The following is a 72,089-nucleotide window of genomic DNA, read 5'->3' on the forward strand; positions in this document are numbered from 1 at the left end:
AAAGAAATTTAGAGAAGAAGTAGAAAATTCTATGTCCTAAAACTAGAATGGCGAGAAATAAGAAAGAAAAAGAGCGCGTCGAAAAATGTCGAAAAATAAAAGATTGAAAAATAATAGCCGTCAAAAAATAAAAATAAGAAAGTAGCGCGTCTAAAATTAAAAAGTCACTAAAAACTAAAAATTAAAAGTTGCGTCTAAAAATATTAAAGCTTAAAAGAAATACTATATTCCAAATGGCAATATCTTAAAAAGGTACTAAAAACTTAGAACAGCGTTGCAAAATTCTAAAGCACCTAGATCTTAGTCTAAAGAAAAAGCACTTAAGGGATTTTACGGCAAAGCCTAAAAATCTAGAAGTAAAAATAACTATGGCAAAAACTATGTCTTAAAACTAAATACGAGCGAAAAATACAAAAATTACGCTAAAACGATAAAAAGGGGTACAAAATATAAAAAATATATTAAAAGTTATAAAAAGTACAATTTTTATAAAAATATTATTTTTATATTATTTATTTTATAAAACTATTAATTTTGTAATTTATTAAAACTAATTAAACTAAATATATAAATTAATTAATAAAAACTTAAACTAAATATTAATATTAAAAAACAACCCTAATTAGGGTTTAGATAATAATAATAATATATACTCCGTAATTAATGCAGAATAGGGTTTCCTGTTGGCGTGTCAGACACACTCATGCGATCGCATGAGAAATTGCCTTTGGGCTCATGCGATCGCATGAGTCAGGGTTTTGGACCAGGTTACGGGCTGCTACAGTACGAGCCTCGAGTTTTAATATTTTTTTTTCAGTTTTCTGTTTTAAATTTTCTGTTTTATATGAATATAATATATTTATATAAATTAAATAAAACTTATTTTTTTATAAAATAAAGATAAAGAAACTTTTATAGAACTTATATATTTAACAAACTCTTAAAAATATTTATATTTTTGTTTTTCTTTTTATATTTTTGAATATTTAAAACGTATTTTTACAAAAACTTATTTTTATAAAAGTAAACTAAAAATTAATAAAAATCTTTTTTTTTTATATATAGCGTTGCGCTTCCGGCGTTTAAGCAGAAAAGCCTCCGCGGCAGTGGCGCCAAAAATACTTGATGTGTGCGAGGTGTACTAGAAAATAGTATTATTTTTACAACGAAATAACTATTAAATACGATACAATTTTACACAAGATATTTATTTATTTATAGAATGGATATACCTAAACCTTGCTACAACACTTATAGGCAGTGTACCTAATCGTACAGTAGTGTAGTTTTTAGTAAGTCCGGTTCGTTCCACAGGGAAATCTTTTAAACAAAGCTTAACGCTATATTAGTTTTAATTTATAAAAATACAAATATATATATAAGTAATATTATTATTATAAAAAGGGGGTTTTTACCGTTTAATGACCGGTTTGTCGATTTTTAAAACTTTAGTCGCAGTTAAAACCTAATGTAAAATATTAAATAAATAAAAGACTTAATTTAAAGCGTAAAGTAAATAACGATAATGAAATTACGATAAATAAAAGTGCGATAAAATAAAATTACGATAATTAAAGAGTACGAAAATTAAAAGTGCAATTAAATACAATGACAATAAATAAAAGTGCAATAATTAGAAGTGCAATTAAATATGAAAATAAAGGAATTATGCTTATTTAAACTTCCATAATCATGATGTTTGACGTGTTGATTTTAGTTTATTCCCATGGGTTAATTGTCCTTTGTCCTGGATTATTTAATATGTCCGTCTGGTTTTTGTCCATAACAGTCCATCAGTCATAAATATAAAGTGCGAGTGTCCTCGTCAAATTATTCTTATATCCGAAGTCAAATATTCCAACTAATTGGGGACTTAAACTGTAACAAGGTCTTAATACTTTGTTTAATAATTACACCAGGATATCGACTGCGTGTAATCCAAGGTTTTAATACTTTGTTAACAATTACGCCAAGTGTCCTTGTACATAATTGATAATGCTAAAAACGAACATATATTTCATAGCATTATTCCTCAAGAAAGACAAGCTTTTAGTTGCAATTGTTCTATTTACAAGTGATATTCGTTTAAATAATAAAAGGTGAAGACAAAAGACAGATTCGACGATTTGAAGACGCAAACGACCAAAAAGCTCAAAAGAACAAAAGACAATCAAAAAGGTTCCAATTATTGATAAGAAACGTCTCGAAATCACAAGAGTACAAGATTCAAAACGCAAAGTACAAGATATTAAATTGTACGCAAGGACGTTCGAAAAACCGGAACCGGGACCAGAGTCAACTCTTAACGCTCGACGCAACGGACTAAAAATTACAAGTTAACTATGTATATAAATATAATATAATATATAATTAATTATATTAATTATATATATATTATATATATATATTATTAAAACCGTCGGCAGCCAGAAACTCCAAGGGTGTGAAATGAAAATACCTCTCCGCGACTCGCGGAATTTTAAAGCCATTTTGCCGCGAGTCGCGGAGCCCCAAATTTCACTTCTGGCTATAAAGCCAACCGAATTCTGATCGAATTTATCATCCTTTTTCTCTTCCTCTTCAACGTAAATATATTTATATTTATAATTTATATTTTAATTTTAATTATAATTCTAATAATAAGGGTATGTTAGCGAATGTTGTAAGGGTGTAAGTCGAAATTCTGTCCGTGTAACGCTACGCTATTTTTAATCATTGTAAGTTATGTTCAACCTTTTTATATTAATGTCTCGTAGCTAAGTTATTATTATGCTTATTTAAAACGAAGTAATCATGATGTTGGGCTAATTACTATAATTGGGTAATTGGGCTTTGTACCATAATTGGGGTTTGGACAAAAGAACGACACTTGTAGAAATTAGACTATGGGCTATTAATGGGCTTTATATTTGTTTAACTAAATGAAAGTTTGTTAATGTTAATATAAAGATTTACAATTGGGCGTCCCTATAAATTACCATATACACTCGATCGGACACGATGGGCGGGGTATTTATATGTACGAATAATCGTTCATTTAACCGGACACGGGAATGGATTAATAGCCACTAGAATAATTAAAACAGGGGTGAAATTACATTCAAGGGTAATTGGTGTAATTGTTAACAAAGTAGTAAAACCTTGGTTTACACGCAGTCGATAACCTGGTGTATTCATTAAACAAAGTATTAAAACCTTGTTACAATTCGAATCCCCAATTAGTTGGAATATTTATCTTCGGGTATAATAATAATTTGACAAGGACACTTGCAATTTATATTTATGACTGATGGACTGTTATGGACAAAAACCAGACGGACATATTGAATAATCCAGGACAAAGGAGAATTAACCCATGGGCATAAAACTAAAATCAACACGTCAAACATCATGATTACGGAAGTTTAAATAAGCATAATTCTTTTATTTTATATTTAATTTCCTTTATTTTATATTTAATTGCACTTCTAATTATCGCACTTTTATTTATTGTTATTTTATTTAATCGCACTTTTAATTATCGTACTTTTAATTATCGCAATTTAATTTTATCGCATTTTTATTATTCGCAATTTCATTATCGTTATTTACTTTACGCTTTAATTTAAAGTCTTGTGTTTATTTTATATTTTACATTAGGTTTTAACTGCGACTAAAGTTTTAAAATCGACAAACCGGTCATTAAACGGTAAAAACCCCCCTTTATAATAATAATATCACTTATATATATATTTGTATTTTTATAAAAGTAAACTAATATAGCGTTGAGCTTTGTTTAAAGATTTCCCTGTGGAACGAACCGGACTTACTAAAAACTACACTACTGTACGATTAGGTACACTGCCTATAAGTGTTGTAGCAAGGTTTAAGTATATCCATTCTATAAATAAATAAATATCTTGTGTAAAATTGTATCGTATTTAATAGTATTTTCTGCGTAAAATATAAGCTATTTTATATACACCTCGTTCGACATCAAGTATTTTTGGCGCCGCTGCCGGGGAGCTATCTTAAAAGCCGGAAGCGCAACGCTAATATAAAACAAAAAAAAAAAAAAAGATTTTTATCTACTTTTATTAAAAGTCGTTTTTGTAAAAATTACGTTTTAATTATTCAAAAATATAAAAAGAAAAACAAAAATATAAGTATTTTTAGGATTTTGTTAAATATTTAAGTTTTATAAGTTTCTTTATCTTTATTTTAATTTATAAAAATATAAATTTTATTAAAAATCGTTTATTTAAACTAAAAACAGAAAAAAGAAAATAAGAAAAAAAAAAATAAAGAAAAACGCGTAAAAAAGTGAAACCTGTCAACTGTTTTTCTGAACCCCGCGACTCGCGGGGTTTTCCTCTTTAATTGCCGCGACTCGCGGAGGGTTTCTGACACACGGACAAAACCCTAATCAAGCATTGATTACGGGGTTTTAATTATTATTATTATTATTTAACTTAATTATTATTATTATTATTATTAATTTTAGTTTTATTTTTGCTTTTTACTTTATATTTATGTATTTTGTTTAATTAGTTTTATTAAAATTGTAAAATTAGTAGTTTTTATTAAATAAATAATATAAAAATAATATTTTTTATAAAAATTGTACTTTTTACAACTTTTTGTATATTTTTATATTTTGTACCTTTTTAATCGTTGTAGCGTAATATTTATATTTTTAGCTCATATTTAATTTTAAACTTAGTTTTAGCTATAGTTATTTTTACTCCTAGATTTTTAGGCTTTGCCGTAGAATTCCTTAAGTGCTTTTTCTTTAGACTAAGATTTAGGTGCTTTAGAATTTTGCGACGCCTTTTTAAGTTTTAGTTTCTTTTTAAGTTATTTCCATTTGGGATTTAGTTTTTCCTGTAAGCTTTAATATTTTTAGACCTTTTACTATGTATCAATTATCATTCCAATTAATAATTTCAATTTGCGATTATAATTTTAAGTTAGTTATAGTAATAAGGTTAAATTAGTTAAGTATTTTTAAGTTTTTATAAGTTTCTTTTATTTTTCCGTCACCTTTTATTTTTCAACCATTTCTTTTTCGACATTTTGCGACGAACTCTTTGTCTTTCTTATTTCTCGCTATTCTAGTTTTAGGACTTAGAATTTTTTTCTACTTCTTATCTAAATTTCTAAAAATTACGAAAACTTATTTTAAGTGGTTAAATTGATAGACATCAAAATTTTCTGGTTCGTAGTAATAGTTGGATTTGTACGTGGACCGGGTTATTGGAGCCAAACAGTCCTCAATTATATTGAGACCAAACGAATCCTGCCCCTCTGCTGCATCTTTTGGCTATTCGAAACGTGGGCAAAATCAGAAAAGTCTATTGATTGGATAACTTATTATAATTTTTCTTTCCTTTTTAAAAACTAATAGGATATTCTGTGAATGCACCGAGCAAGACGTTCATCACCTTTTGTACGTTCACCACCTGTAACTCGATCAAGACATCGTTTAACAAATATAACCGCCGTTGATTTTTCTTTAGAATCGTCATCCAGTCGACCAAGTACTTCAGTTCAAATTTCCGATAATCCATTTTTTGAACCAAACCTCACAATTGAGAATCCAGAAAATATTCAGGAACGGTTCGTAGATCCTGAACCATTAAACTTTCCTCCGGAACCACCAATCATTCAAACAGAGATTGTTGAGGAACGAACTATTAAATCAGAATCATTCAGTGATACCGATTCAACAAATTCAATTATGGAGAATCTGGAACCTTTAAGTATGGAAGACCGAATGAGAGCTAAACGCACTGGCCAAGGTCACGCAATTACTCATCCAGACATTAATGCGCCAGATTATGAAATCAAAGGACAAATTTTACACATGGTGACTAATCAATGCCAATTTAGTGGTGCGCCGAAGGAAGATCCAAATGAACATCTACGTACCTTTAATAGGATCTGCACACTATTTAAAATACGAGAAGTGGAGGATGAACAGATATATCTCATGTTATTTCCCTGGACTTTAAAGGGAGAAGCCAAAGATTGGTTGGAATCGTTACCTGAAGGAGCGATCGATACATGGGATGTTTTAATTGACAAATTTCTTAAACAATTTTTTCCTGCATCTAAAGCAGTAAGACTTCAAGCAGAAATTGTTACGTTCACACAGAAGCCAAATGAAACTCTATATGAGGCGTGGACAAGATATGGAAAGTTGTTAAGAGGATGTCCGCAACATGGTTTAGACACCTGTCAAATAGTACAAATATTTTACCAAGGATGCGACATCACTACAAGGAAAGATATAGATATAGCAGCTGGTGGTTCTATTATGAAGAAAACCGAAACTGATGCTTACAAAATTATTGATAATACTGCTTCCCACTCACATGAGTGGCACCAAGAAAAAGATATCATTAGATCATCTAAAGCAGCTAGAGCCGATTCTAGCCATGACTTAGATTCCATTTCCGCAAAGATAGATGCTTTCGAGAGACGAATGGAAAAGATGACTAAAGATATTCATGCTATACGAATTAGTTGTGAGCAGTGTGGAGGACCACATTTGACAAAAGATTGTCTCAATATTGAATTAACAATGGAACAAAGAGAGAATATTTCATACATAAACCAAAGGCCTGGAAATAATTATCAGAATAATTATCAACCGCCAAGACCGATTTACAATCAAAACCAGAATTATAACCGAAATATTCCATACAACAACCAACAAGGTCCTAGCAATCAACAAGTATCCAATAATACTTACAATCAGCAAAGACCGAATTTTCAAAACAAACCACCACAACAAACCGATGATAAAAAGCCGAATTTAGAAGATATGATGACGAAGCTAGTTGAAACTCAAACGCAGTTTTTCACATCTCAAAAACAAACAAATGAACAAAATGCCCAAGCATTTAGAAATCAACAAGCTTCTATTCAAAATCTGGAACAAGAAGTAAGTAACCTAGCAAGGTTAATAGGTGAAAGAAAACCGGGAAGTTTACCTAGTGATACAAATGCTAACCCCCGGAATGAAACAGCTAAAGCTATTACCACAAGAAGTGGTACAACACTTAAACCACCTGAAATACCTGTAACTTCTGATGAAACTATTCCTACTCCACAAGAACCACAACCTGATAAGGAAAAAGAACCGGTAGTTGAAAAGGTTAATGAAGATAACACAGTTAAGGATAAACCTTATGATAAACCATACCAACCACCTCTTCCTTATCCGAGTAAAATGAAGAAAGAAAAACTTGAAGCCGAGCAATCCAAATTTTTGGATATGTTTAAACAGATAAATGTAAATCTTCCTTTCATTGACGTGATTTCAGGAATGCCAAGATATGCTAAATTCTTGAAAGATCTAATCACAAATAGAAAGAAAATGGAAGAACTCTCGGCTGTTACTATGAATGCTAATTGTTCAGCAGTGCTGTTGAATAAGATACCAGAAAAATTATCTGATCCAGGAAGTTTCACAATTCCATGTTTTCTGGGTAGCCTTAGTTCAATAGAAGCATTGGCAGATTTAGGTGCTAGTATAAATTTAATGCCGTATTCACTATACGCTAAACTAGACCTTGGAGAATTGAAACCAACCAGAATAAGCATACAACTAGCCGATAGATCAATAAAATATCCTAGAGGGATAATGGAGAACATGCTAGTTAAAGTTGGTACTTTAGTATTTCCAGTAGATTTTGTTGTTTTAGACATGGAAGAAGATTCTCAAGTTCCTCTCATATTAGGAAGACCATTCTTAAACACGGCTAAAGCAATGATAGACGTGTTCGGTAAAAAACTGACCCTAAGTATAGAGGATGAGAGTGTTACCTTTTCAGTTGATAGAGCAATGCAACAACCACAATCTGCAGATGATACATGTTATTATATTCAAACTATAGATGCACATGCAGAATTATTAGAAGAATTTCCAGAATTACAAGGAACAGGAGAATGTTCCTTAGGAGAAGGAAATGAACCAATTGATGAAGCTGAAATGTTAGCTACACTTATAGCTAATGGATATGAACCAACAACAGAAGAAATTCAAATGCTAAAAGAAGAAGACAGATATCGATATAAATCATCGATAGAAGAACCGCCGAAATTAGAGTTAAAGCCACTTCCAAACCATTTGGAATACGCTTATTTACATGGTGAATCTGAATTACCTGTAATAATATCGTCTTCTCTTACTGAAAATGAGAAATCACAACTCATTTCTGTGTTGAAAGCTCATAAACCAGCCATTGCATGGAAGATTCATGATATTAAAGGAATAAGTCCTTCGTATTGCACACATAAAATCCTTATGGAAGAAGGTCATAAAACTTATGTGCAACGCCAACGAAGACTAAATCCTAATATGCAAGATGTAGTTAAGAAAGAGATTATTAAACTGCTAGATGCAGGTTTAATTTATCCAATCTCTGATAGTCCATGGGTAAGCCCAGTTCAATGCGTGCCGAAAAAGGGTGGCATGACTGTCATTACAAATGAGAAAAATGAGCTTATTCCTACTAGGACTGTAACAGGATGGCGTGTATGTATTGATTATAGAAAATTAAATGACGCCACCAGAAAAGATCACTTTCCCTTACCTTTCATAGATCAAATGTTGGAAAGATTAGCCGGAAATAGTTACTATTGTTTTCTAGATGGATTTTCCGGATATTTTCAAATTCCAATAGCACCCGAGGACCAAGAGAAAACCACATTCACGTGCCCTTATGGTACTTTTGCTTACAAACGCATGCCATTTGGACTTTGTAACGCCCCTGCAACCTTTCAAAGGTGTATGATGGCGATTTTTCATGACATGATAGAAGAATGCATGGAAGTATTCATGGATGACTTTTCAGTCTTCGGTGATACATTTAAATCATGTCTAGTTAATCTGGAACGAATGCTAATTAGATGCGAAAAATCAAATCTAGTACTTAATTGGGAGAAATGCCATTTCATGGTTAAAGAAGGCATCGTTCTTGGACATAAAATTTCAAAAGATGGAATTGAAGTGGATAGAGCTAAAGTAGATGTAATTGCTAAACTTCCACATCCCACCAATGTTAGAGGAGTTAGGAGTTTTCTAGGGCATGCCGGTTTTTACCGACGTTTCATAAAAGATTTTTCTAAAATTGCCACTCCTATGAATAAACTCCTAGAAAAGGATGCGCCATTCATCTTTTCAGATGAATGTATCAAATCTTTTAATATTCTTAAAGAAAAACTCACTAATGCACCGATCATGATAACACCAAATTGGAATCTACCATTTGAACTAATGTGCGATGCAAGTGATTTTGCAATGGGAGCCGTTTTAGGACAAAGGATTGAAAAACGATTTCAACCTATATATTATGCTAGTAAGACATTACAAGGAGCACAAACGAACTATACAACTACTGAAAAAGAACTCCTTGCTATTGTCTTTGCTTTTGACAAATTTCGATCATATCTCGTTCTAGCAAAAACGGTGGTCTATACCGACCATTCTGCTCTTAGATACCTATTTTCAAAACAAGATGCTAAACCAAGATTAATCCGTTGGATCTTACTCTTACAAGAGTTTGATATTGAAATCCGAGATAAAAAAGGAGCAGAAAATCTCGCCGCTGATCATCTTTCTCGTCTTGAAAATCCCGAATTAGAAGTTTTGAATGAATCAGCCATACAAGACAACTTTCCTGATGAATATCTATTGAAGATAGATTATAAAGAAATCCCATGGTTTGCAGACTATGCAAACTACTTAGTTTGTGGATTCCTTGAAAAAGGATTATCGTACCAAAGACGAAAGAAATTCTTCAGTGATATAAAACACTATTTCTGGGAAGATCCACATCTGTTTAAAAGTTGTCCCGATGGAATAATACGCCGATGTGTATTTGGAGATGAAGCTAGTAAAATTTTAAACCATTGTCACACAGGACCAACAGGAGGGCATTATGGGCCTCAACTAACAGCAAGAAAAATTTATGAAGCTGGATTCTATTGGCCTACAATTTACAAAGACGCACACCTTCTTTGCAAATCCTGTGATGCATGTCAAAGGGCCGGAAAAATAAGTCAACGTGATGAAATGCCACAAAATGTCATCCAAGTATGTGAAGTATTTGACATTTGGGGTATTGACTTTATGGGTCCATTTCCAAAATCTCATAATAATCTATATATACTCGTAGCCATTGATTATGTATCTAAATGGGCGGAAGCACAAGCTCTCCCAACTAACGATGCACGAGTTGTAGTCAACTTTTTAAAACGTCTTTTTGCAAGGTTTGGAACACCGAAAGCTTTAATAAGTGATCGGGGTACTCATTTCTGTAATAATCAACTTGAGAAAGTTCTTAAAAGATATGGAGTAACTCATAAAATCTCCACCGCATATCATCCACAAACAAGTGGACAAGTTGAAAATACAAACCGAGCTTTAAAACGTATTCTAGAGAAAACCGTAGGATCAAATCCGAAGGAATGGTCCATTAAATTGGAGGATGCACTCTGGGCTTTTAGAACAGCCTACAAAACTCCAATTGGAACCACACCTTTTAGACTTGTTTATGGAAAAGCATGTCATCTTCCAGTAGAAATTGAACACAAAGCATTTTGGGCTTTGAAGACATGTAATCTTGATTTACATGAAGCCGGACGTCTACGATTAAGTCAACTAAACGAATTAGAAGAATTAAGACATGAAGCATACGAAAATTCGTTAATCTATAAAGAAAGAACGAAGAAATGGCATGATAAAAGAATCAGAAGTTCAAAAGAATTCAAAGAAGGAGACAGAGTTCTTCTTTTCAATTCACGATTCAAGCTATTTCCTGGAAAATTGAAATCAAGATGGTCTGGACCATTCATAGTCAAAAGAGTTTTCCCATACGGAACGATAGAATTAATAAATTCAAATGGGATTGAATTTAAAGTTAATGGTCACAGAGTTAAACATTACATACATGGTCCGATGGAAGTCGACAACGAAGTTAATCACAATTTCGACACCACAGCTAACTAAGTGTGGGGAGAATCAAGTCTTTAAAAGATAATATGTATTTCTGTTAGAGTTAGATTGTCTGTTTTCGTGTAGTTCTCGAAAATGGAACACGTATGGTCTTTCCCTAGCAGACCCTAAAGAACTAGTCTTCTCCCCCCATTCTGAATTTTTATTTTTTTTAGGTTTTTACAAAATGAAGACTGCCTGTGAACTAAACCATGGTCTAATGCTACACGCTTTGATCACTAAAAGAAATAATGACATACTACCGAGTGAATTAGTATCAGTAATCAGAGAAAGAATGGACGGAGTTAGAAAAGGATCCAGATGCGAAGATAATAAGTTACAATTTGGTAAAGGAAAATCAAAATCCGCAGCAAAAAGAAGAGCACGACACCTAGAAAAATGTCACAAATGCGGAAAATGGTCACATGGAGGTAAATGTTCAAATAATCAAACCTATTCAAATACCGAATTTGTTACTTTATGCAGAGACGGACCGTTCATATGTTTAGAAGAAAAGACAATGAATGCTCGAGGTTACGCCTATGCAGCCATGGAAGACCAATTAAACCGACTATCTTATGAATATAATAGATCATATAACTAAGAAATCTATTTCACAGGTATGTCTGTACAGTTTTTATTTTTATTTTTATTTTTAACCTTTTGATAATAAACGCTAATTTGTTCGCTAAAAAGTATTAAATTGGTATTAAATAAAATTAGGTTTGGCGACCGAAATTATTGATATCATTCAAAAATTTATTACATCACTGCGAAATTTAACGTTTATTCTTAAGGTATAAATATCTTTAATCAATCAACCCAAAATATTTCAAAAATTCGTCATGAGTTAAATTAGGTCTTGGAACCGAAATTACTTTACCGAAAAGAGGGGCGCATATTTTTGATAATATTTGATTGATTAAAGTGGGATAAAAAGACAAAAAGATTTTTAATTTTATTTTTACCATGTTTTTAATCTTAATATTTAAATCTTAAATTAATATTGTAAACTTTGTAAAAACAATATTTTTAAAATTGTAAATATTTGAAAAATTAATATAAGTTTGGTATGAATTTATGAATTTTTAAATTAAGTTTGGTGTGAATTTTTAAGTTTTAAAATATGAAATTTTAATTTTATGCATTTCAAATTTTAAGTTTGGTGTGAATTTTGAATTTTTAATATTAATTTTGAATTTTATATTTAAGTTGTGTGAATTTAAAAACAAAAATTTACTTTATCTCATTAAGTTAAAAATATGATTTTTAAAATTCGTCGTAAGTTGAAGACTAGGTCTCTGAACCGAAATTGCTTTACCCGAGGGAGGGACGAGAACTTGTATTATCATTATTTTTAATCTTGTTGATTTAAAGTATGCCAAAAACATTAAAAAACCCAAAAATCTTAGCTTTTAAAACAATCGCTACAAAAAGACAAATTTTAAAATTTTGTCGAGGGACGGACTAGGACATCGATCCGAAACGACCTCATCCTAAATAACAAGGGAAACAAAATTTTAAAATTAATTTCTTAATTGTTTTATAAGTTAAAGATTATAAAAAAAAAAAAAAAAAAAAAAAAAAAAAAAAAAAGTAACTCCGCGACTCGCGGAGTTTTAAGTGAAAACCTCCGCAACTCGCGGAGGGACAAAATTACAGAAAAAAAATATAACCAGCTGCACGATCTGTACACACCACACACAAAAACACTGCAATTTTAACAGCGAAAAAAAACCCCCGAAAACCCACGAAAATACACCCAAAAACACTCCAAAAATCTCAATTTTTAACCGTTAATCACCAAATTTTTTGCTATAATCATGTTGAGAAGGATGATATCTAGGAACTACTCAAGAAAACAGGTACAATTACACCCCAAATCACCTTTAAATCCGAATTTTAGTGTGTTCTTGAGCATATTTTCATAATTTGAATTTTGTTAATATTTAGTGTAATTAGTGTTAAATTGTTAGTATATTATGCATGTATAACCTAGATTGATGCTTGTTAACATGATTTGAAGCCAAAAACTTCAAAATCTTTAGAATCTAGGGTTTGTGTTCTTGAGCAATTTGGGGCTTTTTGATATAAACAGGTTATGGCCGATTTTTGTCATGAATTATTGCTAAATTGAGTAGTGTAACATGTCTAGGTAGTTAAATGATCAAAACTTTGAGCCTAAACATGATTTTGAGAATTAAAGTGGACTTTTTCAAGTCCAAAATTCATGAACTTGATTTTTGAAAGATAATGCCATTTGAGACTTGTTTATTTGCTAGTAATGATTATTTTGACATGTTATTTGAATTGAATGCTTATGAACTTGGCGAAAATTTTCATATATGATTATTTGAAAAAGTGTAGATTTGATAAAAATGTGAAAATAAGCTTAAGTTTGATATAAATTAATAATGTCATTGTAATTATTTTGATTGATGATTTTGCTGACACTAATGCATATTTGGATGCACAAAATTTGTGTTTGATGTGTTTTGCAGAATGAAAGGGGTGAATCTTCATCCCAAGCCCGCCATGCTCCTGCTGAGAACTTGGAACAACAGGAGGTAGATAACTACTACAAGCAGGATGTACCTCATCCAGTCATGACCTTTTCAGATATGCACTTGGAACAGTTGCACCCGAACCTGCGATTTGACAGACTTTGGATAGATTATCCAAAATATCAACGGGGTTTGCATACTCTTCATTCCAAGGTTGTTGAGGTACCGAGGGTCATAGAATGGGGACCCTTGGAAGCTGTAGAATTGGCCGGGCCAATTAGGGAATTACTGGTACAGAGGTATGGTAATTCTTCTTTTAATGACTGGATATGTTTATTCACCATACGCAGACCTGTATATAAAGTATGGTGTGAAGAGTTGTTATGTAGTATAGAGTTGAATGATCGGGTAGCCAGTTTAACCGATCGTTCTTTTATTAGATTTTTGTTAGGCGGTTCGATGCGCCACATGTCTTTACTGGACATGGCTCAGGCTTTACGTATATATACGCCTGAGGAATTAGCGTCTGCCGATTGTAGAGGATTGATACTAAACGGTAGGAAAATAGATGAAAATTTTGATACACACGGTGTGTGGAGTCAAATGACAAGCCATCACCGTTTTAAAGGGGGAAACTACTCTTATTTGGATATAGATAGAGCCGAATTAAGAGTAATACATAGGTTTTTAGCTAACTCGATTACACAAAGGGGTAAAAACAAAGAAAAGGTAAATGAACAAGATTTGTTTTACCATATGTGTATTCGAGACCCACACAGCGCTGTAAGTATACCATATTGTGTGGGTTATTATTTATCAGCTATGGTTCGAGGGATGCGTCCACATAGCATAATAGGGGGTGGTATTTTTATTACTTTGATTGGTGAATATCTCGGTGTGGATATAAGTCGGGGGGGATTATTAGTAGAAGAGTCGGAACCTCGCGACACTATAGGTTTAAATGTGTACCATGGTGCGAAAGTTTTGAAGCGGCGAAACAACGCCGCAGTACGATACAATGGTAGACATCCACAGGTAGAGAGAAACCAGGAACAAGGTAATGTAGGAGGGGGGCAAGAAATGCATAGGTTTATAGCTTCTCAGGAATACGAAAATGCTAGACAGAGAGCATTTGAAGATTGGCAAGTTCATCAGAACCAGATCATAGCGCATTGCCAACATATAGGTAGAAACTATATTCCTACACCGAAGCCCGTCTTCCCTCCTTGGTCGATAGAGATGCAGCCACCATATCCTACGTATGACCCTGCCGAGGCATTCTATAGCACTTATGGTTATGCGTGGAACCCCTATTGGTACCAATATCATCCTTAGTTTACTTATTTTTATTTTTATTTTGTAATTTGTAATTATTGATATGTTTAATATTTTTTGTTAATATTGTAACCATTTTTATATTTATCTAACTTTTATTCTTAGATTTTAATAATTTTTGAATGTGGGGTAATATACCAAACTTCAAAAATATGTATATATGTTTGCAGTTTATCTTATGTAAACAACAGGGTAAAACAACGCATTTTCAAAGACTGGCATTAAGTTCAGCAAAAGCAAGTAATTTTGACGACAATGATGCAAAATATATGTGAAATAACAACAAGACGGAATGAACAAATGATGTGCACCATTTATCATTCAGCAAACAAACGCCAATATATTTGGAAACTTTGGTAAAAATTTAATCATTTTCACACAAATCACCCTCAATAATTTAAATTGTTACTGATTTCTTGCAAATGAGGGCATTGCAAGATCTTAAGTGTGGGAAGGGATTAAATTCTTTCGGATTTTAAAATTTTTATATTAAACACTTGGTTACCATTAAAAATACTAGTAAAGCAGTAGTTGTATTAGAATCTAGTGCTCTCTGATAAAAAAGAACAGCCCTAGTCTTATATACTGACTACCCAATTCTAGTAAAATTTTTTTTAAAATTTTCAATTAAATGAATTCAAAATTATGTTTATACATATTTATGAACGATAAAACTAGGTTTTAACACCGAAATTATTGTTACCTCGGAAAGGACATAAATTGAGAAACAAACTAAAATGTTAAAATTCATTTAAAATGGAATAGAGGACGATAAAAAGAAAAATAAAAAGCCAAGTGTGGAAAATTTACCAAGTTATTTTAAACATATGTCACATATATCTGTAACAAATAACTAAAAATACTTTTGCTTTGGACTAAACTAAACTGTTTTACCCAATGAAAGAAAAGAAGAGATGGATCTACACGATGAATCAATTCCATCATTAAAAGGAAGTAAAGTCTTCCGAAAAAGACACGCGCTTCTTGATTTAGGTCATGAAGTTGTCGTTCAGACCAGCTGTAGGTTGACGAAAAATCTAGAAAAGTCATCACTAAAATCAGCAGGAAATCCACGGACCTCAGCATTAAACAGGGTCGCCAAGTGGTCAGATTTATCCTAACCATGAGAAGGATTTATCTCGTACAATGGGGAGGCACCATGCAAATTAGCTGGATAAGACTAATGAATCAGATCCCCAGAAAGGATAATCTCCTTAAAGATTAAAAATCAGCTTTTAAGACTGATATCACTCAATCCTTGAGATTGACCTTAAAGATTGAGAATTCAAACTCATGGAATTCGATGATATCTAAACTCGAGCTTGAACGAGAAAATATTTTGATCAAAAATACAAACCGATTTGTTTTCTGAAAACCCTATTTTCAATACGTTCATTACCATTGAACGTAAAATCCTAGGAATTCACCTGGAATTCATTAGGTCACCTGAACTAAATCGGGTGTCAACCGTAAGAACGGTGGTTGCATAGCATGGTCAAAGACAGGACCTTGTGCCAGACCGAAAAATTATAAGGGTGAGTTTTACTATTGCTCCTACCAAGGATAGTAATTGCGTCCGACACGTTATAAACCATAATCAAAAGCATGTCACGGGACATTGCCTTAAACAGTTGCTTGTTCAACGCTTTCCTTTACAACCGGACGGTAGTTTGCCGAAAGGTAATATACGGAACAAGTAAACTGGACGTGTTGCTTTCCAAATACAAGGTTAGCAAGTGGGTGACACAAAACCGCAAGTTTTGAGCTAAAATTTTCAAATCTGAAACCCACCAAACCCACAAAAATATTTTGCAAACACCGGTAAAGGGTTATTCCGGAAAACTTATCTAGGGTAAAAAAAAAAAAAAAAAAACTAGATTTAATTTTCAAAAGATCAAATGTTTTCATAAAGATCCAATTTCCTTAATGGATCTAAATTTTTATAGTCATGTGGAACTGTAAACCATATCGTTACTACCATTGTTTATACCGCCGTATAGAAATCACTGATGTACAAAGTGTGAAGAATAAAGAAGTGATTCTAGTATTTCAAGACAATATTGCTTGAGGACAAGCAACGCTCAAGTGTGGGAATATTTGATAATGCTAAAAACGAACATATATTTCATAGCATTATTCCTCAAGAAAGACAAGCTTTTAGTTGCAATTGTTCTATTTACAAGTGATATTCGTTTAAATAATAAAAGGTGAAGACAAAAGACAGATTCGACGATTTGAAGACGCAAACGACCAAAAAGCTCAAAAGAACAAAAGACAATCAAAAAGGTTCCAATTATTGATAAGAAACGTCTCGAAATCACAAGAGTACAAGATTCAAAACGCAAAGTACAAGATATTAAATTGTACGCAAGGACGTTCGAAAAACCGGAACCGGGACCAGAGTCAACTCTTAACGCTCGACGCAACGGACTAAAAATTACAAGTTAACTATGTATATAAATATAATATAATATATAATTAATTATATTAATTATATATATATTATATATATATATTATTAAAACCGTCGGCAGCCAGAAACTCCAAGGGTGTGAAATGAAAATACCTCTCCGCGACTCGCGGAATTTTAAAGCCATTTTGCCGCGAGTCGCGGAGCCCCAAATTTCACTTCTGGCTATAAAGCCAACCGAATTCTGATCGAATTTATCATCCTTTTTCTCTTCCTCTTCAACGTAAATATATTTATATTTATAATTTATATTTTAATTTTAATTATAATTCTAATAATAAGGGTATGTTAGCGAATGTTGTAAGGGTGTAAGTCGAAATTCTGTCCGTGTAACGCTACGCTATTTTTAATCATTGTAAGTTATGTTCAACCTTTTTATATTAATGTCTCGTAGCTAAGTTATTATTATGCTTATTTAAAACGAAGTAATCATGATGTTGGGCTAATTACTATAATTGGGTAATTGGGCTTTGTACCATAATTGGGGTTTGGACAAAAGAACGACACTTGTAGAAATTAGACTATGGGCTATTAATGGGCTTTATATTTGTTTAACTAAATGAAAGTTTGTTAATGTTAATATAAAGATTTACAATTGGGCGTCCCTATAAATTACCATATACACTCGATCGGACACGATGGGCGGGGTATTTATATGTACGAATAATCGTTCATTTAACCGGACACGGGAATGGATTAATAGCCACTAGAATAATTAAAACAGGGGTGAAATTACATTCAAGGGTAATTGGTGTAATTGTTAACAAAGTAGTAAAACCTTGGTTTACACGCAGTCGATAACCTGGTGTATTCATTAAACAAAGTATTAAAACCTTGTTACAATTCGAATCCCCAATTAGTTGGAATATTTATCTTCGGGTATAATAATAATTTGACAAGGACACTTGCAATTTATATTTATGACTGATGGACTGTTATGGACAAAAACCAGACGGACATATTGAATAATCCAGGACAAAGGAGAATTAACCCATGGGCATAAAACTAAAATCAACACGTCAAACATCATGATTACGGAAGTTTAAATAAGCATAATTCTTTTATTTTATATTTAATTTCCTTTATTTTATATTTAATTGCACTTCTAATTATCGCACTTTTATTTATTGTTATATTTTATTTAATCGCACTTTTAATTATCGTACTTTTAATTATCGCAATTTAATTTTATCGCATTTTTATTATTCGCAATTTCATTATCGTTATTTACTTTACGCTTTAATTTAAAGTCTTGTGTTTATTTTATATTTTACATTAGGTTTTAACTGCGACTAAAGTTTTAAAATCGACAAACCGGTCATTAAACGGTAAAAACCCCCCTTTATAATAATAATATCACTTATATATATATTTGTATTTTTATAAAAGTAAACTAATATAGCGTTGAGCTTTGTTTAAAGATTTCCCTGTGGAACGAACCGGACTTACTAAAAACTACACTACTGTACGATTAGGTACACTGCCTATAAGTGTTGTAGCAAGGTTTAAGTATATCCATTCTATAAATAAATAAATATCTTGTGTAAAATTGTATCGTATTTAATAGTATTTTCTGCGTAAAATATAAGCTATTTTATATACACCTCGTTCGACATCAATAATTTCACCCCTGTTTTAATAATTCTATAGACTATTAATCCATTCACGTGTCCGGTTAAATGAACGATTATTCGTACATATAAATATCCCGCCCATCGTGTCCGATCGAGTGTATATGGTTATTTATAGGGACGTCCAATTGTAAATCTTTATATTAAAATTAACAAACTATCATTTAGTTAAACAAATATAAAGTATTAATAGCCCATAGTCTAATTTCCACAAGTGTCGTTCTTTTGTCCAAACCCCAATTATGGTACAAAGCCCAATTACCCAATTTTTAGTCAAACATCATGATTACTTCGGTATTAAATAAGCATAATAATAACTTAGCTACGAGACATTAATATAAAAAGGTTGAACATAACTTACAATGATTAAAAATAGCGTAGCGTTACACTGACAGAATTTTGACTTACACCCTTACAACATTCGCTAACATACCCTTATTATTAGAAATTAAAATTAAAATTAAAATATAATATATATATATATATATATATATATATATATATATATATGTATATATATATATATGTATATGTATATATATATATATATATATATATATATATATATATATATATATATATATATATATATATATATATATATATATATATATATATATATATATATATATATATATATATATATATATATATATATATATATATATATATATATATATATCGTATGATGAATGAGGAGAAAAAGATGTGTTAAATGATGAACCAAAGCTCGAAATTTATAGGCCTATGGGCTGTAAAAGGGGCTCATGCGATCGCATGAGTTTTGCTCTTCAAGGCCATGCGATCGCATGGCCAGCTGGGGAGGCTCACATGTTGTTGTTTTCTTCTGCCGACGGTTTTTATAATATAATATAATATAATATATATATTAATTTTAAGAATGAATTATATATTATATTATATTCATGTGCATAGTTGACTTGTAATTTTTAGTCCGTTGCGTCGAGCGTTGAGAGTTGTCTTTGGTCCCGGTTCCGGATTTTCGAACGTCCTTGCGTATAATTTAATATCTTGTACTTTGCGTTTCGCGTCTTGTACTCTTGTAATTTTGAGACGTTTCTTATCAATAATTGGAACCTCTTTGATTGTACTTTGTACTTTTGAGCTTTTTGGTCGTTTGCGTCTTCAATTCGTCGAATCTGTCTTTTGTCTTCACCTTTTATTATTTAAACGAATATCACTTGTAAATAGAACTGTTGCAACTAAAAGCTTGTCTTTCTTGAGGGATAATGCTATGAAATATATGTTCATTTTTAGCATTATCAGTAACACATTTAATACATGCACTTTTAACATCTAACAACATTTAAGCAACCAAATCTCATAATCAAACACACCCATTTCAAGTTTGAGCTAGTTACATCAAAATGACAAGAACAAGCATATAAATCATATATTCTTGTTAGACTTGAGCCATAGACACTAATTAACACTTTTATAAGTTAAAAACATCATGAACACAAAATCTAGTATTTTTAGAAAGTTACCCAAATGCAATGAAGTTGGTATAGAATCGAAGAGGAAGTTGCAAGGATTCCAAATATGTAATTTGTTTTGATGAACACTTGCTAGATCGAAAATGGATGATGATTCTTTGTTTGAGTGTTTGAGAGAAAAAGAATGGAAGTAGTAAAGAGATGAGGAGGTGAATGAATAGAGGAGATAGGGTTTGACTCTTTGACTAAGTCACCTCTTTGCCCATTTGACAACATTAGTCCCTCAAGTTTGATGCGGGTGCGGGAAATACCTAAACGAGATATTTAAAGAACGCGTATTAACAGAAGATGTTATAATTACATAACGGACTTTAAAATAGTATAACGGAAGGTAAACGGAAAAAGGCGGGATGCTACATTACCTACTCCTTAAAAGAAATTTTGTCCCGAAATTTAAGTAGGCGTAGTAATCGTAGTTTCTTCCTCGGGATCTTGCGTTTCCAAATCCACGAATAAATGAGGGTATTTCTTTTGCATTTGATCTTGCCTTTCTCAAGTAAACTCGGGTCCTCTTTTGGCATTCCAACGGACCTTAACGATCAAAATTCTACTTTGTTTTAGCGTATTGACGGAGGTGTCCACAATTTCAACCGGTTCCTCCACAAAATGAAGTTTGTCATCAATAGCAAGTTCCTCGAGAGGGATGACGAGTTCGGGTTCGGCAAAACACTTCTTAAAGTTCGATACATGGAAGGTAGGATGAACGGAGCTTAATTGAGGCGGAAGATCTAAACGATAAGCAACGGTTCCAACACGCTCCAAAATTTCGAAAGGACCAATATACTGCGGATTTAGCTTCCCGAGTTTCCCGAAATGGATTACACCTTTCCAAGGTGCGACTTTTAACATTACGCAATCACCGGCTTGAAATTTGAGGTAGTTGCGTCTTTTGTCGGTATAGCTCTTTTGACGACTTCGGGCCGTCCTAAGCCTATATCAGATTTGAACGATCTTCTCGGTTGTTTCATGAATGAGTTCGGGTCCGGTGATTTGTGTGTCACCTACTTCGGCCCAACAAAGAGGAGAACGACATTTTCGGCCATATAAAGCTTCGAAAGGTGCGGCGTTGATACTCGCGTGGTAATCATTGTTGTAAGAGAATTCGGCGAGAGGCAAGTGCTTGTCCCAAGCTTTTCCAAAATCGATAACACAAGCTCGTAACATGTCTTCCAAAGTTTGAATTGTGCGTTCGCTTTGTCCATTGGTTTGCGGATGGTATGCGGTGCTCATGTCTAATCGTGTTCCCAACGCTTCTTGTAAAGTACGCCAAAATCTTGAAACAAAATGGCCATCTCGGTCGGGATGGACTACGATTTCTTTAATGTAAAGTTGTGCAAGTTTTTCCATGTTGTCTGTTTCCTTCATGGCTAGGAAGTGCGCGAATTTGGTGAAAAGGTCTACAATAACCCAAATAGTATCATAACCGCTCGCCGTTCTTGGTAGTTTTGTGATAAAATCCATCGTTATTCTCTCCCACTTCCATTGTGGGATTTCGGGTTGTTGAAGTAGTTCGAACGGTCTTTGATGTTCGGCTTTGACTTTTTAGCAAGTTAGGCATTTTCCAACATAAGTAGCAACGTCCCTTTTAATGTTCGGCCACCAATATTGTTCCTTGAGGTCGTGGTACATCTTATTGGCACCGGGGTGAATCGAATACCTTGACTTATGGGCTTCGTCTAGAATAAGGCTTCGCAAGCCCCCATAACTAGGCACCCAAATTCTTCCGACGAAATATCGAAGTCCGGTCTCCTTAACTTTGAATCGAGAGGTGAGGACGTTCAAGTGTTCGAGAGAGATGTTTTCATCCTTGAGAGGCTCGTCTTGGGCTACACGAATTTGACTATTGAGGTTGGTGTGAATGGTGATGTTTAAAGCTCAGACACGAAGAGGCACCACTCTTTCCTTTCGACTTAAGGCATCAGCTACTACGTTTGCCTTTCCGGGATGGTAACAAAGCTCACAATCATAATCATTTAAAGTTTCAATCCACCAGCGTTGTCTCATGTTTAGTTGCTTTTGGTCGAAGATGTGTTGGAGGCTTTTGTGATCGGTGAAGATAGTACTCTTGGTTCCATAAAGATAGTGTCTCCACATTTTAAGTGCAAAGACAACGGCTCCGAGTTCGAGATCATGTGTCATGTAGTTCCGTTCATGAATTTTTAGTTGTCGAGAGGCACAAGCAATGACTTTCTTCCGTTGCATCAAAACCATGTTTCGAGGCATCGCAATATACAATAAAATCATCATTGCCTTCGAGAAGTGACAAGATAGGAGCGGTGGTTAGCTTTGTCTTCAAGACTTGAAACGCGGATTCTTGCTCGGTTGCCCAAATGAATTTTTTTTTCCCTTGTGAGTTAACGCGGTTAGAGGACGTGCAACCAAAGAGAAGTTTTTGATGAATCTACGATAGTACCAGGCGAGACCCAAGAATTGACGAATGTTAGTAGGAGTAGTAGGAGTCTCCCATTTACTAATGGCTTCAATTTTTGCGGGGTCGACTTTAATACCTTGATCACTTACAACATGACCAAGAAATTAAACTTCCTTCAACCAAAATTCACACTTGGAGAATTTGGCATAGAGTCGTTCTTGTCTCAAGAGTTCAAGCACAAATCGGAGATGTTGTTCGTGCTCTTCTTCGCTTTTAGAATAGACCAAAATATCATCGATGAACACGATAACTGATATGGCCGAAACTGACGGTTTTTATTTGCGCGGTGTCGTTAGGTCACGGCTCGCCAGGATCAGCCACTCGTGGGAGAGGGTACTGTTTTAAATTTATATTTAGCGGGGCCTAAATCTTACTACTCCTTATAAGTAAGGGAAGTATGACCTAGAGTCGTATTTTTGAGATATCAGTAACATCGAACCTATATTGTAGCCTAAGATAGTTAGGGAGTAGTGAATATTTATTTTGGGATTTTCTAATTTATAAGATAGATAAAGTAAATGCGATAAAATTTGTAATTCAGATAAGGTTAAAGTAAGTGCATACTATGATTCATCAGTTATTCTGCCGAGATTATGGAATGTTGGCTCATGAATAGGCAGAAGCCTTTTATTCATTACACTGGTCCTAAACGCCCCTGTCATAAGACATGTCACTGGGTACTGCGTTAGGCTTGAAGATTCTGAATAGACAGCAACGTCCCTTACCCCGGACGTCCATGCAGTCTGACTACAGGCATATACGTTCAGACGGCTCATCCAATTGAGCGACTCGGTTGGGTGACGTATTAACATTCCAAAATGGTCTAAACTTTCTTAAGCATAATAGAATACATGGTGTACCATATCCGATAGACGTGATGTGCTTCAATGCTTTCGTTAATGATTGGTAAAAGATAGTTAGGCCCTTAAAAAGAGTTCAACCATAAAGAACACCATGGCCAAGTCAAGTCTGACTTCCATGAACACGTTCGGTTATCCTAACGGTCCAATCCTTTATGTGTCTAAACAAACAGTTCCTTAATTAACTAAGAATCCCTCAAGCGGGGTGCAATGCTTGAGACTGCGTTATGGTGCAGTGTACTGGTCAACACTAACCGTGTTCCATGTCCTTACTTAGCAGAGGTACAGCTTACAACAACCGCTATGCTTCAGCGTGCACATACGAAGTTTATATGCTTGGTGACTACACTAGCATGGTCTGGGACCGACAATGTACTAGGGGCCTAGTCAGATGTTTCACTACGAAAGAGTCCTCAGTTGGAATCCAAAGCTCGATAGACTTACTACAACTGGTGTGCCTCGGTCGATTTTACGTTGTATCCGAGAGACTTCTCTTACCAAGGGGTGACACAGATTGTGTACTCTGAATCGGGGTTCGCGACTTCCCAATAACAGAGCCTATAACTACGTTCTATTAGTTGGAAAAGCGATTGAGTTTAAAGCATAATCGGAAAGCATTTCGACAACATACACAGACCGTAATATTATTTCGGCATTATAACTGCTTACATCATAGCATACACTAAAGATAACTACTCGCTAATCATGGCAATAATATCATAAAACATTATATAAGATAAAGGATAGAAGTACCAGTAGATTAAATGAGTTCCGAATACAAAAGTGACAACTTCAAGACTCCAGACCGCTCCTAATACAATCTTCAGCGTTCGCCTCCGGGTACTTAATTTCCCGCTCGGAGGTGAGAAGGCCTTGAAAGTATGACTAATATTGTACAAGAGAGAGAAAGAAGTGAATTGAATTGTGTGTTAGAATGAATGAACAAGACCCTTTAAATAGACTTGAAAATTGCCAAATACGCCTGGCAGGCCGTTTGACAGGCCGTATGGCATGCCGTATTTGGCAGGCCGTATGCAAGGCAGGCCGTTTGGCAGGTCGTGTGGTGGCACGTATATGGCAGGCCGTTTCCATACTGGCAGGCCGTATGGCAGGCCGTATGACAGGCCGTATGGCTTGCTGGTCAGCCTGAATTCCCTGGATCGTAACTTGATTTCTTGTCTTTCACCGTTTTCGCTCTAGAATCTTCGTTTTAGCTCCGATTCTCTTGATTCTTTTTGTACTGTCTTCGTAATTATTTGTTCTTCAATTCTAATCGACGAAGTGGGTATTTTGCCGACAAAGTTCGAATCTTTCTTGTTTTTGGGCCTTAATACCGGGGTGAAAACGTGACTTTTTAGCCGATATCAAATATCTCACACTTAATCTTTGCTTGTCCTCAAGCAAACTCTCATTTTAAAGAATCTTTTTGGCATTTCTTTTCTAATAGCCTAAGCGATTTGCTTTTATTATAAGAGTAAAAAGATAAGGTGAGTCATCTATGTTAGGATTGAAATTATCTCTGCAAGCATGCGAGGAGGTTACATGACATAGGCTAGCTTTCATGGGTCACTCAAATCACTCAGGTGTTTAGGGTTCCCTATAGATCTAAGAAATGAATACACTCATAGCCAGTCATGCTACACCCATCGTCATAGGCTTGATAAAGACTCAAATCCTTACTGCTAACGCGAGAACAGTAGTAATCTCAGCTTTATGGGTTATTTGTCAATGATGGAGAAGGAATTTTGGAGTGGTAGTGAAGTTGTCTTTATACAGACTTTTATTCGGATAGATAGGAGTGCTGAAGTATTTTGAGAAGCACTTTTGAACTTTTCTTCATTTGATAATCATTTTCTGTCGAGTTCTCTTTGGCATTTCTCTTATTTAGTTCTGCTCCTTTTTTCAGAACTTCATCATTTTTTTTTTTTTTGGAGACTTCATCTCGAGAAACTTTTTATCGGTAAACTTTTTCAAGACCTTTGTCATGATACTTGAGAGGTTTATAACATTGGGTTTTCAGAAGGAATCTCATTTTCTGGGTTTTCTGAGAAATAGTAAACGTGATATGGATGTGATGGTGGAGTAGAAGTAGTGGATGTGTGGAAGGCTTATGTTTGACAAACGGGTAGCCATTTTGATTACAACCGAATCATGCTTTGCTGCTTGGAGATGTAGATCTAAAGCAAGTTCTGATTCTGAGCACAGACATCGGTACTCTCAATGAAAAATAGTGAAGCATTAAAGATGAATGTTGGTCTTATTTGGGGTGCCTCACCATAATCAATTTAGGTCGATAATGTCTTAGTCATGCAATGCTCTATTAGAGATTTCAGTCTAACAAGAATTCCACCTTACTTAAGCCTTACTTTTATTGACAAACGTTTTAGGTTTTTAAAAATACTTTCTCGAAAAGGGTTTCTTTTGCAAAAAATTTGAAATTTTGCTTAAGGACTTGGAATCTTCGTAATGGGTTATTATGATATAGCATAAAAAGATACCAACATCCCACACTTAGACGAACATTGTCCTCAATGTTCCTAGTGTATCCCACACTTAGGAGCTTTAGTTGAAGATTTGGGATTGTTTGTCTAGTGTTTTGATTGGGTGTTATCCCACACTTAGTGATAAGCTAGGATGCGGTATAGTTTGAATCTTGAGCTAGTAGTGAAAAGAAAGAAATACCCCTAGCAGATGCGGTTAGTTTCCTTGTTTCTTTATCGGCTCATTTGTCATCCTTTATTCTTCTACTCTACTTTATTGCACGGGTTGCCTCCCGAGAAGCGCTTTTGTTTAAGGTCGTTGGCTCGACCGTAGTGATTCTTCAAAAAGCAAACATTCCTCGTTGATGGTTGTGATCTTGGTCTTCTTGAGGGAATGTGAGTCTTGGTGGATAAGTCCTGAGAAAGTGTTGGACCAATAGTGGTAACAAGTCCGGTACTTCTCTTGAAGATCTTCTGAACGATAAGTAGTGCGCAGTTTTGGCTCTTGATAAGTCTTGAAGTCCGATGAGAATATGATCCACAGCTCTGCTGGTTGACCCATGAATGTCAATCATGGTAGCAGTGCTGGTGTTGATGATTTCTCTGACGGGATGCTCATTTCGGAGGTCTTCAAACAATGTCAGAAACTGTATTTTTAGAATCTCGAAGTCTTCGGAACGGTGATCTCCACAGTAAGAGTCTGTAGCTTTGCACATATTAGTTAAGAGACGAAGCTGGAAGGAAGTGAACAGCAATCCTGATCTGAGTATCAATTTCACCGTCTTTGAGTATATCTCCCGACATCCAGCTTTAAATATGAAACTAGGATCTGTGGATTCATGGAAGATATGTGATAGCTTCTTCGTAACATAGGTAGCAATGTTGACTCGATCTGGTTCAAAATGAGAGAACGGATTGTTTCGTCTTGCTTCCTCCATAACAGTGTCTTGTAACTCTTTGATAATCAGATCAACGTGGTGATCAATTGTTACGTAAATCGCTAGTCTGTCTGGTGTGCTTTCGAAATTATCTCTATCCAGAAGAGTGAAAAGGCTGTGAATATCCTCGATCATTTGCAAATCAGAGTGATAAGTCGGGCGGCCGGTGGAAAGATCCATATGCTTCCGGATGAGAGTCAGTAGTGCTCGTTCGTTTCGTGAGAATGAAAGTGCAGATCCAGTTAAGGCATTATAAACCTTAGAGTGAATGATCTTCTGATCTCGATAGAATCTTGTTTCAAGAATAGTGCGAACTACTGAATTATGCTCTCGTTGCCTTTCTTCGTGATAGATATGATCGTGAAGAGAGTTGATAAAGTCTTGAATGCGTTCTTCTAGGATTTCAACATCATTGTCTTCTCTTCAGAGATAGAGGCGGTGCTCTTCTCTGATAGCCATGATTCGTTCTGTTAAGCGTATCGAAAAATCAATGGTTGACTTTCGGATGGCTTCGAGAATGTCTTCAAATTCATCGGTATCATTAATGAAGGTAATCACGTCTGCATGTGTGGATATAACCTGAATTTGATCTGAAGAAGAGTCCGGATCCCCTTGATCTACTTCGGTTGGAGAGTGGGGGTTAGTTAGAATGTCTTCGTGATGCTCTTCCTCATCATCATCAGTATCCGGTTCCTCTGAGGATGCGTCTGATGAACGGGTTTCTTCAGTATTCTGATTCTCCACTTTGATACTTACAGGATCAATTTCTATATCCTTAACTTTAGCCTTTTTGTTCTTCTTTTTGAAGCGAATGATTAAACTGTGATCTGCCGTTTCAAGCCTCATTATTTCTTTATGACGCTCAGTGCTTGGAGCGGGTGTTGTCGCAGTTTCTTTTACGTCTTCCATTTCCTCTTCCTCTTCAGATTCCTCCTCTTCCTCTATTTCTTCGCTGGGATCCTCTTCTTCCATTTCTGGGTAGTCTACAGACTGTGATTCGACACCCATCTCGATATCGTCGGCTGGTGGTAATGACTCATCATCGGAAGTGATCCGTCTGGTGGAAATAGCAAACAGATCTGCCTGTCCAGAAATATCAGTTGGTCGGTCAATTTTGAAGGTAACGCTATCCCCATGTGATCGTAAGATCATGGTTTGATTGTAGACATCAATGACAGTCCTAGCCGTATTCATGAAAGGTCTTCCTAACACTATTGGGGTGTGTAGGTCTTCCTTAATATCCAATACTACGAAATCTGTAGGATACAAGAATTTGTCGACTTTCACCAAGACGTTCTCAACTATGCCCTTAGGATATCGAATTTTATGATCGGCAAGTTGGATTGTCATTTTGGTTGGTGACAAGTCTCCTAACTCTAATATCTTGTAGAGAGAGTAGGGGATTAGGTTGATACTTGCTCCTAAATCTGCTAGCGCATGAATGGTTCCAAATTGGTAGATTGAACACGGGAAAACGAATTGACTCGTATCTCCTAGCTTAGGTGGTAGAGAGTTTCTGAGTAATGCAGAGCATTCTTCACTCAGTAGAATTTTGTTAGAGTCTGGTATCCTCTCCTTTGTAGATAGAAACCTTCGGATGTATCTCTTCTGGTTGGGAACTTTGGACATAGTGTCTAGGAATCTGCCATCTAGTTTGAAGGAATCAAGCTTGGATGGTTCTTCTTGTAGCCTTCCAGGATAAGGTACGCGAACTGGAGTTTCAGGGGTCAGCTTCTGAGTATATGTTGATTTGTTCTTGAGCCTAGTTGACCTTCTCCGTGGTTCTTCCTCTGGGATTACGGAATCCATTTGCTTTGCTTCTTCAATGTGGGGATTCTGGATAGTATTACTTGGCAATCTTCCCTGCGGTCGGGTTTCAAGGCGTTGTGATAACTGTCCGAGCTGCGTTTCCAAACTTTTGAGCAGAGCCAATTGATTTCTCATTAGTATCTCCGTCTGATCTTGTCTGGTTGCAGTTCTCTGATTTAGCTGTTATTGTCCTTGGATGAACTAAGTTAACTGATCATCAGCTCCGAGAGTGGGGTTAGTTGCTTTTGTAATCTGGGTGGTAGGGGAATTCTCCTCAACTGGGGGACCAGTAAGTGGAAGTGGTTGATCGTAGGTCAATTGAGATTGTTGGGCTGGATAAGGTGGATAGCGATAGCAGAAAGGTTGATTGCTTCGCTGAAATTGATTAACCCTTGGTGGTTGATTGAATCCAGGATTTGGTGGATGAGCTGGGTATTGAACGTAACAGACTGAACCGTCAGGGTTTTCGTACTCAAATTAATAGTCTTCAGTAGGTTGTGGGTTGGTACAATTAACACAAGCCTGAGCTTGGTTAACCAGCTGAGGTTGCGCTTCAATTCTCCGAGTTGCTTGGCAAGAGATTCCATCTTATCTGTGAGGGATTTGATGGCCTCCGTTTGATTGTTAAGTGCAGAGAGTGGGGCAGATGATGAAGTTGTTTCACCACTGTTCCAGTCATGATGATGCATCGTCATGTTCTCGAGCAATTCCCATGCTTCATCTGCGGTTTGGTTCATCAGATTCCCTTGAGCTGCTGCATCGATCGTCGTCCTATGATTTACCATAAGACCATTGTAGAAGGTACAGATTTGGGCTGACCGTTCTAACTGGTGATTAGGGCATTTCTTCAGCAGGGTTTTGAAACGCTCCCATGCAGTGTAAAGAGATTCATCATAACTTTGTTTGAAGTTAATGATGTCATTCTTCAGTTTGGTTTGTTTAGAAGGAGGGAAATATTTGTTTAGGAATTTAGTCGCCATCTCCGTCTATGACGTGATGGAATCTTTTTCCAGTCCTTCAAACCAAGTTTGAGCATGATGAGTGAGAGAATAGGGGAACAAATATAGCCGGACTATATCTTGTCCTATCCCTGGCTGTTTGTAGGAGTTCGAAAGAGATATGAATTTATCAAGGTGAGAATTAGGATCGTCATTCGGTAATCCATGATACTGACAGCTATTTTGAATGAGCTGGATGATGTGATGTTTTAACTCGAACGAGTGTCTTTGAATCTCTGGAAATCTGATTGGTCCTCCACGACCTTCAATCGAGGGTTTGGTGGTTTCTGCTAAAGTAACGCGTAACGCCATTTAGTTTCTGATTCGTGCTTCCTTGCGTGCTTTAGAGATTATTGCATCTGGATCAGGTACGAATAACAACGGTCCTGGTCTAGATCGGGTTTGGGTCATACACTAGGTATGCCTTTTTGTTTTTAATTTTCACAAATAAGCTAAATTATAATAAGCTAAACTAAACTAATCTAATTCTAAGGTAAACTTAAGTAATCTAAGGCAAACTAGGGTAATCTAAGGTGGTCTAATCTAAGGTAAACTAGAGTAATCTAAAGTAATCTAATCTAATTAACTAACTATCCTATGGTGGAATATGTATTTGGTTCTGGCTACTGATTCCCTGGTATTTCGGTAACAAAGCTTCGCACAAACTATTCAACAAACCAAGTGGCCAGGTCGACTACGGAGAGGTAGGATCCTTTTAGTCCCAATATAATTGGCGACTGTTCGGAAAATCCAATAACCAAGTCCGTGTATAATTGTCTTTCTTAGACACCACTAAATACTTGTGAATAAGTTTGATAGAGAGCAGTATTGCCTGATACCAGTTCCCCGGCAGCGGCACCAAAAACTAGTAGGTCTCTTGATATGGTCAAAACTGACGCTTTTTATTTGCGCGGTGTCGTTAGGCCACGGCTCGCCAGGATCAGCCACTCGTGGGAGAGGGTACTGTTTTAAATTTATATTTAGCGGGGCCTAAATCTTACAACTCCTTATAAGTAAGGGAAGTATGACCTAGAGTCGTATTTTTGAGATATCAGTAACATCGAACCTATATTGTAGCCTAAGATAGTTAGGGAGTAGTGAATATTTATTTTGGGATTTTCTAATTTATAAGATAGATAAAGTAAATGCGATAAAATTTGTAATTTAGATAAGGTTAAAGTAAGTGCATACTATGACTTCATCAGTTATTCTGCCGAGATTATGGAATGCTGGCTCATGAATAGGCAGAGGCCTTGTATTCATTACACTGGTTCTAAACGCCCCTGTCATAAGACATGTCACTGGGTACTGCATTAGGCTTGAAGATTCTGAATAGACAGCAACGTCCCTTACCCCCGACGCCCGTGCAGTCTGACTACAAGCATACACGTTCAGACGGCTCATCCAATTGAGTGACTTGGTTGGGTGACGTATTAACATTCCAAAATGGTCTAAACTTTCTTAAGAATAATAGAATACATGGTGTACCATATCCGAGAGACCTGATGTGCTTCAATGCTTTCGTTGATGATTGGTAAAAGATAGTTAGGCCCTTAAAAAGAGTTCAACCATAAAGAACACTATGGCCAAGTCAAGTCTGACTTCCATGAACACGTTCGGTTATCCTAACGGTCTAATCCTTTATGTGTCTAAACAAACAGTTCCTTAATTAACTAAGAATCCCTCAAGCGGGGTGCAATGCTTGAGACCGCGTTATAGTGTAGTGTACTGGTCAACACTAACCGTGTTCCATGGCCTTACTTAGCAGAGGTACAGATTACGACAACCGATGTGCTTCAGCGTACACGTACGAAGTTTATAGGCTTGGTGACTACACTAGCATGGTCTGGGACCGACAATGTACTAGGGGCCTAGTCAGATGTTTCACTACGAAAGAGTCCTCAGTCGAAATCCAAAGCTCGATAGATTTACTACAACCGGTGTGCCTCGGTCGATCTTACGTTGTATCCGAGAGACTTCTCTTACCAAGGGGTGACACAGATAGTGTACTCTGAATCGGGGTTCGCGACTTCCCAATAACAGATCCTATAACTACGTTCTATTAGTTGGAAAAGCGATTGAGCTTAAAGCATAATCGGAAAGCATTTCGACAACATACACAGACCGTAATATTATTTCGGCATTATAACTGCTTACATCATAGCATACACTAAAGATAACTACTCGCTAATCATGGCAATAATATCATAAAACATTATATAAGATAAAGGATAGAAGTACCAGTAGATTAAATGAGTTCCGAATACAAAAGTGACAACTTCAAGACTCCAGACCGCTCCTAATACAATCTTCAGCGTTCGCCTCCGGGTACTTAATTTCCCGCTCGGAGGTGAGAAGGCCTTGAAAGTATGACTAATATTGTACAAGAGAGAGAAAGAAGTGAATTGAATTGTGTGTTGGAATGAATGACAAAGACCCTTTAAATAGACTTGAAAATTGCCAAATACGCCTCGCAGGCCATTTAGCAGGCCGTATGGCAGGCCGTATTTGGCAGGCCATATGCAAGGCAGGCCGTTTGGCAGCTCGTGTGGTGGCACGTATATGGCAGGCCATTTCCATAATGGCAGGCCGTATGGCAGGCCGTATGGCTTCTGGTCAGCCTGAATTCCCTGGATCGTAACTTGATTTCTTGTCTTTCACCGTTTTCGCTCTAGAATCTTCGTTTTAGCTCCGATTCTCTTGATTCTTTTAGCACCGTCTTCGTAATTACTTGTTCTTCAATTCTAACAGATGAAGTGGGTATTTTGCCGAAAAATTTCGAATCTTTCTTTTTTTTGGGCCTTAATACGGGGTGAAAACGTGACTTTTTAGCCGATATCAAAAACGAATTTGTCGAGGTATGGTTTGCACACGCGGTTCATAAGATCCATGAACACCGCCAATGCGTTAGTGAGATCAAATGACATTACAAGAAATTCATAACTACCATAACGAGTCCGGAAAGCGGTTTTGGAGACATCTTCCCCCTTAACCCTTAATTGATGATAACCCGAGCGGAGGTCGATTTTCGAATATACACGAGATCCTTGTAGTTGATCAAAGAGGTCATCGATGCGTGGAAGAAGATATCGGTTCTTAACCGTCAATTTGTTTAATTCACGATAGTTGATACACATTCGTAGGGATCCATCTTTCTTCTTAACGAATAAAATCGGAGCGCCCCATGGTGAATGACTAGGTTGGATAAAACCACGGTCAAGTAGTTCTTGAATTTGACTTTGCAATTCTTGCATTCCGAATGGAGCTAGTCTATACGGTGCATGTGCTACTGGTGCGGCTCCCGGAATAAGATCGATTTGGAATTCAACCGGTCGATGAGGTGGAAGTCCCGGCAATTCGTCGGGAAATACATCAGAAAAGTCACTAACAATTGGCACATCATCGATATGCTTCTCTTCGGTTTCAACTTTCTTAACGTGGGCTAGAATCGTGAAACAACCTTTACGAAGGTACTTTTCAACTTTAAGGCAGGAGACGAGGTTGAGTCCGGTGCAACTCTTATCGCCATAGACAATCAAGGGTTCACCATTCTCGATAGGAATTTGAATCGCTTTAAGATCACAAAGAATGTGAGATTTCGTTTTGGCTAGCCAATCCATACCAATGATTACATCAAAGCTCCCTAGTTCTATAGGTATCAAGTCAATTTCAAACTCTTTACCCATTAAGTTTAACGTACACCCCCGGTAAAATTTGTCGGCACTCAATAGTTTCCCGTTAGCCACTTCAATGGTATAAGTAGTATCTAGTGGGAGTGGTGGAGTGCTAAAAGAATAAGTCAAAGTCTCGGATATAAAACTCTTATCGGCACCCGAATCGAATAAAGAAGAGACATAAGAATCGTTGAGAAGAAACGTACCCGTGACTAGTTCATTGTCATCCCGGGCTTCCTCGGTGTTGATGTTGAAGGCTCGGTCGCTTGTATTGGGGTTAGCTTTCTTCTTTGGACACGCATTCCTATAATGACCCGGTTGGCCACATTCAAAACAAACACCCGGTCTTGGTGCATTTGGCCCCTTTTGAGCAACGGGAGCGGCGTTTCTACAATCGTTGGCCACATGGCCACTACTTTGACATTTGTTGCAAAATGGCTTGCCACATTCACCATAATGATGTTTGTGGCACTTGTTGCAAAATGGTTTATTCCCGATATAAAGTTTCTTGTCGTCGGAGGTGAAAGGCTTTTTCGTGAAGTTGTTATTGTAGTTGTTTGAGGGAGTGGCTTCCCATTTTCTTTTGTTGCCACCCGACTTATCCTCGGCTTTAGGTGCCGGTACTACGATTTCGTCCACTGTTTCTATCAATTTGAGGGCCATATTCAAAGCTTCTTGATGATTAGTGGGTTTGGATGACATTACCCCATGTTTGATGCTCTTTGGAAGACCATCCATGTAAAGTTCAACCCTTGAAGACTCGGGGTTCACAAGGTTTAGGCACATCAAGGCTAATTCGGAAAATCGTTGATTATAAGCCTTGAGATCATTTCCGGCCACTTTTAGAGTTCTTAGCTCTTGTTCGAGCTTTCGGGTTTCTTCACGAGGGAAATATTATATGATCATCTTTTCCCTTAAATCGGCTCAAGAGAGGGCGTGGGCTTCATCGGTACCCACCGATTGCACATAGGTGTTCCACCAAGTGAGAGCGACACCGGCGAAAGTGTGAGTGGAGTACTTGACCTTGTCTTGGTCCCGACAACCGCTTATGCTAAAGAAGGCTTCCGTTTGCTCAAACCATCGAGTGAGCACAACCGGTCCCCAGGTTCCATCGAAGGTGTGAGGTTTGCACCCCATGAAAGCTTTATAGGATCATCCCTCGTTTGAGTTACCGGCTCCATTGTTGTTGTTGTTGTTGTTGTTGTGGTTGTTGTTTGTTATTGGAAGAGTGACCGGCCATGGCCGCATCCACCGCAGTGGCAATCATTCGTTGTAGAGCTTGTTCGGATGTTTCATGGCGTGATACACGGCGAGGAGGCATTGTTCCTTCAAAACCCAAGAATATCGTTGATTAGTATTCTCAATAATATTAACCGTGATATGGAATGAGGATAAAGAGAAAATTTTCCTTGACTCACCTTAAATTCTTTATGTCATAATGTAGGAACGTTCATATGAGTCACCGTAATATAATCCCGGAAATTATATTACCCTAATTCATATGTGCATTCAACATTATTTCACTAAGTCAAGGTGGCGTGTCAATCAAATTAAACAACGTGAGATTAAGATGGGATAAAAGTTAGATATGAATAGAAGAATTCGAGAATAAATGCACAAGTAGTCAAGTAATTCCTACTTCAAGTCTATATGCCGGCTGTAGTTTAGACTCACTAATGTACCCTACGACTCGGGTTGACACCAATGAGCTTAAAATCCCTACAACCAATGCTCTGATACCATCTGTAGCGACTCGACAAAATCGTCATTGACGGCGCCATCTACTTAGGTCCCGTTACGTGGTCATAAGTCTTTAAAACAATGTTTGACCAAAATATGTTGCATTCATTCTAATTATAAAGATGTTTCAAAAATTTTACAAAGTGGTTCAAAGACCAAACATGTTACAACATTTTATGTACAATTGAAACCTATGCAACACAATTTAAGTAAAGTCAAAAGACGCTCCACGTATGCACGTATACTCGACATCCAAGCAAGTATCAAAAATAATGTGCGGAAGCATGTATCACCTAGCGTTCAAGGACCTGAGAAAACATATAGAAAACTGTCAACGAAAAACGTTGGTGAAATCATAGGTGTATTAGTAACGTTGTTTTTAAACCACAAGATTTAATATAGTTGATTATCCAAATCGTTTGTATTCCAAAAGTATGTTCGCGAGCACCCAATTATCAAGACTTAACTATTTTGTACCCTGTCACGTAGTGTTAGAACATACACTATACTCGAAAATATATTTCATCCCCTAACGGTACCGAACCGTCCGAATGAGGGCTCGTCAAGCCCAATGTGATCACATAACATAAGTTCACGTTTACACCCTACAAGTGTAACTAATGATAATTGAATTGAGGCTTTTTGTTCAAACTCGCTGTGGAATGTTTGTTTTCGTACTTGTGTTCAAAGCATAAAAGTATGATACGTATATGTTTCTCATCCCATAGTTTAAAAGTAAAAGTTGTTGAAAAGGTGGGACTATGATCTCACCTTGGTTGCACGAATAGTAAATTATACTTCACAATGTAATGTGTGTAAGAACGAATGCTAGTCTTGACCTAAACAATAGGTTCGTATCAATAACGGTAAACACGATGGGTTAAAGTTGTTCAATTAGTCCTATGGCTCGTTACGACTCGATTACATATAGCATGTGAATCACGTTGCCAAGTTTCATGCATGATACAAATATAAAAGCATGTTAGGATGATTGCATAAGTATTTGGTTAAGTTTAAACAAAAGTCAACTTTAGTCAAGTCAAAGTCAACGAAAAAGTCAACACGTTCGGGTCGGGTCCCAAACTATTTTTCTGAGGTTTTTAATCATATATAAGCATGTTAGAACAAGTTACATGTGAATCGGAGGTGCGTAGCATAGCAAACATTTTTCGTAATTTGACAAGGTAGGTCAGTCCCTGAATGCGGCTATTGCCATGCCGCGACACAGAAAGGCCGCTCCGCGACAATGTGCGGGAGCTGGTACCTGGGCTGTTTCAATTGTTCAAGTCTCATTCAAACTTCAAATTAACACAACTAATGAACCGTAAATACCTAAAACGCATACCATACATCGTTGGAAAGGTAATTTAACAAGGAACACAACTAAACACATTTTATCAATCAAAAATATCATTTGTAATAATCGAAATTCCAAATTGAATGATCAATTAATGCCCATCATTAATGCTTCAAATTCATAAATGCACATTTATGATTCGGGAATTAAATGCACACATATAATACGCCATTTCGTAGGTAATCACGCATACAATACAACTAAACACTTACAAACCACATTGCAAGGCATTCAATGCATCAAAAGTTCATTTTACTTAATCAAACCCTAACTCAAAGTCACCAATTTAACAATTATGTTTATGAAGCTTTTCTATGTCAACCCACATACCAAATTGAAATTAGTGATGCTAGTAACACATTTAATACATGCACTTTTAATATCTAACAATATTTAAGCAACCAAATCTCACAATCAAACACACCCATTTCAAGTTTGAGCTAGTTACATCAAAATGACAAGAACAAGCATATAAATAATATATTCATGTTAGACTTGAGCCATTGATATGCCATTAACGGACGGTTTTTATTTTGTGCGGTGTCGTTAGGTCGCATGGTGTCAGATTCGGTAGCACACAGCGTCTTCGTTTATTTATATTTTGCGGGGCCTAAATTTACTTTACTTTCTAAGGTGTAGAAGGTGTAAGTTAACCCAGTGTTGAATTTTATGTTGATTAACGAATTGAAGATCAACTGTAGATAATTGTCTTTTAGTTAAATTACCTGGATAAAAGCTAGTAGTTGATTTTAGCTAAAGGTCCTAAATGCAGAAAAAGTAAATAAACTGGGAGGATATCTGGAGTATGCAGATTAAGGAAATGTTGACCAAGATATCAGTATTGGGTTAAGGGAAGGTAATTATGCTTATGTTAAGACTATGCTTGGATTGATGTTGATCTGGTTGGATGAGCCAATTACACAGACCTACTTATCTCTGAACTCTCGGAGTTCTCTTTGAGCAGTGAGAAGTATGTCACTTGGTCGTATAACTGAAGTGTAACAATACCTCGGAGGTTATCCTCAGTAGAGTACTAGGTTCATTAGTGAGTTAAGCTCTAATCCTAACCCTCGTTATCAGTTTAGATAACTGAATAACAATGTGCCGTGTTGATTGAACACTGATCACAAACGGAAGGAGTCCGTCAGTTTAAGTTGGCAAAACTAAATGAAAACTAACAACCATTACATCATACTAATGAGATCACAACAAATCAAACATTATACAGAATTACAGTTAATATACTGATAGTAAAGCAGATAGAAACCTAATAAGTACCTAAACAGTTGGCATGACTAAGACCTAGGGCAACAATCAGACAAGAACATGCAATAGGCTTGGGTCATACAGTAAAGGCACTAACTAGATCTTAATAGCTCCTAAGAGGTCTCTTCGGAACAGTCAATAGGCATACTAGGTCATTCATGTCTCAATTCCTAGGTTCCGTGTCCTAAAAGTGCATTAGATGCCTCCCGGGAACTCCGGCCATACCGAGTTCATAGAATCTTCAGATACAGTATAATCAGGGGTCTTAATCCTATGAAGTAGCTAATTTAATATAGGTGGACAAGTCCTGATCACAACCTAAGTTGGTCAATCCTTAAGATGCTAGCATACAAATCTATCAGACTTCCTAATTCAGTATTATAACAGTAACCGTACTAAATTAACATAATTACGCTAACCCAAACTTCTATCATGGCAACATACAGATAAATTAAGCTATCATGGCAATATCGGAATGCATTATTAAACATAAAAGATAAGAATACATGTTTAATACAAAAGACAAGCGTTTCGAATAAAACCTGAAAAAGCCGAACTAATCTGCCCGGGATCGCAGGGACTCGCCGGGATATCCTCCGGAAAATAAAAGCTAAGCTAACTACTACTAAAAACTACTAAAAATATTGAAAATATAAATTGTATTACAAGTTGAGTGTGTCTTGGAATGAATGGAGAAAGCCCCTTTAAATAGACTTGGAATTCTGCCAAATACGCCTGGCAGGCCGTTTGGCAGGCCGTATGGCAGGTCGTATTTGGCAGGCCATATGCTTGGCAAGTCGGTTAGTGGCTCGTGTGATGGCACGTATCTGGCAGGCCATTTCCATAGTGGCAGGCCGTATGGCTTGCTGATCAGGGCCTGATTCACTGGATCGTAACTTAATTTCTTGTCTTTCACCGTTTTCGCTCTAGAATCTTCGTTTTAGCTCCGTTTTACTTGATTCTTTTTGCAGCGCCTTTGTAATTACTCAATGTACAAAATCAACCGAAAAATAAAATAATTTTGCCGATAAAATTTTAATCTTTATTGTTTTAGGGCCTAATTTAGGGAGTAAAAACGTGACTTTTTGCCCGATATCAAATACCCCACACTTAGCTTTGCTTGTCCTCAAGCAAAAAAGCGGGAATATCGGGATCTTTCTAATAGATTCTTACTTGCTCCACCCGTAGATCTTTTTATTATGCCTTTATCAGAAGTCGGTTCATCTTTCGAAAGTATTAGAAAAAGTTTTGAACTTCGATGATTTGGTCGCTAGATTTCAATTGCGTCCATAGTGGAAAAAGGCGTACTTTCCAACTCTCAGATGTAGAGTATACATGATCAGGCTTCTCATTGATGGATCACTCATATCACTCAAGTGTTTAGGGTGTCCTATTCTAATTGTATTGTCGCTCAGAAGCCAGTCGTGTAACAGTTCTCATCATAGGCTTGGTAAAGCATCGATATCTCCACCGGTTAAGTAAGGACGACACTGATCTTCTTCCTAAGCATTCTTTCAAGAGGAAGACGGGTTATAGGGTTTGGTTGGAAATTTATGAGTTTTGGTGAAAGGTATCCAGATCTTTTGATTGATAGATTTTAATTCTTCGGAGTATCCATTTTGGATAGATAATGGCTGAGAATTCCGTAAAGGTTTTCTTCAGAAGAGGCGGATTATGCTAAGACTTTGTCTAGAATTTTCTTTTGCTCTTCCTTCATTCTTCTTCAGGGCATCTCCTTGGGTTTCCTTTTGCCTTATTAGAGACTTTGCTCTTAGAGACTTTGCTCTTTCATCATTCATTTTTTTTTTATTTTTTTTTTCGGATACCCTTTCTTCAAAACTTTTGTCTTTCGTTCCTGTTGCCCAGAGAGGAAGTGATAATCCACTGAAAATAGGTCTTTGACCTATCAAAAACAATCAGAGGTTCGGAATCTTTCGACTAGTGCTGTTGAAGCGAATTTGATCGATCTATCTCTTCATTGATCTCTGGATATTTGGTAAATGGAAAGGGGAATGAAATGTGAATGGTGTATTTTGGGAGTGAATTTAGGGTGAATATTTATGATTCATCAACTCTTCATGTGAGTTGGTCGGGTTGAAATACGTGGAGTGGAAACGGAAACGGATGGCTTTTTGTCTTCTCTATTCAGAATGATTTCGGAAGGAGTATCGCACCTGCACCACGTATGGCGCTCACTAACCATTGGCCTTGAAACGTATGACTGAACCAAGTTCTAACTTGAACCGTACACCAGCACGCTCATCAATTGAAATAACAAAGTACTGTAGATTTGATGGGTCATACAGATACTTTGGGTCCAAGATTCCTCACTTTTTAGAGTAGGGGTCGTGCTTGATCATGCGTAGCCTTTTACATATTTTCTTAAAAGAAATCTTTTGACACAAAACATTAGTTTTAGCTCAATCGTTCCATTCTAATAAATGTTTCGAAAACCGATTTCTAGCAATTTTATTAGATATTTTGGGCAAAAACAAAGTAAGATTTTTTCAAAATTACCCAATATCCATTGCTTAATTACTTTTGGACAAAACAATTTTTCAAAACCTGGCGTTTTATGGTTACTTGACTTAAAACTTTCGACCTTAAAAACCTTACCCATTACCCCACACTTAGAAGAACATTGTCCCTAATATTCTCTCGAAAGAATATTTTGATACTATATGAATTAAGGACATGACTTCTAAAATTCTAAGTTCGTTGCGGGGGTTACCCCACACTTAGAGAGATTTTAGTGCATTATAATTGAAATAGGTTTGAGGAAGGATTACTTCCCTATGGTCGTGTTAACTTTCCTAGTGCTGGGCCTTCCTACGGTCCATCTCCTACATACCAGTCTCTTTTAATAATATTTCTGCATGAAGAGCACAAAGAGAAAGGCAGCATTTCCACTATATATAACTTTTTATACAATGCTTCAAAAAGATAAAAACTAAAACATAAAATAAAGATAAAGTAGTCTATGGGATACTATCCTGGTCAATGTGTGTCGGCTCTACAAAGTATCTGAAAACGTCATCCTCCAGGTTTGGCATGTGCTTGAAAGGTTGCCCTATATCCATCTCAGGGCTTAGTAAAGACTCTAGACATAAGTCTGTCGGTATCTCCAGGTGGGATAAGTCTGGGAAAAGTTCCTCGTCAGGCATGCTCCCAGTGATCTCAAATGCCTGGTCCGTTGGCGGCTCCACTGAAATAGGAATAGTGACTAAATGACAACCCTCTGGCAACTCAGCTACTGGAACTGGCTCTGTAACTGGGGCAGGTGGCACGATGGGAGTAGGAGTAGTGTATGCAGGCATGGCAACAGAGTGAACTGAAGCTGGTGTGGAATGCCCAGGCGTAGACTGTTATGTCGGCTGAACACGGCGTGCTAGCCTAAATGAAGATGGGCCCAGAGTACGTGGCATCCCCTCACGCTGGAGGTATGCTCTCAGAGCTTTGTAAAGGCTCTGCTGATCTCTGAGTAGTGCCCATGTAATATCAGGGTCACTCAAAGTAGCTCCGTAATGAATCACCATCTGAGGCTAGTGCGTATCTGGCAACTGTGTATGCTTGAACGGTCTCCTGGCTAGATGTCTAGATCGTCGGACTGGGGGAGATGGCGGTGCTGTGCCGATGTCTTCCTCAACACTCTCTAATACTAATCTCCTTGGGCCTAATTGCCTTATTGGTGGCCTGTTCTGATCAGCACTGCTTCTGGATGAGTAAACTACAGGAGTCCTCCTCCTGTGAACGGGAATGTAAGCTAATGCTCCTGAACTTGGCATTGCATCTAAACACATTCAACAAACTTGTAAGCACTAAGCGCAAGTATGGCGCTTAGTTTGTTAGTACAGAAATAATATTTTAAGACTGAAAATAATTAAAAAGAAAATAATAAGAAATAATAAAAAGGATAAGCAAGGGGTGCCTCCCAAGAGCGCTTTATTTATCAAGTTGTTATAGCTCGACTTTTCCTTGTCAGATCTTCAGAATGGATCGAAGGAGAAGAGGTGCTCCTCCTTATCGCGGTCTTCTAAATAGGCTTTCAACCGGTGGCCATTGACTTTGAAATTACCAGTAGGTCCTTCCAATTCCACGGCTCCGTGTCAAAAAGCGTGTACAACTTTGTATGGGCCACTCCATCTGGATCTAAATTTTCCCGCGAACTTCTTGAACCGAGAATTGAAGAGAAGAACTTTATCTCCAGGGGCGAACTTTGTAGGGATTAATTTGGCATCATGCGTAAGTTTCGTTCATTCCTTGTAGATGTATGACGTTTCATATGCGTGATCTCTCAATTAGGCGAGTTCATTCAATTGCATTTTTCTATGTCTTCCGGTAACTGAGGGATCGAGGTTGCAGGTCTTCAGCGCCCAGAGAGCTTTGTATTCGAGTTCTAACGGAAGGTGATAAGCTTTTCCATAGATCATTCGGTAAGGTGTAGTTCCTAGAGGATTCTTGTAAGCAGTCCGGAATGCCCACAGAGCATCATCTAGCTTCTCGGCCCATTTATTTCCATGATAGCCGACAGTGCGTTCTAAGATTCTTTTGAGTGCTCTGTTCGTGATCTCTGCTTGTCCGTTGGTTTGCGGATGATAGGCAGTGGACATCTTGTGGGTAACTCCGTATTGTTGCATCACCTTCATAAACTGAGTGTTACAGAAGTGTGTGCCTCTATCACTTATTATAGCACGGGGAGCTCCAAATCTGCAGAATAGTCTCTTCAGGAAATTTGTGATGACTTTGGCATCATTAGTTGGAAATGCTTGAGTTTCGACCCATCTGGAGACGTAATCTACTGCTACGAGGACGTATTCTTTCCCGTTAGACTTTAGGAATGGGCCCATGAAGTCTAATCCCCATATATCGAAGATCTCGCAAGCTTAGATATTAGTCCAAGGCATCTCGTTCTTCATAGAGATATTGCCTTGTCTTTGGCATGCATCGCAACGCTTTACAAGCTCTTGCGCATCTCAAAATATAGATGGCCAGTAGAATACTGATTCGTAGACTATCCTAGCGGTTAAATTTGCTCCATGATGACCTCCAGTTGGTCCATGGTGACATTGGTGAAGAATCCCTGCTGCTTGCTTCTCATCTACGCACCTTTTAATTATCTGATCAGGGCAAATTCTAAACAAGTAAGGATCTTCCCAGTAGTAGTACTTGGCATCCCTGAAGAACTTCCTTCTTCGGGAGGTACTCATACCCTTTTATACTACTCCGGCAACTAGGTAGTTGGCCATGTCGGCATACCAAGGAGTGTCATTAAACTGTGATCCTATGTGAGTTTGTCCTTGATGTACCTGCAAATTAGGTAAAACTAAGATTTAGGTGCTTTAGAATTTTGTAGGTACTTTTGTTTTGGACGATTTTAATCAGTTTTACCTAATTTACTGTAATATATTTGAAAGAAAGATGGATCTGCACGATGAATCAATTCCATCATTAAAAGAAAGTAAAGTCTTCCGAAAAAGACACGCGCTTCTTGATTTAGGTCAGGAAGTTGTCGTCCAGACCAGCTGTAGGTTGACGAAAAATCTAGAAAAGTCATCTCTAAAATCAGCAGGAAATCCACGGACCTCAGCATCAAACAGGGTCGCCAAGTGGTCAGACTTATCCTAACCATGAGAGGATCTGTCTCGTAAAATGGGGAGGGCACCGTGCAAATTAGCTTGATAAGACTAATGAATCAGACCCTCAGAAAGGATAATCTCCTTAAAGATTAAAAATCAGCTTTTAAGCCTGATATTACTCAATCCTTGAGATTGACCTTAAAGATTGAGAATTACAAACTCATGGAATTCGATGATATCTAAACTCGAGCTTGAAGGAGAAAATATTTTGATCAAATTAAAACCGATTTGTTTTCTGAAAACCTATTTTCAATGCATTCATTACCATTGAACGTAAAATCCTGAGAATTCATCAAAATTCGTTAGGTCACCTGAACCGAATCGGGTGTCAACCATAAGAACGGTGGTTGAATAGCATGATCGAAGACAGGACCTTGTGCCAGACCGAAAAATTATAGGGTGATCTTTACTATTTCTCCTACAAAGGATAGTAATTGCATCCGACACGATGTGGACCATAATCAAAAGCATGTCATTAGACATTGCCTTAACAGCTGCTTGTTCAACGCTTTCCTTTACAACCGGATGGTAGTTTATCGAAAGGTAATATACGGGACAAGTATACTGGATGTGTTGCTTTCCAAATACAAGGTTAGCAAGTGGGTGACACAAAACCATAAGTTTTGAGCTAAAATTTTAAAATCTGAAACCCACAAAAACAATTTGCGAACACTGGTGAAGGGTTATTCTGGAAAACTAATCTAGGGTAAAAGCTAGAATGAATTTACAAAAGATCAAATGTTTTCATAAAGATCCAATTTCCTTAAAGGATCTAAATTTTCATAGTCATGTGGGACTGTAAACTACATCGTTACTATCATTATTTATACCGCCGTATTAAAATCACTGATGTATAAAGTGTGAGAATAAAAAAGTGATTCAAGTGAAGTGTGATTTTATTTTAAGTTCTGTATTGCTTGAGGACAAGCAACGCTCAAGTGGGGGGATATTTGATAGTGCTCCAAATGAACATATATTTCATAGCAATATCCTTTCAATATGTAAAGCTTTTAGTTGCAATTGTTCTATTTTTATGTAATATTCGTTTAAATAAATAAGTGCGAAGAGAAAAGAAGAAAACGACGATTTGAAGACGCAAATGACCAAAAAGCTCAAATGAACAAGATATAATCCAAGAGGTTCAATTTATTGATGAGAAACGTCTCAAAATTACAAGAGTACGAGCCGCGAAACGCAAAGTACAAGATATTAAATAGTACGCAAGGACGTTCGAAAATCCGGAACCGGGACCAGAGTCAACTCTCAACGCGCGACGCAACGGAGCTAAAATTTTAAGTCAACTATGCACATGAATATAATATAATATATAAATAATTCTTAAAATTATATATATATTATATTATATAATAAAACGTCGGCAAATAAGAAAACAAAAATATGTGAGCTGTCCCAGGCGGCCCTGCGATCGCATGGCCAGAAGGCACAAAATCCATGCGATCGCATGGGCATCAGAATCTGGCCAAGTGCTATAAAAAGCGACGAATTGAACGAGTAATACACACCATCTTTTTCTTTTCCTTCTCTGTAAAAAAAACATATATATATATATATATATATATTTAGAATTTAAAGTTTAATTTAATTTTAATAATAATTGGGTTATTATAAGAAATGCTTTAAGGTTTTGTAAGTCGGAACTCTGTCCGTGTAACGCTACGCGATTAATCACCACTGTAAGCTATGTTCTTCCTTTTTAAATTAATGTCTCGTAACTAAGTTATTATTATGCTTATTTGAGCCAAAGTAATCGTGATGTTAGACTAAATATTAAGACGGAGTTATTAGATTTTGTACCATAATTAAGGTTTGGACAAAAGACCGACACTTGTGGACATTGGACTATTGACTATTAATAGATATGGGGTATTGTCTAATCGAATGACAACTCATTAGAATCTGTTGAACCTATCTTCAAATTAGTTAATCTAATAATTATTAAAATGATTATGTATGTTCTATTTATTAAAGTTTATACGACATCTTTTACGATCATTTATTTAATTATTCGGGTTGGGTAATTGATTATTCATTCTGATCAAGTGGGTAAATTAATATTCATATCTCATTAAAACAGGGGTGGATTACATACAAGGATAATTGGTGTAATTGTTAATGAAGTAATAAAACCTTGGATTACACGTAGTCGATAACCTGGTGTAATCATTAAACAAAGTATTAAAACTTTGTTACAGTTCGAATCCCTAATTAGTTGGAGTATTTGACTTTGGGAATAAGGTTAATTTGACGAGCATTTTATAATTATGACCGATGGACTATTATGGACAAAAACCAGCTAGGTATCAAATAAACCAGGACAAAAGACAATTAACCCGGGTAACAATTAATTAAAACGTCAAACATCATGATTACGGAAGTTTAAATAAGCATAATACTTTTATTTCATATTTCATCGTACCTTTATTTACTGTCATTTTAATTACTGCAATTTACTTTATCGCAATTTAAATTCTGTCATTTATATTATCGTCATTAATCTTTACGCTTTATTTAAAATCGACAAACCGGTCATTAAACGGTAAAAACCTCCTTTTATAATAATATTACTATATATAATTATATATATTTTATACAAATATAGTTTTTAAAATATAGCGTTAAACTCAGCTAGCTCCCTGTGGAACGAATCGGACTTACTAAAAACTACACTACTGTACGATTAGGTACACTGCCTATAGTGTTGTAGCAAGGTTTAGGTATATCCACTCTATAAATAAATAAATAACTTGTGTAAAATTGTATCTTATTTAATAGTATTTCGCAATAAAAAAATAACTATTTCGTATACCTCCGCTCGCACATCAAGTTTTTTTTGTATAAATATAAATATAAGTAGTATTCAGTGAGAATCATATGTTTTAATACCTTTAGACCTAATTTGTTTTTTTTACAGAGAAGGAAAAGAAAAAGATGGTGTGTATTACTCGTTCAATTCGTCGCTTTTTATAGCACTTGGCCAGATTCTGATGCCCATTCGATGGTATGGATTTTGTGCCTTCTGGCCATGCGATCGCATGGCCGCCTGGGACAGCTCACATATTTTTGTTTTCTTATTTGCCGACGTTTTATTATATGATATAATATATATATATATATATATAATTTTAAGAATTATTTATATATTATATTATATTCATGTGCATAGTTGACTTGTAATTTTAGCTCCGTTGCGTCGCGCGTTGAGAGTTGACTCTGGTCCCGGTTCCAGATTTTAGAACGTCCGTGCGTACTATTTAATATCTTGTACTTTGCATTTCGCGGCTCGTACTCTTGTAATTTTAAGACGTTTCTCATCAATAAATTGAACCTCTTGGATTATATCTTGTTCATTTGAGCTTTTTGGTCATTTGCGTTTTCAAATCGTCGTTTTCTTCTTTTGTCTTCGCACTTATTTATTTAAACGAATATTACATAAAAATAGAACAATTGCAACTAAAAGCTTTACATATTGGAAGGATATTGCTATGAAATATATGTTCATTTGGAGCACTATTAGTCCTAAACTCATAAGCTGTTCTTCCGGAAATTTATCTCTGATATCATGTTCTGCAAGTTTTTCCATCGTTGGGTTTTCCAAATGACTAAGATGATCTGCTGCGACGTTCTCTACTCCTTTATTGTCTTTAATCTCGATGTCGAATTCTTGAAGGAGTAAGATCCATCGTAGGAGTCTTGGTTTCGCATCTTGCTTTGTGAATAGATATTTGAGGGCTGAATGATCTGTATAGACCGTAGTTTTGGACAAGATAAGATAGGAACGAAATTTGTCGAAGGCGAATACTACGGCTAGCAGCTCCTTCTCCGTGATAGTGTAATTCTCTTGAGCTCCGGTTAAGGTTTTGCTGGCGTAATAGATTGGATGGAAGTGTTTATCTACCCGTTGTCCAAGCACTTATCCAACTGCGAAATCGCTCGCATCACACATGATCTCAAATGGTAGACTCCATTCAGGAGCTATCATGATCGGTGCATGTGTTAACTGCTCTTTCAGATAGTTGAATGCTTTTCGACATTCTTCATCGAAGATAAACGGGACTTCCTTTCCTAAGAGGTGAGTGAGAGGTCGTGTGACCTTTGAAAAATCCTTAATGAAACGTCGGTAGAAACTGGCGTGTCCTAGGAAACTCCTTATTGCTCTTACCGTGGTAGGTTCTGGAAGTTTAGTGATGGTCTCAATTTAGCCTTATCAACTTCTATTCCTGCTTTAAAGATCTTATGTCCTAAAACTATCCCTTCTTTTACCATGAAGTGACATTTTTCCCAATTAAGAACTAAATTTGACTCTTCACACCGAGTGAGCATCTTGTCAAGGTTTGATAGGCACGAATCAAAGGTACTTCCAAAGACTGAGAAGTCGTCCATGAAGACTTCCATACAACGTTCAATCATGTCGTGGAATATTGCTACCATGCATCGCTGAAATGTAGCTGGTGCATTGCATAACCCAAAGGGCATACGTCGATAGGCAAATGTTCCATAAGGACAGGTGAAGGTTGTTTTCTCTTGGTCCTTTGGATCGAGGGGAATTTGAAAGTAGCCGGAAAAACAGTCTAGGAAACAGTAGTACTCATTTCCTGATAGACGTTCCAACATTTGATCAATGAAAGGTAATGGAAAATGATCCTTTCGGGTTGCATCATTTAATTTACGATAATCTATGCAAACCCTCCAACCGGTAACTTCCCGAGTTGAAATAAGTTCATTATTCTCATTTTGAATTACGGTCGTCCCTCCCTTTTTGGGTACCACTTGAACAGGACTGACCCATGGTGATTCAGAGATGGGATAGATCAGACCGGTGTCCAGAAGTTTGATTACTTCTTTCTTGATGACTTCTTGAATCATAGGGTTGACCCTTCTTTGCCTCTGAACTGATGGCTTGAAATCGTCTTCCATGAAGATCTTATGGGTGCAATAGTTGGGGCTGATCCCTTTGATGTTGGAGATCTTCCAAGCAATTGCCTTCTTATGTGATTTCAGCACTTGAATCAATTTCGCCTTTTCTTGTGGCGTGAGGTCTTTCGATATGATCACAGGGAGTTGCGATTCTCCTTCTAAGAATGCATACTCCAGATTGTTGGGTAACTTCTTTAATTCCAATTCCGGAGGCTCCTCAATAGATGGCTTCATTCTAGCTATCTCCTTACGGTCTAACGAGTCGTACCTCTCCTGGAATTCTGATTCTTCAGTAGCGGTCACTGATGCTATCTGTTCTTCATTTCTGGAAATTGTCCTTCTTAATGCTTCCTCTTCAGAAACGTCTTCTTTAGTTTCGAAGGTAGGTTTGGAAAATTCCTCACAGTCTTCCCTTGACTGGGGTTCCTGATATATCGGAATGAAATCTGTCTCTTCATTTGGTCTTCTCCTTAGTAGAGGTAAAGGAATGCCTTGTCCTAGCGGTGCTATTTGAATAGTATGGCCAAGAAGGTTACTTTCAGATAGGGGAGATATGGGATGACTAAGGTCTATGGCTGAATGGTTGTCGAGATTTCCTTCAGGAGGTGTAAAGAACAGATCCTTAGAAATTCGATCTTGACTGCAAATAGCCATAGTCTTTTCAAGGTATTCGTTGACGAGTTCTTGAAAAGAATCAGAGAGATTCACATCCTCTTCCGCAGGATGGTTCATGAGGCGATCAACATTGAATGTGATTTCTTCACCTCCAACCCTTAACTTTAATGATTTCTCGTGAATTTCAATTACGGCCTTGGCAGTATTTAGGAATGGTCTGCCAAGAATGAGTGGGACCTTCGTGTCTTCCTCAATATCCATAATGACAAAATCAACGGGAAATGCGAACTTATCCACTCTAACTAGGACATCTTCAGCTATTCCCCGAGGAATCTTAACTGATCTGTCCGCGAGTTGGATAGTCATTCTGGTTGGCCTTAAGTCATTTAATCCTAGCTTCTTGAATAATGAATAGGGCATTAGGTTTACACTGGCTCCTAAGTCTGCTAACGCATTACTAATTTGGACATCTTGCAAGTAGCAAGGTACTGTAAATCTTCCTGTATCTCCTAACTTAGGGGGAATTCCATGCTGTAACACTAATGAGCATTCTTCACTTAAGGGCAAGCTAACTATCTCTCTTAATCTCTCTTTGTTTGAAAGCAGTTCTTTGAAAAATTTAGCGCAGTTTGGCATTTCTACTAAAGCATCTACTAGACGTACATTCAAATGCAAATTCTTAATAATATCCCAATACCTAGCAAATTGTGCTTCTTATTTTTCCTTCCTAAGCCTACCTGGGAAAGGTATGCGGACGCGCGGAATAATTTCCGGGGCCTTAGGAGAGATAGGTTTCGGTGGATTGACGACTGGGTCAATTGGCACAGGTTCCTTATCGAAAAAATCTTGTATGAGTATATTGACAGTTGTTTCTTTTCCTCCTCTAGTAATTACTAGGGTATCAAACTCACTACACTCTATATCAGTTTTAGTGGTTAAACGTTTAAGAGTAAGCTGAAAATTAGTGATTAATTCTTCAAAAGTCTTGATCAACGTGTCGAACTTATTCTGGCATTCTATGACTTGAAGGTTTATCATGTATTGCTTTTTCATAAATTCAGCTAAAATTTCCTTAGAGTGGAGAGTAGGTTTGTGCAATGGAAAAATTATATTATGATCCGAGCTATTTTGCTGTTTGTGTGCCCATCTAGGGTAAGGATACCTTAGATTGGTTCTAGTAGCATCGAAGTTCTTAGGAATTTGTAAACTTTGAAGAGTGAGGGTGAGATCTTGTAACCTGGTTTCCAGCATTTTCACCGCATGAGCGAAGACATCATCCTTCTCAGCAGCTTCATTATTCCAGTCTTCCTGTTGTGCAGTTATTGTGTCCAAGAGATCTCATGCTTCATCTACTGTTTGAGACATGAAATTGCTTTGTGAGGCCATGTCTAGGAGAGACTTATCATCCTTGGTTAAACCATTGTAAAGCGTACAGACTATGTCTGCCCGACTTAACGAATGATTCGGACATCTTTTAAGCATCATCTTTACTCTATTCCATGCTAGACACAATGACTCATTTTTTTTTGGGAAAAGTTAGTGATGTCATTTCTTAAACAGGTTTGCAGGGAGGGTGGATAAAATTTGTTTAGAAATTTAGTGGCCAAATCCTCCCATGTATGAATTGAATTCGGGTTAAGTGCGTCAAACCATGCTGAAGCGTGTTTAGAAAGTGAATATTGAAAAAGATGAAGTTTTAAAATGTTTTTCTCATTTGATTCCTTCTTAAAAGAGTCAACCAGACTGATAAATTTGTTTATATAAAAATTAGGGTCGTCAGTCGGTAATCCTTGAAATTTACAGATCATACTGACTAGTTTAATCATGTATGAACTGATTTCAGGAATTCCTTCGGTTCCTAAGGTGATTGGTCCTCCTCTTTCCTTTAAGCATGACTTATGCATAGAAGCAAGGGTGTCTTGTTGTTCCATTTTTTATTTTTTCTACTTTTTTGTTAATAAAAAGACTTAAAAGTAACTTTTAGAAAATATTTATTTACTAAAAGGATAGATAATTTAATAAAAACAATTATTCTTGAAATTCGGTCGCTAACCAGACCGGATATCTTAACTGATAGGACTTCTCATAGATTACTCGTATCGAGGTGGCCAGGTCGACTACAGAGAGGCAGGATCCATTTGGTTCTAATATAATTGGAGACTGTTCGGAAAATCCAATAACCAAGTCCGTGTATAATTGTCTTTCTTAGACACCACCAAACAACACTTTGTCTGCTTAAAATCTTTCTCGATCAAAATATTCGACTTCCCAGCAGCGGCGCCAAAGAAGAAGGTTACCTACTGATATGCCACTAACGGACAGTTTTTATTTTGTGCGGTGTCGTTAGGTCGCACGGGGTCCGATTCGGTAGCACACAGCGTCTTCGTTTATTTATATTTTGCGGGGCCTAAATTTACTTTACTTTCTAAGGTGTAGAAGGTGTAAGTTAACCTAGTGTCAAATTTTATGCTGATTAACGAATTGAAGATCAAGTGGATAATTGTCTTTTAGTTAAATTACCTGGATAAAAGCTAGTAGTTGATTTTAGCTAAAGGTCCTAAATGCAGAAAAAGTAAATAAAGTGGGAGGATATCTGGAGTATGCAGATCAAGGAAATGTTGACCAAGATATCAGTATTGGGTTAGGGGAAGGTAATTATGCTTATGTTAAGACTATGCTTGGATTGATGTTGATCTGGTTGGATGAGCCAATTACACAGACCTACTTATCTTTGAACTCTCAGAGTTCTCTTTGAGCAGTGAGAAGTATGTCACTTGGTCGTATAACTAAAGTGTAACAATACCTCGGAGGTTATCCTCAGTAGATTTCTAGGTTCATTAGTGAGTTAAGCTCTAATCCTAACCCTCGTTATCAGTTTAGATAACTGAATAATAATGTGCCGTGTTGATTGAACATTGATCACAAACGGAAGGAGTCCGTCGGTTTAAGTTGGCAAAACCTTAAATGAAAACTAACAACCATTACATCATACTAATGAGATCACAACAAATCAAACATTATACAGCATTACAGTTAATATACTGATAGTAAAGCAGATAGAAACCTAATAAGTACCTAAACAGTTGGCATGACTAAGACCTAGGGCAACAATCAGACAAGAACATGCAATAGGCTTGGGTCATACAGTGAAGGCACTAACTAGATCTTAATAGCTCCTAAGAGGTCTCTTCGAAAAAGTCAATAGGCATACTAGGTCATTCGTGTCTCAATTCCTAGGTTCCGTGTCCTAAAAGTGAATTAGATGCCTCTCGGGAACTCCGGCCATACCGAGTTCATAGAATCTTCAGATACAGTATAACCAGGGGTCTTAATTCTATGAAGTAACTAATTTCATATAGGTGGACAAGTCCTGATCACAACCTAAGTTGGTCAATCCTTAAGATGCTAGCATACAAATCTATCAGACTTCCTAATTCAGTATTATAACAGTAACCGTACTAAATTAACATAATTACGCTAACCCAAACTTCTATCATGGCAACATACAGATAAATTAAGCTATCATGGCAATATTGGAACGCATTATTAAACATAAAAGATAAGAATGCATGTTTAATACAAAAGACAAGCGTTTCGAATAAAACCTGAAAAAGTCGAACTAATCTGCCCGGGATCGCAGGGACTCGCCGGGATATCCTCCGGAAAATAAAAGCTAAGCTAACTACTACTAAAAACTACTAAAAATATTGAAAATATAAATTGTATTGCAAGTTAAGTGTGTCTTGGAATGAATGGAGAAAGCCCCTTTAAATAGACTTGGAATTCTGCCAAATACGCCTGGCAGGCCATTTGGCAGGCTGTATGGCAGGCCGTATTTGGCAGGCCGTATGCTTGGCAAGCCGTTTGGTGGCTAGTGTGGTGACACGTATCTAGCAGGCCGTTTCCATAGTGGCAGGCCGTATGGCAGGCCGTATGGCGGGCCGTATGGCTTGCTGATCAGGGCCTGATTCACTGGATCGTAACTTGATTTCTTGTCTTTCACCGTTTTCGCTCTAGAATCTTCGTTTTAGCTCCGTTTTACTTGATTCTTTTTGCAGCACCTTTGTAATTACTCAATCTACAAAATCAACCGAAAAAACGATAATTTTGCCAATAAAGTTTTAATCTTTATTGTTTTAGGGCCTGATTTAGGGGTAAAAACGTGACTTTTTGCCCAATATCAGCCATAGACACTAATTAACACTTTTATAAGTTAAAAACATCATGAACACAAAATATAGTGTTTTTAAAAAGTTACCCAAATGCAATGAAGTTGGTATGGAATCGAAGAGGAAGTTGCAAGGATTCCAAATATGTAATTTGTTTTGATGAACACTTGCTAGATCGAAAATGGATGATGATTCTTTGTTTGAGTGTTTGAGAGAAAAAGAATGGAAGTAGTAAAGAGATGAGGAGGTGAATGAATGGAGGAGATGGGGGTTTGACTCTTTGACTAAGTCACCTCTTTGTCCATTTGACAACATTAGTCCCTCAAGTTTGATGCGGGTGCGGGAAATACCTAAACGAGATATTTAAAGAATGCGTATTAACGAAAGATGTTATAATTACATAACGGACTTTAAAATAGTATAATGGAAGGTAAACGGAAAAAGGCAGGATGTTACAGATTTACCTTATGTTCAGGTGATAAGGATAAGGAAGCCGCTCAGTGATAGATTATCTGAGCTAGTTGCTGGTATTCGGTGAGTGGGTCTATCTCCGGATAGAGTATTAAGTAGCTGACACGCTACTTGTTCAGATTCTTTATTCTTATGTTTATGTTCAGTATGAATACCATATGTAGTTAGATATTGCCATGCTAGTTAGGACGATTGCATGAATGAATATCTGTGATATTATGTGTGCACTGTTAGTTGGACAGCAACTAAGGCGGCAAGGTTGGGAACCCACCGAGGCGGCAAGGTAGGGTTGATGTGAGGTCGACTGTGGTAGCCTGGTCGGGTCATGGTGTTACTGATTGTTCAGTATAGCATAGAAGGACACATGTGTAGCATCTGGGCGGTTATGCAGTGGAGTCAGTAAAGCGGACTATTAGTATACTGTAGCTTGATCAATTAAGTCGTGTGCTCGTACAAGCCGCCGATCCTCATATTGTCAGTTGTTGTTGTATGCTAGTTCAGGACGTTAGCATAGTTGTGACCCCTTGCATGTTCAGTTGCTTATGCTTGGTCTGTTAGATAGTATCCATCCACTTAGCAGTTGTGCTAATTCCCCCACATTTTTACCCCTTGCAGGTTTAGGTACTACTGGTTAGGACGGGTGTTGCGGACGGGTTGAAGACATGTTTGACTATGCGTTGACTCTGATGTTTTCTTATTTAATTATGTTTTCACGTAACACCGTTGTTGTATAATGTTGGTTTGTAAACAAAGTTATGTAAAAGTTAATTAAGGCTATTTTGGTAATTAAGTGCTTACTTCAGCTGTGTTTTAAAAAAAAAAATTTCAGGCTGTTACAAGTTGTTATCAGAGCGTGGTTTAGCAGCAAGTATGTGCACGTATTTGTTCCTAAACCCTGAGTTAAGTCAAACATGTCCGTGAGGTGGGGCTAAGTGAATGTAGGATTTGGTGCATGTTAGTATTTAGAAAACTAACACTTATCCACTAAGCTTTTGTGCGAGTGTTTTGTAGCACAGATGGCAGATGACAGGGATGCGAACGCTACAAACCCGATCCACCCCGGAACGTTTAGTGCTCCAGATGTGGAGGATGAGGCAGAGATATACAATGCTGATTATGTGCATGAGCTTGAAAGTAAGTTTAAGGAAGCTCAGGAAAAGATTGCTGAGCTTGAGTTAGCTAGAAATTCGGGTAATGAGGATACACCACTGGGTTTTGCCACCACTTAATCACACACCGTACCGCAGATACACCAGAACCAGTACCAATACCCATTACAGAACCAATTCCCTCAGCATGTCATGCCACCACAGAATTACTACCAGTATCAAAATCCCATGATGATGAACCAAGTACAGCCACCCATATATCAACAATCATTTCCACAACAGCAATTCCAACAACAATATTAGCCACCAAAAAGATGCACCTTTAAACAATTCAGGGATTGTGGACCTTCTCCCTACTCAGGAAGTTCTGACCCAACTACGACTCTCAACTAGTTAAGGGAAGTTAAAAATGCATTCGAGGCATGTCAGTGTGAGCCAGAATTGAAGGTAACTTATGCGGGTAGGTTGTTGAAAGACAGAGCTATGATGTGGTAGGATTCTGTGATAGCAAGTGTTCATCCAGAACAAGTTCGAATGATCACTTGGGAGCATTTTTATGGTAAAGTATGTGAGTAGTACTGCAATGTGTTTGACATGAATAGAATCAAAATGGAGTTTTTAGAGATGCGGATGACACCTCAGATGTCAATTGATGAGGTAATTGAGAAATACATGGATAAGTTGAGGTTTGTGCAACAATGGGTGCCTGATGAACAATCAAGATTTTAGCATTTTGTGAATATGATCTTGCCGGAATACAGGACGTTTGTGAGGTCAGCACCGACATTATCTCAGGCTTTTGTGATGGCAAAGATGGTAGAAAGTGATGTTAGAGCAGCAAGAGGCATGAATATAGGGAATGTGGTACCGCAGGGTAGTCAGACTACCAGTCAGTCTCAGTCAGGTTCTAAGTCTAAGAAACCATTTGGGTTTAGACCGAAGGGTAAAGGTAATCAATCAAGCACATGGTCTGGTTTGGGAAAGAGAGAATGGTGTAAAGGTTGTAAGTCTTCTCACAGTGGGCAGTGTTCTGAGGCAACGAGAAGATGTTTGAGATATGGTATGGTAGGTCATGAGTCTCAGGGGTGTTCCTTCAGGGAGAATGTGTGTTGGAGTTGTCACCAGCCGGGTCACCGTTCAGCTAGTTGTCAGGCGTCAAAGGGCGCAAGTTCCGGGGTAGGGTCAGGGGCGCGTTCAGCATCTGTCGGGGGTTCCACAGCCTCCAGTGGACAGAAGAGAAAGAACCCACTGACTGCGGAAGCCAGGGCCTTTCAGATGACAGTTGAGGCCATAACTAATAATGATGATGTTATAACCGGTATGTTCTTGATCAACTCAATACCTGCTAGAGTATTGTTTGATTCTGGTGCAAATAGGACATTTATGTCTATAGATTTCTGTACTAAGTTAGGGTTACCTGCTACTGTACTGCATGAGTCTGTTAGAGTAGAGGTAGCTGATGGTAAGACGGTTCCAGTCACAACGTATGTGTCTGGAGCTAGTATACAAATTGATGGTAGACCGCTTGCTATGACCTGTTTAGTGTTGCCTATCCCTAGTTTTAACGTAGTATTAGGGATGAACTGGATGAGCCTACATAAGGCCCACATTAAGTGTGACAAGAAGATTGAGACCTTTCGTTTAAATGATGGAACCCGAATTGTGGCCCGAGGGGAATGAAGTGGGTTCAGTTTTTTGTTGATTTCTATGATGAAGGCGAAGAAGTCACTTTCTAAGGGATGTGAGTCTTTTATGGCTTATGTTATTGATGCTAAGATAGAGAAGAGATCAGTTACTGATATTCCAGTGGTTTCAGAATTTCCTGAGGTGTTTCCTGATGAGTTACCGAGGTTGCTGCCGGTAAGAGAAGTAGAGTATAAGATTGAGTTGGCTCTGGGAACAACTCCTGTGGCTAAGGCTCCTTATAGGTTAGCACCTTCTGAAATCAGAGAGATGATGTCTCAGATACAGGAATTATTAGATAGGGGTTTATAAGACCGAGTTCTTCGCCGTGGGGTGCACCGGTGTTGTTTGTAAAGAAGAAAGATGGTTCGTTAAGAATGTGTATAGATTATCGAGAATTGAATAAGAGAACGGTTAAGAATAAGTATCTGTTGCCTAGAATCGATGATCTGTTTGACCAGCTTCAGGGTGTGTCGTATTTTTCGAAAATAGATCTTAGATCCGGGTATCATCAGGTTCGGGTTGAAGAATTAGATATACCGAAGACAGCATTCAGAACTAGATATGGGCATTACGAGTTCTTGGTTATGCCATTTGGGTTAACAAATGCTCCGGCAGTCTTCATGGATCTGATGAACAGGGTTTGTAAACCATATTTAGATCAGTTTGTTATTGTGTTTATCGATGATATATTGGTATATTCAAAGACAGAGGCTGATCATGCGACACATCTTCGATTAGTGTTAGAGTTGTTAAAGAAAGAGAAGTTATGTGCTAAGTTCTCGAAGTTTGAGTTTTGGCTTCGAGAGGTGCAGTTTCTGGGTCATGTTATCTGTGAGGCAGGTATTAAAGTGGATACGTCAAAAATAGAAGCGGTAATGAGTTAGAACTCGCTGAAGACGCCGACAGAAGTTAAGAGTTTCCTGGGTCTTGCGGGTTATTATCGCCGATTTATAAAATATTTTTCTAAAATAGCAGGTCCGTTAACCAAATTGACCAGAAAAGATGTAAGTTTCCGATGGGGTGATCAACAGGAACAGGCCTTTCAGACTTTGAAACAGTTATTGTGTCAGGCTCCAGTGTTAGCATTACCAGAGGGTTCAGATGACTTCGTCGTTTATTGTGATGCGTCAATTGCCGGGTTGGGGTGTGTTCTGATGCAGAGAGATAAAGTTATCGCGTACGCTTCTCATCAACTAAAGACACACGAATGTAACTATCCAGTTCATGATTTAGAAATGGCTGCAGTGGTGTTTGCTTTGAAGTTATGGAGACACTACTTATACGGTACAAAGTGTGTAATATGTACAGATCATAAGAGTCTTCAGCATATTTTCACACAAAAAGAACTGAATATGCAACAGAGACGGTGGATAGAGCTTATAAAAGACTATGATTGTGAAATAAAGTATCACCTGGGCAAAGCAAATGTTGTTGCCGATGCTTTAAGTCGTAAAAAGACCGCGGAACCGTAAAATTTATGAGAACCCAAATAGTTTATGACCTAATTGAACAGATAAAACAGGTGCAAGCCCAAGCCTTATTGGAGGAGAATTTAAAGACTGAATTGATGGCCAAAATAAAGGACCAATTGACTAACGATTCTCGTGGACTTAAGACGTTTAAGAACCGAATTTGGGTGCCTATGCTTGGAGATTTAAGGAAATTGATCTTAAATGAAGCACACAAATCAAGATTAACTGTCCATCCGGGTAGTACCAAGATGTATATCGACTTGAAATCAATGCATTGGTGGCCAACGATGAAGAAAGATATTGCTCAATTGGTAGAAAGATGTCATATTTGTGCACAGGTTAATGCCGAACATCAGAAACCCTATGGTTCATTACAGCAGTTGAAAATTCCAGAGTGGAAATGTGATCATATTACGATGGATTTTGTAACAAAATTACCTAGATCTCAGAGAGGTAATGATATGATTTGGGTAATTGTTGATCGACTGACAAAAAGTGCACATTTCTTAGCAACAAAAGAGACATCTTCGTTGAGTACCTTGGCAGAATTGTACTTGAAAGAAATAGTAAGTCGACATGGGGTTCCGTTTTCTATCGTATCTGACAGGGATTCTAGATTTGTATCGAACTTTTGGAACAGTTTACAGAAAAGTTTGGGAACGAGGGTAAATCTGAGTACCGCGTATCATCCACAGACCGACGGTCAAAGTGAGCGTACTATACAGACACTAGAGGATATGCTTAGGTCCTGCGTATTAGAGTACGGTGGTCCATGGGATATACATCTACCTTTGATCGAGTTTGCCTACAATAACACTTACCATTCGAGTATTGGTATGCTGACTTATGAGATGTTGTATGGTCGCAAATGTAGAACGTCGACTTGTTGGTTAGAAGCCGGAGAGAAATAGTTTGCAGGTCCAAAATTAGTTCAGATAACAGCATACAAGGTAGCGATAGCATGTGAAAAGTTGAAAGCGACACGTGATAGACAGAAAATGTATGTCGATCCACGTAGGCGTCCGGTAAACTTTGAAGTGGGAGATCGTGTTTACTTGAAAGTTTCGCAGTGGAAGGGTGTTATCAGATTTGGTAAGCGGAGAAAGTTAGCTCCAAGATACATTAGGCTGTTCAAGATTATTCAGAAAGTTAATGATCAGACGGTTGTATTAGAGCTCCCGACAGAGTTAGCAGGAATTCATAACACTTTCAATGTGTGTTACCTTAGGAATTGTAAGGTTGATGATGAGACGCAACTGGTTCCCTTAAGTGATTTGAGGGTGGACTTGAATCAAAAGTTAGTTGAAGAACCGGTAAGAATTGTCGATAGAAAGGTGACTAAGCTGAGAAAGAAGGAGATCCATATGGTGCTTGTTGAGTGGAAGCATAGTTTAGGATCAAACCTTACGTGGGAGACCGAAGAGCTGATGAAGGCTAGTTATCCACATCTGTTTGAACTTGACCAGATTTCGAGGACGGAATCTCTTTAAGGGGGTGGATTTGTAACAATCTCAGATCGGGCCTAGAAGTAAGATGACTATTGTGCCCTTAGGCATATTTGTGCGATTATTTATGCCTTTATTTTATTTATATGTGTAATATTATTTTATTATTTAGTTAAGACCAGTTTGTGACAAGGGTCACAAAGCAGGTTCGTTTATTTAATTTGGACTCCGTTAGGGCAGTCAAATTAAGTACGAAAGATATTAAAAACTGGTAAATACCCTTGTGTGATGGGGTATGGAATTTTAATCCCAATTAAGTGTAATGTGCAGCCCTTCTTCTCTCATTTTCCCTATTTCTCTAGAAAATTCCCAAATACCCCGTTCACTCTCAAACTCATTCCATCAAACCCTAGATTTCCAATCTATGTTCTAGAGCTCAAATCATTCATATAATCTTGTTCCTTACGATTTACTGAGTCTTTTGAGGTAAGAATCATAGTGTATCAAGCTTTAATCTTTGTGAAATTGAGGGTTTTGTGTCAAGTTTGTTAAAAGTGCAAATTGGTTCAAAATGGTTGATTTTGATGTTGTTAGTGTCAAAATCTTGTGGGTTTGTGTTTATTGATGTTTATTGATGTTTAGTGTAGTCGATTTGGTCAGTTTTGAGGTAAGAAACGAGCTCTAGAGCAAGAAATGGCGAATTTTGGGTTAAACCCGTAGCTGTGTTCATCTTTTCATCAGATGAACACACTCGGCCGAGTGTCTCTTGACACTCGACCGACCGTGTAGACGATTGACCGGTTGAGTGACACACTCGACCAAGTGTGTCTGAGTTCTGCCCAGATGTTTTATTTTACTCAGTCGACCGAGTGAGAGGACACACGACCGTGTGTGTAGACACAGTCGACCGACTGTGTGAGTCAGTCGACCGAGTGTCTTTGTGGGCATAATATTTTACTAAGTGTTGTTTCCAAGCCGTTATGATGTCCGCGTGACTTATGATGATCAGGATGTAAATTCTGAAAATGCATAAGTGTTAGGTGGACTTTTAGCGGCTCTTTTTGTGACTGATTTACTGTACTGTACTGTTTTATGTTAACAGACAGAAACTAACTTGATTTGTGATGCGTTGAAACAATACCTTTATTTATGAACGGATTGAGTTGTTTTATTACACAAATTGATTTATTGTATATATGGTATTTTAACGATTTTAGGTTGGTTTCAAACATATATAGGCAACTGGTCCTATCCGCGTAGTTTAGTTTGTAGGTAAATCCGGTTCGTTCCACAGGGAGATGGAGTGTTTAATGGTTTTTAATAGTCTTTGAAGTCAAACTTATTTAAAGGGGGTTTTGGATTAGGAATTTATAAAATAACAATAATGGAAACGAGACTTAACTAATTTACTTCATAATTAAAATTACAAAATTACGAGATTTATAATTACTAACTTAAAAATGAACTAAATGAAATTATTCTAATTGTGATAAAACAATTTTAATACTAAATGATAATAAATAAAACAATAATTTTTAATAAAACTAAATGATTAGGAATTTGTTTTAAACAATAAAATAAAATTACAAATTAACTTAAATTAACTAAAAGACATGTTTTAATTAAATTAAAAGGAATTACAATAATTAACTAATTATAAACTAATTACTAATTATAAATTATATTAATTAATACTAAATAGTAAGATTAAAACATGTGTTATAATAATTAATACTAAATATAAATTAATAACTTAAATATAATAATAATATATTCAAAACCCTAGATTTTAACCTAATTTCGTACTGTTCCCGTATTTATACTTACGCGTTTCGCGTATTTATACGCGTTTCGCGTATGGTTTAATATGTACGCGTATCGTGTAGAGATATACGCGATCCGCGTATGTTATAATCCAGGTGACAAAACAGTGACGAATAAACTGGAATATAATGCTGTGTAATATTTTTTAATTTTACTTATAACTTTACTGAATAAATGAACGTAAATAATAATAATAATGATTTATAAAATAAAAGGGAGTGTTTACTTAAATGTGTCACCTCTAGGTCCATGGATTGTTTTAAATTTAAGCTCGTATTAAAATGTTTAGTATAAAACTTATATTTTCCTTTCGAAAAAATAATAAGTTTTGACTAACTAAATTAAATCTAATTTTCATTAGATTATATTTAGATAGTTACTAGTCCTTAAGTATTTAAATTGAGACCCAACCCAGTTTTGACCTTCGCCAAAACCCAAATCATAACGGTTTCCCTTTTTACAATTTCACTATCATATAATTATTGATATTACCCAAACCACCGAAGTTTATTTATAACTTAGTGTTAATAACTTATTTATAAATTCGTCTAGATCACTTTTTAGTGTTGAAGCTTAATTTATATAGCTAAAAATAACTTTCGTTATTTAAATCTAATAAATTAAGTGACAAGGGTTAAATACCTAATTATATAATAATGGTTCTTTTAACTAGGCTCAATGTTAAAAATACTTAAGTTACATTTTAACTTTTACAAATGATAACAATTCATTTCACTAGGGGCTCTACATCTAAGCAAACACTAGGGGTATTTAGCTACTCATTATACTAGGGTAAACATAAAAACATAAATATGCAAACATAATAATAACGATAATTTTAACAGGATATACTTACTAAAAATTCTTCACTTTCATTAACTTCAAACGGTAGAAAATTACAATAACAACACCCTTTCACGCGTATAATAACACCGTTAATCACGAACAATACACCCTTAATATTTGAAACTATCCTAATCTTGACTTGAGAATTAAATTGGTACAGAACTAAATTATACAGAGTACTTCAAAATGCAAAGTAACTAGAGTAATAAATTTTGTATGTGTATAGTAATTCTTGTCTTTTTGATATGTGTACTAGTCCTCTGTATTTAACATATTGATCCAGTAGTAGGTAAGCTTTAAACTGGCTTTCCTTGTTGTAGCACTTGAAAAAGAAGTAATTTTTAATCACAAAAGCCACCGTCCCATTTCTGATTCATGATTAAAGTTGGCCTAACATTACGCGTTTCGCGTAGGAGTACACGTATCGCGTAGGAGTAAAATACTACGCGTTTCGCGTAGCTTTACACGTTTCGCGTAGGAGTAATCGACAGTTTTCTTTGTTTTTATTTTATGTTTTGTTCTCTTTTGATCCCGCGTTGACGTTTATCGATTTGGAACTTTCCATTTGAACTTTTATTCTTTGCTCATCTTGAACTTGTATTCGGGTAATGTTATCTCGACATATATTTGGTTTAAATCCATCGTTTATCGTCTTTTCTTCAAACTTCGAGCTCGTATTATCTTTTGTCATTTTTCTTGTGATTTATACATTCGAATGTTTTAGTAAATGGTAAAAACCTATGAAATATAAATGATATTGCGTCGAATAATATGTATGTTTAAAGCAATATCAAAATACCCCACACTTGAACGTTGCTTGTCCTCAAGCAATTACATCTTCTAAAAAGAATCGGAACATTACATATTTTTCCTTATCGATCATTAAATCACACAACACACGCTACACGAAATGAAACACACGCTATATGGAAAAAGTTGGAAACACTACACAATTTTTATTGAATCACACGCACACCACACGAAACGAAATTCTGACAACAGAAACAAAGTTGAAACTCGTGATTAAGGTTTAAAAATTTGGATCCTTAGGGAAAATTGGACCTTGTGAAAACGTTTTATGATTTTATAAAATGTCATGCTAGTTTTTGCACTAGACACGTTTTCCGGTTTTAACCTCAAATTCCGGTTGAGGGTGACTGAAAACCGTAGTCTCAGTCGGCGATTAGCAAGCTACTCGCCCCCATAATTGAAGTATCATGGAACTTGAAACCGAATGTCCTAAAAATGGTTTTACATAATATAATTCATAAAATAGCATAAGTTTTAGAGTAAAATTATATCGTGTCCAAATATCATCGGTGAACCATGAGTTTGCACACCTCAATTTGTTAAGGCATGTGTATGTTGACCGCGGTCAAACATAGATGCGGTTGATCTTTACGGAGATCATCCATCTGGGGATTAGATTCATTAGTCTTAAAAGCTAATTTTCAATGTGCCCCCCCATTGTACGAGACAGATCCATCTCATGGTTAGGATAAGTCTGACCACCAAAAACCCTGTTTGATGCTGAGGTGAGGTGGATTTCCAGCCGATGATAGAGATGACTTTTCAAAAATTTTCGTCAACCTACAGCTGTTCTGGACTACATCTTCTAACATAAGTTAGCAAGTGTGTCATTTTGGAAGACTTTACTTCCTTAACGAGATATTCAGGTTTATACATTCCAAAGCGATGATATCTGCAATACTTCATAGAAACATGTGATAAATAGTTCTAAACATATAGAGTTTATAAATTCTGTTATACTTGATTTTCTTTTATATATTTCAATCAGATAAACTTATGTATTTTTAATGTATGGAGACAATAATTTCGGTTTTTGACACCTAATCTTTAATTGCTCGTAATTACCTTAAAAATTGATTAGTTATATTTGTTTTAAAAAAATGTAAAATTTTTCATAAAAACCACCAAGTTATAAGTTCTCGAGAATTTATATATTCCCTACCCCACACTTAAGATTATGTAATGCCCTCATTACATAAAATCAGATTAAAATGTATAAATTTGAGAGGACAAAAAGTGTACAGTATATAGAACTTCCTTTGTTAAGTAATTGGATATTGTAAAATGCTTATCGTATGAACATATCCAATCCGTTTATCACAATAATACTTTCGTGTTTTGCTATGTCGAATCTCATCATCATAAGTACCTGTCAACAAATATGTCAATCACAAACGAGATGGGGTTGTACTTTAGTAGTACAAAAATTTTACCCCACACTAGAGTTTTTGTAAAGATAATTAACGATAAGAATAAATTAACACACCATAAAAATCATTTTATACAAACAAATACAAAATAAATAATTCTAAAAATAAAAAGAAAAACTAGAAAAATGACCACGCAGGGCCTCCCTGATCTTCCTGTTCTCGCTCCTGTTGCTGCCGTTGTTCGTTTAGGCGTTGTTCCGCGTAAAAACGCATATAGGCTTCCTGACTCGCGGCTAGGGCAGCGTTGGGATCATAAGGTGGAGGTAGAGGGTCTCCGTGTTCTTGCCACTGGGGGTATGATGGAAAAGCTAAGGGAGCGTATTGTTGTGGGTTAGCTGCGTATAAATAAGCCTGATGATGCGCCCACTCTAACTGTGCTCCCTGGCCCCTCTGATCGTAGCGGATGTTTTCTAACATAGTATCCTGGGCCAGTTGGGTATGCCTAATATCCCCTATTTGCCTAGACAAACTAGTGTACTGTTCTTCTGATCTCCGTCCCCAATTATCATACGAGTTCCTTAAATCTAAACTCAATGAATTAAACGAATTTTGTAGAATATCGAAATCAGAAACACCTACGTTAGACGTACTAGCCTCATCTGGCTGTCTTCGTCTCCTCCTAGTTTTCCTATCGGGTTCCTCATCCTCCTCCATAGGAGCGTGAGCGACTACTTCTTGCCGTCTCAAACTAATTACCCCACCCCTCACTTGTATGGCCTTAGCCGTCCTATACACGTCCAATCCTAAAGTTCTAACAGCTTGATTTACCGGTTGGATTGGAGGTTCTGATTCACTCGGGTCGAGTCCGAACCAGCTTCCTAGACACGTGATATAGTGACCCCCCGACATGTCACTCGTCCCTCGAGCACCCTTACCAACATGGGCCAAAAAGTAAGCAACTCCACAGGGTATACTAATAAATGTATCCCTATCTCTGATCGCATCCAAGTACCAAAGGTCAATATAATTAATTTTATCTGTATTAGTAAATGACCTTTGGTTTATTGTGTTCGCTATAAACTTATGAATTATTCTGAAGTGAACATCAGTGATCTTTAGATAAGATTCCTGGCCTGGCTCATATGTATTTCTATTAGTGAAAGATCGCCAGACTAAACCAGAATCATAGTTACCTGTATATCTAACCCCTGTAAAAATATATTCCCTAAAATCGGGAGCTATCATCTCGTCTACGGTGTAAATCCCTAATGCGGTAGTCACGTCACTTAGGGACATTGCTCTATCTACCCCACCCAGCCTAAATTGTAGAAAATTAATATCATCGATATTTTTTGGGTGTAAACTTATTCTAACGGTAGAGTAGAATTCTAAACACCATTCTCTGTATACAGGGCTATTTAAACTAAACAATCTCTCAAAATCATTAAAAACCAAAGTCATTCCAAATTCATTTGTAAAACTTTGGTTTAAAATTCCCTTTATTTGCAAATCTAAATTGACTGGTGGTCCTAAAGGAGCCCAGTCCACAACGTATACTGGAGAGATGTTTCTAGTGACCAGAGAAAGTAAGTCCTTAACCTTTTGTAATCGGTTAGGTACATCATCAGGAAATCTCAGGTTTGGGTGTAGATTCTGTAGTTGTTGTTCCATTTCTGGGGTTACTTGTTCTTCCCCTTGCTGTTGGTTAACAGCTCTCATTCTGAATAATCCCTGCATAACATTTTAAAACAAGAGAACCGTCCCAATTGGGTATGTTAATGTTAGCAACGAATTTATTCTTGACATACAAGCTTGTTTCAACACCACATGAATCAATATCTTAACAACAAATAAAAACAAACAAAAATAAATCAAAAATTCCTAATCAAAAATCAAGTTTCAAAAACAAAAATGTGAATCACAAATGGAAATACGCAATGAGCTAAATATATATAATCCAATTCAATCACATTGTGTATAATCCAGCTTCTAATCATTATCACAATACACACTTGATTCATGACAATTACAAAAAAAAGTATCAAATTTACACTAAAAATAAAATCACAAAATCAAACAATCAAACTTATGTTCAAGGGTTCTAACTACTATCAACACAACTAAAAACATCTAATTGTAACCAAAATAACACAATTTATAGCAGCTCCTCAATTTGTATAAACCCTAATTTTTCAATAGTCAATTAAACATCAAATTTTTATGCTAATCGGGTTTATATTCATGCTTACAACATAGCCATATCAATAATTAAGCTAAATTTATCAATAACAAGCATAAAATTCGGATTAAAGCTATATAAATAATTAATGAAAAATTTGAAGAACAAGTGGTAAAATGGGTTGAGGACCCTTACCAATCTCGGCATGTTGAAAGGTAGATGAATTGGATGAGATTGAGAGTGTTTAATTGAGTTTTGGGTGTGATTTTGGTAGAATTCGGGTGTTCTTCTCGTCTTCACATCAGCAAAAACAATAATAATAATGGGAAGGAGAAGCAGAATTAAACAGATTATCTGGACTGATTTTTGAACCTACGCGTTTCGCGTAGTCTTACGCGTTTCGCGTGGCTTTTGATTATACGCGTTTCGTGTGGATATCCCCACGATTCGCGTAAGTTTTCTGTCCTTTTTTTTCAACTTTATAAGTACTTAAAACTTTAAAATTTCTTTTATAAATTAATATGTGTTGCTACGGAAATTTCGGTTGTTATACCTAGTCTTAATCCGTTTATAAATTTTAAAAATTAATTTATAAAATTTAATAATTTAAAAGTTAAATTTTTTAAAATTTTATGAAAATAAAAATAAAAACAAAAACAAATTTTATATATATATATATATATATATATATATATATATATATATATATATATATATATATATATATATATATATTTTTTTTTTCTCAACTTTATAAGTACTTAAAATTTCAAAATGTCAATTTTAAATTCATATTTGATGTAACGAAAATTTCGGTTGTTATACCTAGTTTTTATCCGTTTATAAATTTTCAATTTCAATTTATAATTTATTACTTCAAAAGTTAACGTTTTAATATTTTTCAAAAACAACTTGAAAATAAAACACTCCAATTTTTTTATTTTATTTTTTAAAAAAAAAATTATAAAAGAAAATTAATATTTAGAATTAAAAACAAGTACATGAAAAATAAAAATTAAATGAATTTAAAATACACACTATATTTTTTTTATATATATATATACTTTTAAACCAACTAATTTTCAAACTTAAAACTTTGTTTCCTATCAACTAGGTAGAGACAATCTCGGTTGTTACACCTATCATTACCCACGACAAAGGTTTATAAGTTATATATTTTTACAGTTATTGATAAAAAAGTATAATTTTAGTAGTTTTGATTTTTCTTCTGTTTTTGGTGGTTTACCATATAAAAGATATATTATGAATCCAATAATAAATTTCGTGCAATTTGAAGAACGACAATTCAGTTATTACACTTAGCATTATCGTTTTCAATGAAAACAGGTTAAACTCAAGGTTTATCAATTTTAAACGGTAGACCCTTTTTAATAACATCACAGCAAACAAATACAAACTAAAACACACCAAAGCATAAACACACAAAAATTCAAAAATACAAAAATGCACAAAAATACAAAAAATTCACAAAAACACAATTGGCGAGAAAAAGACTTAGATTGTGAAACCGCGTTGACTCGCCTCGTAGTGTAGTCGCATCATTTCGCCCCCCATGGCTTCGTAGGCGTAACCTCGTTGGTTTAAGAGGTTTTCCTTTGAACATTTAAAAGGTCCTTCTCGGCATAAGGTTACGTACTCGAAATTAGAGTCTGTCTGGTTCTTTGGACAATTTCCATAATGAGCTGGTTTTCCACATTTTACACATTTGCCCAAATGACGCGCTCGACGTTTCTTAGCTGATTTTGATTTTCCTTTGGCATAATTTTTCTCGTTAAGTTCTTGCCTTATTTCTTTACTCGCCTGATCGCATCTTCTCTTTATATCTAACACCACATCTCTCGGTAAAATTTTATCGCACATTAAAAAGAAGTGGTTGTAGACATATTGATTGCGCATCTTGAAAATAAACAATAAATAAAAACAAAAAGAAGAAAATAAAAAGGTAGAATGGAGGGAGAAAACTAGTTCTTTAGGGTCTGCTAGGGAAAGACCAATCTAACCCCACTCTTAAAGATAAAAATAAAAATCGAGAATGGAGTTTAAAACCTTAAAGTTACCCTGAATTTACTTTTCCTTAGGGTAGAATGTGATCTCGTCTCTTTCCGTGGTATTGATTCCTTCAAAGTATAATTTGAGTCGATGACCGTTCACTTTAAAAGTTCCACCGTCTTTGCTATATAATTCTGCATATCCAGATGGAAAAACCTGTTTTATTATATATGGCCCAGTCCATCGGGATCTAAGTTTACCAGGTGAAAACTTGAAACGTGATTGGAATACTATTACTTTGTCCCCTTGTTCAAATTCTTTCTTTTTAATCATGCATCGTGCCATTTTTTAGTTTTATCTTTGTATGTTTTAGAATTTTCATATGCTTGTAATCTTAATTCATCTAGTTCGTGAAGTTGTAAGAAACGATTTTCTCCGGCTTGCACAAGGTCAGTGTTACACACTCTCAAAGCCCAATATGCCTTGTGTTCAACTTCGACAGGTAGATGACATGCTTTACCATACACAAGTCTAAAGGGTGTGGTACCGATTGGTGTTTTATACGCAGTCCTAAAAGCCCACAACGCGTCATCTAACTTGCGTTGCCAAATCTTAGGGTTGTTATTAACCGTTTTCTCAAGTATGCGTTTCAAGGCACGATTCGTGTTCTCCACTTGACCACTTGTTTGCGGGTGGTACGGAGTAGAGAAACGATGAGTTACGCCATACTTCTTTAACACCTTTTCAAGAAGGTTGTTGGCAAAATGTGTTCCTCGGTCGGATATGAGCGCCTTTGGGATTCCAAAGCGTGAGAAGAGATTTTTCAAGAAGTTCACCACCACCCTAGCATCATTTGTAGGCAAAGCTTTTGCTTCAGCCCACTTGGATACATAGTCAACGGCTACTAGGATGTACTTGCACTTATGGGAACTTGGAAATGGTCCCATGAAATCGATTCCCCAAATATCAAAGATTTCACAAACTTGGATGCCGGTTTGAGGCATCTCATCCTTTTTTGTGATGTTACCCGTTCGTTGGCATGCATTACAAGTCCGAACGAAATTATGGGCATCTTTAAAGATCGTGGGCCAATAAAAACCCGAGTCAAGGATTTTTCTTGCAGTGTGGTTTGGTCCGAAATGACCGCCGGTGGGCCCTTGATGGCAATGCTCAAGAATTTGTTGAGCCTCTTGTCCGTACACACAACGGCGAATTATTTGATCTGTACCAACACGAAATAGGTCGGGGTGTTCCCAGAAATAGGATTTCAAATCCTCAAAGAATTTCTTCTTTTGTTGGTAAGAAAGTCCTTTTTGAAGAATGCCTGAAGCAAGATAGTTTGCAAAATGAGCAAACCATGGGATTTCAGATTCCTTGTCAACCCTCATTAGAGATTCGTCCGGAAATGTGTCCTTGATGATTGTATCATCGAGTTTATCTAATTCAGGGTTTTCAAGTCGGGATAAATGGTCGGCAGCTAGATTCTCGGCTCCTTTCTTGTCACGTATCTCAATGTCAAATTCTTGAAGTAAAAGAACCCAACATATGAGACGATGCTTTGCATCTAGTTTCGAGAATAAGTGCCTAAGTGCCGAATGGTCCGTGTAAACAATGGTCTTGGACAACACCAAATATGACCAAAATTTATCAAACGCATAAACAACCATTAGGAGCTCCTTTTTCGTGGTGGTATAATTAATTTGAGCCCCCGTTAGCGTTTTGCTTGCATAATAAATTGGAAGAAAATGATTATCGGGTCGTTGTCCTAAGACAGCACCTAAGGCATAGTCGCTTGCGTCACACATTAGCTCAAATGGCATACTCCAATCCGGAGATACGATAATGGGAGCTTGTGTGAGTTTTGACTTTAGAATCGAGAATGCATTTTCGCAATTAGAATCAAAGTTAAATGGAGCATCCTTTTCAAGAAGCTTGGTCAATGGGCGGGCGATTTTAGAAAAATCTTTGATAAATCGCCTATAGAATCCCGCGTGACCAAGAAAGCTTCTAATGGCCTTAACATTCGACGGTTTAGGTAGCTTAGATATAACTTCAATTTTAGTTTTATCTACCTCTATTCCCGCACGAGATATTTTGTGACCAAGTACAATGCCCTCCTTTACCATGAAGTGGCATTTTTCCCAATTTAGGACCAAATTTGCTTTCTCACATCGGATAAGCATACGTTCAAGGTTAAAAAGACACGATTCAAAGGAATCTCTAAACACGGAAAAGTCATCCATGAAGACTTCCATACAATCCTCTACCATATCATCAAAAATTGCCATCATGCACCTTTGAAAGGTTCCGGGTGCATTGCATAAACCAAACGGCATGCGGCGATAGGCAAAGGTACCAAAAGGACAAGTGAATGTGGTCTTTTCTTGGTCATTGGGATCAATTGGAATTTGGAAGTAACTGGAGAAACCATCTAGAAAGCAATAATATTCTTTCCCCGCTAATCGTTCAATCATTTGATCAATAAAAGGTAACGGAAAATGATCCTTTCTTGTGGCATCATTGAGACGTCTGTAATCAATACAGACTCTCCAGCCGGTAACCGTTCTAGTTGGAACGAGTTCGTCCTTTTCATTTAGAATAACGGTTGTACCCCCCTTTTTGGGTACTACTTGTGCTGGACTAACCCAAGGACTATCGGAGATGGGATAGATTAACCCGGCGTCAAGAAGATTGACTACCTCCTTTTTAACAACCTCTTTCATGTTGGGATTTAGCCTGCGTTGTCTTTGTACTACTGGTTTGAAGTCATTCTCAAGGAGAATTTTATGTGTACAATAAGACGGGTTTATCCCTGGAATGTCGGTTGTTTTCCAGGCTATAGCCTTTTTATGGGTTTTTAAAACAGAGATTAACCTATCCTTCTCGTTACCAGAAAGATGTGAAGCAATAATTACCGGTAATTGAGATGTACCTTCGAGATAAGCATACTCCAAGTGTTTGGGTAGCTCTTTAAGCTCTAGTACGGGTGGTTCTTCCAAGGAATTCTTTATACAGAATCTATCTTCATTCTTGATTTCCTCAAACGATTCCTCTTCCTTGGGAATTTCTTCTTTGATGGTCTCGTCATCCGTGACCACCTTCATCAACTCATCAAAATCTTTATCAATATTGAAGTATTCATTCTCACTTACCGGGGCTAACCCCGGGATATCAATTTCCAGTAGCTCCTGCAATTCATTCTCGACACAAAGATCTATAACATCAATTTGAAAACAAGAGTCATCGGTGGAAGTGGGTCTTTTCATGGCTTTGTCAATGTGACAAATTATTCTCTCGTTTCCCACACCTAGACTCAATTGTTCTTTTTGGACATTAATGATAGCATCTGTAGTGTTAAGGAAAGGACGTCCTAAAATGATAGGAACTTTTGTGTCCTCTTGCATTTCTAGAATAACAAAGTCGACGGGAAAGATAAGTGAGCCAACTTTTACAAGAATATCCTCAGCTATACCTATGGGAGTATCAAATGATTGGTTTGCTAATCGAATACCCATCCG

General features: G+C 36.5%; 1 non-coding gene across 1 annotated transcript; it reads left to right on the plus strand.

Moving 5' to 3' along the window:
• The first annotated feature begins 29,784 nt into the window (after positions 1-29,784).
• Positions 29,785-29,891, plus strand: LOC139873918 (small nucleolar RNA R71). Its single transcript, XR_011767628.1, has one exon. It is a non-coding gene; the product is annotated as a small nucleolar RNA R71 (small nucleolar RNA).
• The last annotated feature ends 42,198 nt before the right edge of the window (positions 29,892-72,089 follow it).

The sequence above is a fragment of the Rutidosis leptorrhynchoides genome, chromosome 10, assembly GCF_046630445.1.
Source record: "Rutidosis leptorrhynchoides isolate AG116_Rl617_1_P2 chromosome 10, CSIRO_AGI_Rlap_v1, whole genome shotgun sequence".
Classification (NCBI taxonomy): domain Eukaryota; kingdom Viridiplantae; phylum Streptophyta; class Magnoliopsida; order Asterales; family Asteraceae; genus Rutidosis; species Rutidosis leptorrhynchoides.